Source organism: Aptenodytes patagonicus, chromosome 15, assembly GCF_965638725.1.
Source record: "Aptenodytes patagonicus chromosome 15, bAptPat1.pri.cur, whole genome shotgun sequence".
Lineage (NCBI taxonomy): Eukaryota > Metazoa > Chordata > Aves > Sphenisciformes > Spheniscidae > Aptenodytes > Aptenodytes patagonicus.
In genome coordinates this window covers 17050468-17118837 of record NC_134963.1, presented here as the reverse complement: position 1 = coordinate 17118837, position 68370 = coordinate 17050468, and the positions used below count along the sequence as shown (strand labels likewise).

General features: G+C 55.8%; 1 protein-coding gene and 1 pseudogene across 2 annotated transcripts; both read right to left on the bottom strand.

Annotated features, from left to right (window-relative positions):
• Positions 1-19577: 19577 nt before the first annotated feature.
• Positions 19578-49622, bottom strand: POLE (DNA polymerase epsilon, catalytic subunit). The gene is made up of 48 exons (XM_076353171.1): positions 49356-49622; positions 49066-49146; positions 48942-48986; positions 48700-48792; positions 47958-48112; positions 46896-47037; positions 46495-46575; positions 46107-46214; positions 45566-45676; positions 45199-45284; positions 44497-44616; positions 43571-43703; positions 42807-42920; positions 41661-41873; positions 40631-40738; positions 39720-39848; positions 39230-39332; positions 38989-39135; positions 38217-38362; positions 37126-37274; positions 36662-36754; positions 36239-36383; positions 35562-35719; positions 33884-34079; positions 32933-33147; positions 32539-32641; positions 32261-32341; positions 32066-32188; positions 31760-31978; positions 31224-31433; positions 29814-29957; positions 29309-29449; positions 26846-26999; positions 26652-26758; positions 25645-25821; positions 25010-25233; positions 24641-24861; positions 23841-24045; positions 23196-23369; positions 22781-22906; positions 22125-22257; positions 21823-22012; positions 21574-21705; positions 21273-21466; positions 20850-21050; positions 20437-20562; positions 20222-20311; positions 19578-19988 (listed from the first exon to the last, which is right to left on the bottom strand). Exons 1-48 carry the CDS (start codon positions 49620-49622, stop codon positions 19875-19877), a joined length of 6927 nt encoding a protein of 2308 aa, XP_076209286.1. The 3' UTR covers positions 19578-19874.
• A 1527-nt stretch (positions 49623-51149) lies between these two features.
• Positions 51150-64547, bottom strand: LOC143167594 (uncharacterized; annotated as a pseudogene). The gene is made up of 9 exons (XR_012996563.1): positions 64290-64547; positions 63316-63392; positions 62839-62903; positions 62286-62299; positions 61570-62002; positions 57708-57725; positions 55582-55698; positions 54362-54403; positions 51150-52710 (listed from the first exon to the last, which is right to left on the bottom strand). The product of XR_012996563.1 is annotated as an uncharacterized LOC143167594 (transcript).
• Between the last annotated feature and the right edge of the window lie 3823 nt (positions 64548-68370).

Genomic DNA, 68370 nt, shown 5'->3' with positions numbered 1-68370 from the left:
GGAGTCTCGGGTGGATCCTGGAGGAGAGAGATTTCTCAAAAGGAGAAAAAACATCCCGGGAAGCTTCCTTGGAGGAGTCTGGGGTTGCTCCCCGGGATGTCAGGTCCCGAAATTGAAAACCAGAAGTCGCTGGGAGATGCCTGGGAGGAGACTCGGATGGATCTCGGAGCAGCTAGCCAGCTCCAAAGCAGATAAAGCATCCCGGGAAGCTTCCTTGGAGGAGTCTGGGGTTGCTCCCCGGGATCTCAGGTCATTAAAGGCAAGGGAAGAGACTCTGGGAGATGCCTGGGAGGAGTCTCGGGTGGATCCTGGAGGAGAGAGATTTCTCAAAAGGAGAAAACACATCCTGGAAAGCTTCCCTGGAGGAGTCTGGGGTTGCTACCCGGGATCTCAGGTCCCTCAAGTTGAGGGAAAAGACTCCGGCAGATGCCTTGGAGGGGTCTTGGGCGGATCCCGGAGCAGCTAGGAATCTCCAAAGCAGATAAAGGATCTTGGGAAGCTTCCCTGGAGGAGTCTGGGGTTGCTACCTGGGATCTCAGGTCCTTAAAGCTGAGGGAAAAGACTCTGGGAGATGCCTTGGAGGAGTCTCGGAGTGTTCCCAGCGCAGCTAGCGATCCCCAAAGCAGATAAAGCATCCCGGGAAGCTTCCTTGGAGGAGTCTGGGGTTGCTCCCCAGGACCTCAGGTCATTAAAGGCAAGGAAAGAGACTCTGGGAGATGCCTGGGAGGAGTCTCGGGTGGATCCTGGAGGAGACAGCTTTCTCAAAAGGAGAAAACACATCCTGGAAAGCTTCCTTGGAGGAGTCTGGGGTTGCTACCCGAGATCTCAGGTCCCTCAAGTTGAGGGAAAAGACTCCAGCAGATGCCTTGGAGGAGTCTTGGGCGGATCCCGGAGCAGCTAGGAATTTCCAAAGCAGATAAAGGATCTTGGGAAGCTTCCCTGGAGGAGTCTGGGGTTGCTACCCGGGATCTCAGGTCCCTAATGCCGAGGGAAAAGACTCCGGCAGATGCCTTGGAGGAGTCTTGGGCGGATTCCGGAGCAGCTAGCCAGCTCCAAAGCAGATAAAGCATCCCGGGAAGCTTCCTTGGAGGAGTCTGGGGTTGCTCCCCGGGATGTCAGGTCATTAAAGGCAAGGGAAGAGACTCTGGGAGATGCCTGGGAGGAGTCTCGGGTGGATCCTGGAGGAGACAGCTTTCTCAAAAGGAGAAAACACATCCTGGAAAGCTTCCTTGGAGGAGTCTGGGGTTGCTACCCGAGATCTCAGGTCCCTCAAGTTGAGGGAAAAGACTCCAGCAGATGCCTTGGAGGAGTCTTGGGCGGATCCCGGAGCAGCTAGGAATTTCCAAAGCAGATAAAGGATCTTGGGAAGCTTCCCTGGAGGAGTCTGGGGTTGCTACCCGGGATCTCAGGTCCCTAATGCCGAGGGAAAAGACTCCGGCAGATGCCTTGGAGGAGTCTTGGGCGGATTCCGGAGCAGCTAGCCAGCTCCAAAGCAGATAAAGCATCCCGGGAAGCTTCCTTGGAGGAGTCTGGGGTTGCTCCCCGGGATGTCAGGTCATTAAAGGGAAGGGAAGAGACTCTGGGAGATGCCTGGGAGGAGTCTCGGGTGGATCCCGGAGCAGCTAGCCAGCTCCAAAGCAGATAAAGCATCCCGGGAAGCTTCCTTGGAGGAGTCTGGGGTTGCTACCTGGGATCTCAGGTCCTTAAAGCCGAGGGAAAAGACTCTGGGAGATGCCTTGGAGGAGTATCGGAGTGTTCCCAGCGCAGCTAGCGATCCCCAAAGCAGATAAAGCATCCCGGGAAGCTTCCTTGGAGGAGTCTGGGGTTGCTCCCCGGGATCTCAGGTCATTAAAGGCAAGGGAAGAGACTCTGGGAGATGCCTGGGAGGAGTCTCGGGTGGATCCTGGAGGAGAGAGATTTCTCAAAAGGAGAAAACACATCCTGGAAAGCTTCCCTGGAGGAGTCTGGGGTTGCTACCCGGGATCTCAGGTCCCTCAAGTTGAGGGAAAAGACTCCAGCAGATGCCTTGGAGGAGTCTTGGGCGGATCCCGGAGCAGCTAGGAATCTCCAAAGCAGATAAAGGATCTTGGGAAGCTTCCCTGGAGGAGTCTGGGGTTGCTACCTGGGATCTCAGGTCCTTAAAGCTGAGGGAAAAGACTCTGGGAGATGCCTTGGAGGAGTCTCGGAGTGTTCCCAGCGCAGCTAGCGATCCCCAAAGCAGATAAAGCATCCCGGGAAGCTTCCTTGGAGGAGTCTGGGGTTGCTCCCCAGGACCTCAGGTCATTAAAGGCAAGGAAAGAGACTCTGGGAGATGCCTGGGAGGAGTCTCGGGTGGATCCTGGAGGAGACAGCTTTCTCAAAAGCAGAAAACACATCCTGGAAAGCTTCCTTGGAGGAGTCTGGGGTTGCTACCCGAGATCTCAGGTCCCTCAAGTTGAGGGAAAAGACTCCAGCAGATGCCTTGGAGGAGTCTTGGGCGGATCCCGGAGCAGCTAGGAATTTCCAAAGCAGATAAAGGATCTTGGGAAGCTTCCCTGGAGGAGTCTGGGGTTGCTACCCGGGATCTCAGGTCCCTAATGCCGAGGGAAAAGACTCCGGCAGATGCCTTGGAGGAGTCTTGGGCGGATTCCGGAGCAGCTAGCCAGCTCCAAAGCAGATAAAGCATCCCGGGAAGCTTCCTTGGAGGAGTCTGGGGTTGCTCCCCGGGATGTCAGGTCATTAAAGGCAAGGGAAGAGACTCTGGGAGATGCCTGGGAGGAGTCTCGGGTGGATCCTGGAGGAGACAGCTTTCTCAAAAGGAGAAAACACATCCTGGAAAGCTTCCTTGGAGGAGTCTGGGGTTGCTACCCGAGATCTCAGGTCCCTCAAGTTGAGGGAAAAGACTCCAGCAGATGCCTTGGAGGAGTCTTGGGCGGATCCCGGAGCAGCTAGGAATTTCCAAAGCAGATAAAGGATCTTGGGAAGCTTCCCTGGAGGAGTCTGGGGTTGCTACCCGGGATCTCAGGTCCCTAATGCCGAGGGAAAAGACTCCGGCAGATGCCTTGGAGGAGTCTTGGGCGGATTCCGGAGCAGCTAGCCAGCTCCAAAGCAGATAAAGCATCCCGGGAAGCTTCCTTGGAGGAGTCTGGGGTTGCTCCCCGGGATGTCAGGTTATTAAAGGGAAGGGAAGAGACTCTGGGAGATGCCTGGGAGGAGTCTCGGGTGGATCCCGGAGCAGCTAGCCAGCTCCAAAGCACATAAAGGATCTTGGGAAGCTTCCTTGGAGGAGTCTGGGGTTGCTCCCCGGGATCTCAGGCCCCTAAAGCTGATGGGAAAAGACTCTGGGAGATGCCTGGGAGGAGTATCGGATTGTTCCCAGCGCAGATAGCGATCCCCAAAGCAGATCAAGCATCCCGGGAAGCTTCCTTGGAGGAGTCTGGGGTTGCTACCCGGGATCTCAGGTCCCTAGAGCTGAAGGGAAAAGACTCCAGGAGATGCCTGGGAGGAGTCTTGGGTGGATCCTGGAGGAGAGAGCTTTCTCAAAAGGTGAAAAAACATCCCGGGAAGCTTCCTTGGAGGAGTCTGGGGTTGCTCCCCGGGATGTCAGGTCATTAAAGGGAAGGGAAGAGACTCTGGGAGATGCCTGGGAGGAGTCTCCGGTGGATCCCGGAGCAGCTAGTCAGCTCCAAAGGAGATAAAGGATCTTGGGAATCTTCCCTGGAGGAGTCTGGGGTTGCTACCTGGGATCTCAGGTCCTTAAAGCTGAGGGAAAAGACTCTGGGAGATGCCTTGGAGGAGTCTCGGAGTTTTCCCAGCGCAGCTAGCGATGTCCAAAGCAGATAACGCATCCCGGGAAGCTTCCTTGGAGGAGTCTGGGGTTGCTCCCCAGGATCTCAGGTCTCTAAATCTGAGGGAAAAGACGCCAGGAGATGCCTGGGAGGAGTCTTGGGTGGATCCTGGAGGAGAGAGCTTCCTCAAAAGGAGAAAACACATCCCGGGAAGCTTCCTTGGAGGAGTCTGGGGTTGCTCCCCGGGATGTCAGGTCCCGAAATTGAAAACCAGAAGTCGCTGGGAGATGCCTGGGAGGAGACTCGGATGGATCTCGGAGCAGCTAGCCAGCTCCAAAGCAGATAAAGCATCCCGGGAAGCTTCCTTGGAGGAGTCTGGGGTTGCTCCCCGGGATCTCAGGTCATTAAAGGCAAGGGAAGAGACTCTGGGAGATGCCTGGGAGGAGTCTCGGGTGGATCCTGGAGGAGAGAGATTTCTCAAAAGGAGAAAACACATCCTGGAAAGCTTCCCTGGAGGAGTCTGGGGTTGCTACCCGGGATCTCAGGTCCCTCAAGTTGAGGGAAAAGACTCCGGCAGATGCCTTGGAGGGGTCTTGGGCGGATCCCGGAGCAGCTAGGAATCTCCAAAGCAGATAAAGGATCTTGGGAAGCTTCCCTGGAGGAGTCTGGGGTTGCTACCTGGGATCTCAGGTCCTTAAAGCTGAGGGAAAAGACTCTGGGAGATGCCTTGGAGGAGTCTCGGAGTGTTCCCAGCGCAGCTAGCGATCCCCAAAGCAGATAAAGCATCCCGGGAAGCTTCCTTGGAGGAGTCTGGGGTTGCTCCCCAGGACCTCAGGTCATTAAAGGCAAGGAAAGAGACTCTGGGAGATGCCTGGGAGGAGTCTCGGGTGGATCCTGGAGGAGACAGCTTTCTCAAAAGGAGAAAACACATCCTGGAAAGCTTCCTTGGAGGAGTCTGGGGTTGCTACCCGAGATCTCAGGTCCCTCAAGTTGAGGGAAAAGACTCCAGCAGATGCCTTGGAGGAGTCTTGGGCGGATCCCGGAGCAGCTAGGAATTTCCAAAGCAGATAAAGGATCTTGGGAAGCTTCCCTGGAGGAGTCTGGGGTTGCTACCCGGGATCTCAGGTCCCTAATGCCGAGGGAAAAGACTCCGGCAGATGCCTTGGAGGAGTCTTGGGCGGATTCCGGAGCAGCTAGCCAGCTCCAAAGCAGATAAAGCATCCCGGGAAGCTTCCTTGGAGGAGTCTGGGGTTGCTCCCCGGGATGTCAGGTCATTAAAGGCAAGGGAAGAGACTCTGGGAGATGCCTGGGAGGAGTCTCGGGTGGATCCTGGAGGAGACAGCTTTCTCAAAAGGAGAAAACACATCCTGGAAAGCTTCCTTGGAGGAGTCTGGGGTTGCTACCCGAGATCTCAGGTCCCTCAAGTTGAGGGAAAAGACTCCAGCAGATGCCTTGGAGGAGTCTTGGGCGGATCCCGGAGCAGCTAGGAATTTCCAAAGCAGATAAAGGATCTTGGGAAGCTTCCCTGGAGGAGTCTGGGGTTGCTACCCGGGATCTCAGGTCCCTAATGCCGAGGGAAAAGACTCCGGCAGATGCCTTGGAGGAGTCTTGGGCGGATTCCGGAGCAGCTAGCCAGCTCCAAAGCAGATAAAGCATCCCGGGAAGCTTCCTTGGAGGAGTCTGGGGTTGCTCCCCGGGATGTCAGGTCATTAAAGGGAAGGGAAGAGACTCTGGGAGATGCCTGGGAGGAGTCTCGGGTGGATCCCGGAGCAGCTAGCCAGCTCCAAAGCAGATAAAGCATCCCGGGAAGCTTCCTTGGAGGAGTCTGGGGTTGCTACCTGGGATCTCAGGTCCTTAAAGCCGAGGGAAAAGACTCTGGGAGATGCCTTGGAGGAGTATCGGAGTGTTCCCAGCGCAGCTAGCGATCCCCAAAGCAGATAAAGCATCCCGGGAAGCTTCCTTGGAGGAGTCTGGGGTTGCTCCCCGGGATCTCAGGTCATTAAAGGCAAGGGAAGAGACTCTGGGAGATGCCTGGGAGGAGTCTCGGGTGGATCCTGGAGGAGAGAGATTTCTCAAAAGGAGAAAACACATCCTGGAAAGCTTCCCTGGAGGAGTCTGGGGTTGCTACCCGGGATCTCAGGTCCCTCAAGTTGAGGGAAAAGACTCCAGCAGATGCCTTGGAGGAGTCTTGGGCGGATCCCGGAGCAGCTAGGAATCTCCAAAGCAGATAAAGGATCTTGGGAAGCTTCCCTGGAGGAGTCTGGGGTTGCTACCTGGGATCTCAGGTCCTTAAAGCTGAGGGAAAAGACTCTGGGAGATGCCTTGGAGGAGTCTCGGAGTGTTCCCAGCGCAGCTAGCGATCCCCAAAGCAGATAAAGCATCCCGGGAAGCTTCCTTGGAGGAGTCTGGGGTTGCTCCCCAGGACCTCAGGTCATTAAAGGCAAGGAAAGAGACTCTGGGAGATGCCTGGGAGGAGTCTCGGGTGGATCCTGGAGGAGACAGCTTTCTCAAAAGCAGAAAACACATCCTGGAAAGCTTCCTTGGAGGAGTCTGGGGTTGCTACCCGAGATCTCAGGTCCCTCAAGTTGAGGGAAAAGACTCCAGCAGATGCCTTGGAGGAGTCTTGGGCGGATCCCGGAGCAGCTAGGAATTTCCAAAGCAGATAAAGGATCTTGGGAAGCTTCCCTGGAGGAGTCTGGGGTTGCTACCCGGGATCTCAGGTCCCTAATGCCGAGGGAAAAGACTCCGGCAGATGCCTTGGAGGAGTCTTGGGCGGATTCCGGAGCAGCTAGCCAGCTCCAAAGCAGATAAAGCATCCCGGGAAGCTTCCTTGGAGGAGTCTGGGGTTGCTCCCCGGGATGTCAGGTCATTAAAGGCAAGGGAAGAGACTCTGGGAGATGCCTGGGAGGAGTCTCGGGTGGATCCTGGAGGAGACAGCTTTCTCAAAAGGAGAAAACACATCCTGGAAAGCTTCCTTGGAGGAGTCTGGGGTTGCTACCAGGGATCTCAGGTCCCTCAAGTTGAGGGAAAAGACTCCAGCAGATGCCTTGGAGGAGTCTTGGGCGGATCCCGGAGCAGCTAGGAATTTCCAAAGCAGATAAAGGATCTTGGGAAGCTTCCCTGGAGGAGTCTGGGGTTGCTACCCGGGATCTCAGGTCCCTAATGCCGAGGGAAAAGACTCCGGCAGATGCCTTGGAGGAGTCTTGGGCGGATTCCGGAGCAGCTAGCCAGCTCCAAAGCAGATAAAGCATCCCGGGAAGCTTCCTTGGAGGAGTCTGGGGTTGCTCCCCGGGATGTCAGGTTATTAAAGGGAAGGGAAGAGACTCTGGGAGATGCCTGGGAGGAGTCTCGGGTGGATCCCGGAGCAGCTAGCCAGCTCCAAAGCACATAAAGGATCTTGGGAAGCTTCCTTGGAGGAGTCTGGGGTTGCTCCCCGGGATCTCAGGCCCCTAAAGCTGATGGGAAAAGACTCTGGGAGATGCCTGGGAGGAGTATCGGATTGTTCCCAGCGCAGATAGCGATCCCCAAAGCAGATCAAGCATCCCGGGAAGCTTCCTTGGAGGAGTCTGGGGTTGCTACCCGGGATCTCAGGTCCCTAGAGCTGAAGGGAAAAGACTCCAGGAGATGCCTGGGAGGAGTCTTGGGTGGATCCTGGAGGAGAGAGCTTTCTCAAAAGGTGAAAAAACATCCCGGGAAGCTTCCTTGGAGGAGTCTGGGGTTGCTCCCCGGGATGTCAGGTCATTAAAGGGAAGGGAAGAGACTCTGGGAGATGCCTGGGAGGAGTCTCCGGTGGATCCCGGAGCAGCTAGTCAGCTCCAAAGGAGATAAAGGATCTTGGGAATCTTCCCTGGAGGAGTCTGGGGTTGCTACCTGGGATCTCAGGTCCTTAAAGCTGAGGGAAAAGACTCTGGGAGATGCCTTGGAGGAGTCTCGGAGTTTTCCCAGCGCAGCTAGCGATCCCCAAAGCAGATAACGCATCCCGGGAAGCTTCCTTGGAGGAGTCTGGGGTTGCTCCCCAGGATCTCAGGTCTCTAAATCTGAGGGAAAAGACGCCAGGAGATGCCTGGGAGGAGTCTTGGGTGGATCCTGGAGGAGAGAGCTTCCTCAAAAGGAGAAAACACATCCCGGGAAGCTTCCTTGGAGGAGTCTGGGGTTGCTCCCCGGGATGTCAGGTCCCGAAATTGAAAACCAGAAGACGCTGGGAGATGCCTGGGAGGAGACTCGGATGGATCTCGGAGCAGCTAGCCAGCTCCAAAGCAGATAAAGCATCCCGGGAAGCTTCCTTGGAGGAGTCTGGGGTTGCTCCCCGGGATCTCAGGTCATTAAAGGCAAGGGAAGAGACTCTGGGAGATGCCTGGGAGGAGTCTCGGGTGGATCCTGGAGGAGACAGCTTTCTCAAAAGGAGAAAACACATCCTGGAAAGCTTCCCTGGAGGAGTCTGGGGTTGCTACCCGGGATCTCAGGTCCCTCAAGTTGAGGGAAAAGACTCCGGCAGATGCCTTGGAGGAGTCTTGGGCGGATCCCGGAGCAGCTAGGAATCTCCAAAGCAGATAAAGGATCATGGGAAGCTTCCCTGGAGGAGTCTGGGGTTGCTACCCGGGATCTCAGGTCCCTAATGCCGAGGGAAAAGACTCCGGCAGATGCCTTGGAGGAGTCTTGGGCGGATTCCGGAGCAGCTAGCCAGCTCCAAAGCAGATAAAGCATCCCGGGAAGCTTCCTTGGAGGAGTCTGGGGTTGCTCCCCGGGATGTCAGGTCATTAAAGGGAAGGGAAGAGACTCTGGGAGATGCCTGGGAGGAGTCTCGGGTGGATCCCGGAGCAGCTAGCCAGCTCCAAAGCAGATAAAGCATCCCGGGAAGCTTCCTTGGAGGAGTCTGGGGTTGCTACCTGGGATCTCAGGTCCTTAAAGCCGAGGGAAAAGACTCTGGGAGATGCCTTGGAGGAGTATCGGAGTGTTCCCAGCGCAGCTAGCGATCCCCAAAGCAGATAAAGCATCCCGGGAAGCTTCCTTGGAGGAGTCTGGGGTTGCTCCCCGGGATCTCAGGTCATTAAAGGCAAGGGAAGAGACTCTGGGAGATGCCTGGGAGGAGTCTCGGGTGGATCCTGGAGGAGAGAGATTTCTCAAAAGGAGAAAACACATCCTGGAAAGCTTCCCTGGAGGAGTCTGGGGTTGCTACCCGGGATGTCAGGTCCCTCAAGTTGAGGGAAAAGACTCCAGCAGATGCCTTGGAGGAGTCTTGGGCGGATCCCGGAGCAGCTAGGAATCTCCAAAGCAGATAAAGGATCTTGGGAAGCTTCCCTGGAGGAGTCTGGGGTTGCTACCTGGGATCTCAGGTCCTTAAAGCTGAGGGAAAAGACTCTGGGAGATGCCTTGGAGGAGTCTCGGAGTGTTCCCAGCGCAGCTAGCGATCCCCAAAGCAGATAAAGCATCCCGGGAAGCTTCCTTGGAGGAGTCTGGGGTTGCTCCCCAGGACCTCAGGTCATTAAAGGCAAGGAAAGAGACTCTGGGAGATGCCTGGGAGGAGTCTCGGGTGGATCCTGGAGGAGACAGCTTTCTCAAAAGCAGAAAACACATCCTGGAAAGCTTCCTTGGAGGAGTCTGGGGTTGCTACCCGAGATCTCAGGTCCCTCAAGTTGAGGGAAAAGACTCCAGCAGATGCCTTGGAGGAGTCTTGGGCGGATCCCGGAGCAGCTAGGAATTTCCAAAGCAGATAAAGGATCTTGGGAAGCTTCCCTGGAGGAGTCTGGGGTTGCTACCCGGGATCTCAGGTCCCTAATGCCGAGGGAAAAGACTCCGGCAGATGCCTTGGAGGAGTCTTGGGCGGATTCCGGAGCAGCTAGCCAGCTCCAAAGCAGATAAAGCATCCCGGGAAGCTTCCTTGGAGGAGTCTGGGGTTGCTCCCCGGGATGTCAGGTCATTAAAGGCAAGGGAAGAGACTCTGGGAGATGCCTGGGAGGAGTCTCGGGTGGATCCTGGAGGAGACAGCTTTCTCAAAAGGAGAAAACACATCCTGGAAAGCTTCCTTGGAGGAGTCTGGGGTTGCTACCCGAGATCTCAGGTCCCTCAAGTTGAGGGAAAAGACTCCAGCAGATGCCTTGGAGGAGTCTTGGGCGGATCCCGGAGCAGCTAGGAATTTCCAAAGCAGATAAAGGATCTTGGGAAGCTTCCCTGGAGGAGTCTGGGGTTGCTACCCGGGATCTCAGGTCCCTAATGCCGAGGGAAAAGACTCCGGCAGATGCCTTGGAGGAGTCTTGGGCGGATTCCGGAGCAGCTAGCCAGCTCCAAAGCAGATAAAGCATCCCGGGAAGCTTCCTTGGAGGAGTCTGGGGTTGCTCCCCGGGATGTCAGGTTATTAAAGGGAAGGGAAGAGACTCTGGGAGATGCCTGGGAGGAGTCTCGGGTGGATCCCGGAGCAGCTAGCCAGCTCCAAAGCACATAAAGGATCTTGGGAAGCTTCCTTGGAGGAGTCTGGGGTTGCTCCCCGCGATCTCAGGCCCCTAAAGCTGATGGGAAAAGACTCTGGGAGATGCCTGGGAGGAGTATCGGATTGTTCCCAGCGCAGATAGCGATCCCCAAAGCAGATCAAGCATCCCGGGAAGCTTCCTTGGAGGAGTCTGGGGTTGCTACCCGGGATCTCAGGTCCCTAGAGCTGAAGGGAAAAGACTCCAGGAGATGCCTGGGAGGAGTCTTGGGTGGATCCTGGAGGAGAGAGCTTTCTCAAAAGGTGAAAAAACATCCCGGGAAGCTTCCTTGGAGGAGTCTGGGGTTGCTCCCCGGGATGTCAGGTCATTAAAGGGAAGGGAAGAGACTCTGGGAGATGCCTGGGAGGAGTCTCCGGTGGATCCCGGAGCAGCTAGTCAGCTCCAAAGGAGATAAAGGATCTTGGGAATCTTCCCTGGAGGAGTCTGGGGTTGCTACCTGGGATCTCAGGTCCTTAAAGCTGAGGGAAAAGACTCTGGGAGATGCCTTGGAGGAGTCTCGGAGTGTTCCCAGCGCAGCTAGCGATCCCCAAAGCAGATAACGCATCCCGGGAAGCTTCCTTGGAGGAGTCTGGGGTTGCTCCCCAGGATCTCAGGTCTCTAAATCTGAGGGAAAAGACGCCAGGAGATGCCTGGGAGGAGTCTTGGGTGGATCCTGGAGGAGAGAGCTTTCTCAAAAGGAGAAAAAACATCCCGGGAAGCTTCCTTGGAGGAGTCTGGGGTTGCTCCCCGGGATGTCAGGTCCCGAAATTGAAAACCAGAAGACGCTGGGAGATGCCTGGGAGGAGACTCGGATGGATCTCGGAGCAGCTAGCCAGCTCCAAAGCAGATAAAGCATCCCGGGAAGCTTCCTTGGAGGAGTCTGGGGTTGCTCCCCGGGATCTCAGGTCATTAAAGGCAAGGGAAGAGACTCTGGGAGATGCCTGGGAGGAGTCTCGGGTGGATCCTGGAGGAGAGAGCTTTCTCAAAAGGAGAAAACACATCCTGGAAAGCTTCCCTGGAGGAGTCTGGGGTTGCTCCCCGGGATGTCAGGTCCCTCAAGTTGAGGGAAAAGACTCCGGCAGATGCCTTGGAGGAGTCTTGGGCGGATCCCGGAGCAGCTAGGAATCTCCAAAGCAGATAAAGGATCTTGGGAAGCTTCCCTGGAGGAGTCTGGGGTTGCTACCTGGGATCTCAGGTCCTTAAAGCTGAGGGAAAAGACTCTGGGAGATGCCTTGGAGGAGTCTCGGAGTGTTCCCAGCGCAGCTAGCGATCCCCAAAGCAGATAAAGCATCCCGGGAAGCTTCCTTGGAGGAGTCTGGGGTTGCTCCCCAGGACCTCAGGTCTCTAAATCTGAGGGAAAAGACTCCGGGAGATGCCTGGGAGGAGTCTCGGGTGGATCCTGGAGGAGAGAGATTTCTCAAAAGGAGAAAAAACATCCCGGGAAGCTTCCTTGGAGGAGTCTGGGGTTGCTCCCCGGGATGTCAGGTCCCGAAATTGAAAACCAGAAGACGCTGGGAGATGCCTGGGAGGAGACTCGGATGGATCTCGGAGCAGCTAGCCAGCTCCAAAGCAGATAAAGCATCCCGGGAAGCTTCCTTGGAGGAGTCTGGGGTTGCTCCCCGGGATCTCAGGTCATTAAAGGCAAGGGAAGAGACTCTGGGAGATGCCTGGGAGGAGTCTCGGGTGGATCCCGGAGCAGCTAGCCAGCTCCAAAGCAGATAAAGGATCTTGGGAATCTTCCCTGGAGGAGTCTGGGGTTGCTACCTGGGATCTGAGGTCCTTAAAGCTGAGGGAAAAGACTCTGGGAGATGCCTTGGAGGAGTCTCGGAGTGTTCCCAGCGCAGCTAGCGATCCCCAAAGCAGATAAAGCATCCCGGGAAGCTTCCTTGGAGGAGTCTGGGGTTGCTCCCCAGGACCTCAGGTCATTAAAGGCAAGGGAAGAGACTCTGGGAGATGCCTGGGAGGAGTCTTGGGTGGATCCTGGAGGAGACAGCTTTCTCAAAAGGAGAAAACACATCCTGGAAAGCTTCCTTGGAGGAGTCTGGGGTTGCTACCCGGGATCTCAGGTCCCTCAAGTTGAGGGAAAAGACTCTGGCAGATGCCTTGGAGGAGTCTTGGGCGGATCCCGGAGCAGCTAGGAATTTCCAAAGCAGATAAAGGATCTTGGGAAGCTTCCCTGGAGGAGTCTGGGGTTGCTACCCGGGATCTCAGGTCCCTAATGCCGAGGGAAAAGACTCTGGGAGATGCCTGGGAGGAGTCTCGGGTGGATCCCGGAGCAGCTAGCCAGCTCCAAAGCACATAAAGGATCTTGGGAAGCTTCCTTGGAGGAGTCTGGGGTTGCTACCCGGGATCTCAGGTCCCTAAATCTGAAGGGAAAAGACTCCGGCAGATGCCTGGGAGGAGTCTCGGGTGGATCCTGGAGGAGAGAGCTTTCTGAAAAGGAGAAAAAAAGTCCCGGGAAGCTTCCTTGGAGGAGTCTGGGGTTGCTACCCTGGATCTCAGGCCGCTAAAACTAAAGCGAAAAGACGCTGGGAGATGCCTGGGAGGAGTCTCGGATGGATCCCGGAGCAGCTAGCCAGCTCCAAGGTAGATAAAGGATCTTGGGAAGCTTCCCTGGAGGAGTCTGGGGTTGCTCCCCGGGATCTCAGGTCCCTAAAGTTGAGGGAAAAGACTCCGGGAGATGCCTGGGAGGAGTCTCAGGTGGATCCCAGAGCAGCTAGCCAGCTCCAAAGCAGATAAAGCATCTTGGGAAGCTTCCCTGGAGGAGTCTGGGGTTGCTACCTGGGATCTCAGGTCCTTAATGCTGAGGGAAAAGACTCTGGGAGATGCCTTGGAGGAGTCTCGGAGTGTTCCCAGCGCAGCTAGCGATCCCCAAAGGAGATAAAGGATCCCGGGAAGCTTCCTTGGAGGAGTCTGGGGTTGCTACCTGGGATCTCAGGCCCCTAAAGCTGAGGGAAAAGATTCTGGGAGATGCCTTGGAGGAGTATCGGATTGTTCCCAGCGCAGCTAGCGATCCCCAAAGCAGATAAAGGATCTTGGGAATCTTCCTTGGAGGATTCTGGGGTTGCTACCTGGGATCTCAGGTCCTTAAAGCTGAGGGAAAATATTCTGGGAGATGCCTTGGAGGAGTATGGGAGTGTTCCCAGCGAGGCTAGCGATCCCCAAAGCAGATAAAGCATCCCGGGAAGCTTCCTTGGAGGAGTCTGGGGTTGCTCCCCGGGATGTCAGGTCATTAAAGGGAAGGGAAGAGACTCTGGGAGATGCCTGGGAGGAGTCTCCGGTGGATCCCGGAGCAGCTAGTCAGCTCCAAAGGAGATAAAGGATCTTGGGAATCTTCCCTGGAGGAGTCTGGGGTTGCTACCTGGGATCTCAGGTCCTTAAAGCTGAGGGAAAAGACTCTGGGAGATGCCTTGGAGGAGTCTCGGAGTGTTCCCAGCGCAGCTAGCGATCTCCAAAGCAGATAAAGCATCCCGGGAAGCTTCCTTGGAGGAGTCTGGGGTTTCTCCCCGGGATCTCAGGCCGCTAAAGCTGATGGGAAAAGACTCTGGGAGATGCCTGGGAGGAGTCTCGGGTGGATCCTGGAGGAGAGAGCTTCCTCAAAAGGAGAAAACACATCTTGGGAAGCTTCCTTGGAGGAGTCTGGGGTTGCTCCCCAGGATCTCAGGTCCGTAATGTTGAGGGAAAAGGCTCTGGGAGATGCCTGGGAGGAGTCTTGGGTGGATCCTGGAGGAGCTAGCCAGCTCCAAAGCAGATAAAGCGTGTTGGGAAGCTTCCCTGGAGGAGTCTGGGGTTGCTCCCCGGGATCTCAGGCCCCTAAAGCTGACGGGAAAAGACTCTGGGAGATGCCTTGGAGGAGTCTCGGAGTGTTCCCAGCGCAGCTAGCGATCCCCAAAGCAGATAAAGCATCCCGGGAAGCTTCCTTGGAGGAGTCTGGGGTTGCTACCTGGGATCTCAGGTCCTTAAAGCTGAGGGAAAAGACTCTGGGAGATGCCTTGGAGGAGTATCGGAGTGTTCCCAGCACAGCTAGCGATCCCCAAAGCAGATAAAGCATCCCGGGAAGCTTCCTTGGAGGAGTCTGGGGTTGCTACCCAGGATCTCAGGTCCCTAGAGCTGAAGGGAAAAGACTCCGGGAGATGCCTGGGAGGAGTCTCGGGTGGATCCGGGAGGACAGAGATTTCTGAAAAGGAGGAAAAACATCCCGGGAAGCTTCCTTGGAGGAGTCTGGGGTTGCTCCCCAGGATCTCAGGTCACTAACGCTGTGGGCAAAAGATTCTGGGAGATGCCTGGGAGGAGTCTCGGGCGGATACTGGAGGAGAGAGCTTTCTCAAAAGGAGAAAACACATCCCGGGAAGCTTCCTTGTAGGAGTCTAGGGTTGCTCCCCGGATCTCAGGTCATTAAAGGCAAGGGAAGAGACTCTGGGAGATGCCTGGGAGGAGTCTCGGGTGGATCCTGGAGGAGACACCTTTCTCAAAAGGAGAAAACACATCCTGGAAAGCTTCCTTGGAGGAGTCTGGGGTTGCTACCCGGGATCTCAGGTCCCTCAAGTTGAGGGAAAAGACTCCGGCAGATGCCTTGGAGGAGTCTTGGGCGGATCCCGGAGCAGCTAGGAATCTCCAAAGCAGATAAAGGATCTTGGGAAGCTTCCCTGGAGGAGTCTGGGGTTGCTACCCGGGATCTCAGGTCCCTAATGCCGAGGGAAAAGACTCCGGCAGATGCCTTGGAGGAGTCTTGGGCGGATTCCGGAGCAGCTAGCCAGCTCCAAAGCAGATAGAGCATCCCGGGAAGCTTCCTTGGAGGAGTCTGGGGTTGCTACCCGGGATCTCAGGTCCCTAAATCTGAAGGGAAAGACTCCGGCAGATGCCTGGGAGGAGTCTTAGGTATATCCTCAAGCAGCTAGCCAGCTCCAAAGCAGATAAAGCATATTGCGAAGCTTCGTTGGAGGAGTCTGGGTCTGCCATCGGGGATCTCAGGTCCTTAATGAGAGGTCAAAAGACTGTGGGATACGCGCGGGAGGTGTGTTGGTTGGATCGTGGAGGAAAGAGCTTCCTTGAGACGTGAAAAAACATCAGAGGAAGCTTCCTTGGAAAAGTCTGGTCTGTTATCCAGGATCTCAGTTCCATATAAGAACGCGTTAGAAGCTGTCGGTAGATGCCTGGGAGGAGTCTCTGGTGTGTCCTGGAGGAGTTTTAGAGTTTCCTCTAAAAGAGGCTCAACTGCTCAGGTAACTGTCTGGGAGGAGCCTTTGGTGGCTCATCATGGGAAGCCCCTGAGGTGTCTTCAGTGGTGGGCGGGAAGGGCTTGGGCAGTGCTGGTGTCCCCTGGAGCCATGGCAGCCCCGGGAGGCTGGGCAGCAGGTCTTGCTCACGTGCTCAGGGAACAGCCGATTGTCAGTTCTGGGGTCAGGAAGGAGTTTTTTTCCCTGGGCAGATTGGCACAGGTCCCCGGGGTTTTTTTGCCTTCCTGTGCAGCACTGAGCACGGCCCCTTGCCAGGGCTCCTCGGGGCCATTTCTGGCCAGGGATTCCCTGCTGTTGCAGGACCAGGAGTCCAGCTGTGCCCTCCATCCCGCCGCCTCTCTGACCCTGTGCCAGGTTGGCAGGGGAACCTCGAGGACTTCCACGCATTAGGTCGCCTGGGGGGTCTTCTGCTCTCTGCAAAACCTGGCCTGCTTGGAAAGGCTGCAGGTGTTTTGCTCCATCAGGAAGGAGCTGCCACTTGCCGCCCGGCTGTGCATGCAATAAAAGCGGAGCGTTGGTCTCCTCTGCCAGAGTTGCTGTTTGTGTCTCGTCTGTCCTGGTCACAGCGTGAGAGCTTTGTCCTGCAGCTGCGCTGCCAGGAGCTGCCTGTACCCTCCTGCCCGTGGGACGTCCCCCCTTGGAGAGCCTGCAGCTGCGGTTCCCAGCCGGTCCCGGGGGGGGTTCCCTCGGCAGCGTCAGCCCACGGCGTGTTCAGCTGCTCTCTCCTGGGCACTGGGTCAGGCTGTTGTACCAGGCAAAGGGGTGCCTCGGGTGCCTGGTGCTCCACACCCGTCCAGCTCCAGCAGCCCAGGCCAGGGGAGTCTGGCAGCCTCTGCCCTGCCGGCAGCCTGCGTTTCCCTGGGCCTGTCCCCGCGGGCAGGGATGGGACAGGAGCCTGTTGCCAGAGCCCGGCCCCTCTCCGGATCCCCACTTCCCAGCGGGCAGCCCAGTGCCTGCCGCCCTGCCAGACCCCCAGCCTCAGCAGCAGCGGGCCGGGGCAGGGCTGTGCCCAGGGGCTCCGGAGGGGCTGCGCGGAGGGAGGGGAGCACCTCTGTCCCCCCCAGCCTGGCCAGCATCCAGCCCTTTCCTCCAGGCAGCGGCAGGGTCTGCCATGGCCGTGCTGACCTCCGGCCCGGAGCGTTGGTCAGTGCCGACGGCAGCAGGAGGAGCTGCTCTCCGGGAGAGCGCTCGAGCCTGGCCCCCCGCACCCAGTCCCGGGGGCACCCGCCGGCTCGGCCTGGGGATGCCCGAGGGCTGCGCCTCTGCCTGCTCCCGCGGGGACCCGCTCGCGGACCTGTTGGCCAGGCGTTCCTGCCCCTCGGGCCCTGCCGCTGCCTCCACAGCCTCCCACGCAGCGAGTCCCACACGCTCACTGTAAGCAGCCCCAGCCCCTGCCCGCAGCCCCAGCCCCTGCCCGCAGCCCCCTGGGCCCTGCCCGCAGCCCCTGCTCGCACCCCGGCCCCTGCCCGCAGCCACCGGGAGTCCCCCGGCCCCCTCCGCGCCCAGACCTGCCCCCTCGCTCCGCCGGGCCTCCCGCGGCACAGCCTGGCCCGGGCCCGCAGGGCTCGCAGCCGATTCGAGCCGAGCTGAGCCGATTCGGGCCCAGCCGAAACGAGCCGAGCCGAGCCGAGCATAGCCGAGCCGATTCGAGACCGGCCGAGCCGAGCCGAGCCCAGCCGAGCCGAGCCGAGCGGATCGGAGCAGAGCAGAGCTCAGCCGAGCCGAGCCGAGCCCAGCCGAGCCGAGCCGAGCCGAGCCGAGCCGAGCCGAGCCCAGCCCAGCCCAGCCCAGCCGAGCCGAGCCGAGCCGAGCCCAGCCCAGCCCAGCCCAGCCCAGCCCAGCCCAGCCGAGCCGAGCTCAGCCGAGCCGAGCCGCGTGGGGCGCAGCGGCATGGGCGGGCAGGGCGGGCAGCGCTGCCTGCGGGCGCGGCGCGGCTCCTCCAGCCGCAGGTGATGGTGGGCAGGACCCGGCCCCTCGGCACCGCGCCCCGGGCGCTGCAGCTCCTCGTCCTGCTCCGCTCCGGCGGGGGAGCGCGGGCTCGGACTCCTCCTGCCCACGGCCTGCCCGTTGCCGGGGTCCCCGGGAGCCGGGCTGGGGTGAGGTGTGGGGGGACCAAGCATCAGGCGCAGCTGGAGCAGGGCAGAGCCACCTCCCAGGGACTCCTTCCCGTGTCTGCAGAGGATGGGTGACAGGTGGCCGAGGAGCAAAGCATCCCCGCAGAGCCCTGCGTGCCCTCTGCACCTACAGGAGCAGATAAATCCCACCCAGGAGAGGAACCCGGTGCTGCTCCATCCTGCCTCCAGTGTCTGCACCCCTTGCCCAGCCCCAGCATCTTCCAGTCCTTTGGGATCCTCCACTCCGGCTCTAGAGCTGCTCCTTGGTGCCCAGCCAGCTCATTTGGGAAGCCCGTTCCTGGGGCAGAGCACTCCTGGGCGAGCAGGCAGAGCCCACGGCATCCCTGGCAAGGGCCTATGGCCCAGCACTGGTGGCAACCCAACCCTGTCCTGCTGGGGGGGTGAGGATGGGGCTGTGCTCGTGGCTGGGTGAGACCAGTGTGGGTTGGGGGTGATGCTGTGCCCGTGGCGGGTGTCATGCCCGCAGGGATGCCATATCCGTGGAGATGCTGTGCCCCCAGGGATGCCGTGCCTGTGGGGAAGCTGTGCCCATGGGGGTTGCCAAGCCCATTTGGATGCTGTGCCTACAGGATTGCCGTGCTCATTTGGATGTCACGCCCATGGGGAGGCCATGGTCACTGAGGGGCCGTGCCCACAAGGATGCCATGCCCGTGGTGGTGCCGTGCCCATTGGGATGCTGGTGCTGCGTGAGGTCTGCCAGTCCCGGGGTGATCAGTGTGACCATCAGCTGGAACTGCAACCTGGACCTGTCTGACAGCGAATGCAACCCCTGCTACTCCTTCCACTCCAAAAGGACTTTGGCTTCCCCTGGCTACAACTACAGGTGATGGCCCTGTCCCTGCTGTGGCCCTGCGTCCTTCTCCAGCCCTGTCCCACCATCACCACAGCACCCACTGGTCTCCTCTGAGGATGCTCCTCGGTGGGGGGGCATCACCCTGGAGTGCTCCAGCCTCGGGCCATCCCATCCCATCCCTCAGGTACTGCCAGAGCTGGAAAGGGCCACGGTGGCAGGGTGGGATAACGCTTGCTCTGCCTGAGGCCATCCGAGTCCCCCCCAGCTCTGAGTGACCTGCTGCCCCCATGAGGAGTTGTGCCCGTGGACGGGTGGGACGTGTTCTACAGCCACCTGCCACCGCTGCCAGTCCCGGGCCTGTCAATAAACCCCAGTGCTCAGCATCCCTGCCTGGGGCTGCTCACTGCAGGTGAAATGGAGGGGACATGGGTGTCACAGCTGGTGGCTGTGTCCCCATCCTCAAGCCCTGCAGTGCCATGGTGGGGACGTGCACATCCCCCAGCCGTGGTGGGGAGCTGGAGGGACCTAGGGCTGCTTGCCCTGCTGCAGGGATGTGGGAACAGGACAGGGTCCCCCCAGTCCCCTATGGGCACCATCCCTGCCCGCAGGCTGCGTGCAGAACCTGACACAGGCAGGGGCCTGCTGGGATAGGCAAGAGCATGCTGCTGGGCTCCCCTGCCTTGGTTTGGGTGGCATTGCCCCCCCCAGAGGGCAGTGCTACTGCAAGAGGAGGTCACCCCTGACTGCACCTTGTCATCGTCCCGAGAGCAGAGCCAAGCCCCCAGGAAGCACAGGAGGGTCTCTGGCTGCAGCCCTGGGGCATCTTTCCCCCCAGGAGGGCAGGAGCAGGAGGCAGAGCCAGGCCAGAAGCGTGTACCGAAGCACAGGCTGCAGCCAGATGCACACTCGATGGCAGGGAGCCGCTGTCGCATTAGCGGCCAGTGCTGCCCCTCCGGTGCTGGCAGCCCCTTCCCCTGGAGCTGGAGGGGGGCAGCCGGGGGGCACTGCCAGGCTGCAGCTTTCCTGCCCCCAAGCAGGCAGGGAGCAGATGGGGACAGGTCCTTGGTCCTTCCTGCCCAGCAAGGACACAGCTCAATCCCCCCAGCTGCAGGCATGCCCCATGCTGGGAGCTGTGGGTCACAGCCCCTGTTCCCCCCTCCCCAAAAACTACACCTGCCTTCTACAATCCATTTATTTATAGAAATTCAACATTAAAACCACACCTAGGGGCCAGCACAGACCTCTGGAGCGCAGCTCCAGCCCCTGGTGCCCACAGACCCCCATGCCAGGCAGCTGGGGGCAGAACAGCCCAGTCCCTGGCACAGCTCCTGCCTTCCCTCCCTCACCGCAGGAGGGGTGCGCAGCTTCTCTAGGGTCCAGCTCATGGCCAAGGGGATCCATGACCACTCTCCTGTGGATGTGAGAGCACAGCCCTGGTGCCCCGACCGGCACGGTGCAGGCAGGAGGAGCAGCCCACCACCTCATTGCTGGAGCTGGGGGTTGGTGCGCAGCAGCCATTCGATGGTTTCCAGCAGGTAGGCCATGCTATAGTGCCGGGCGATGTTCTGGAAGATGTTGACGTGCTCCATGAAGGTCTGAGGAGAAGGGAGCAGGGAGGGAAGGAGGCTGCCCAGCACCCCTGGGCAGTGGGGGGGGCTCCAGGGGGGTGGCCAGGTAGGGCTGGTGTGGCAGAAGGCAGCACAGCAGGTCCCAGGGGACAAGCAGTTAGAGAAGAGGCAGAGGAAGAACAGGGCACCGCAGGGCTCCTTGCTGTCCCTTTAGGAGCTGCTGGCATGGGGCTGGGCTAGGCAGGAGGGTGCAGGCGTACCTGGGAGGAGATGGTGAGGGTGAAGTCTCCAGCACAGCTGCAGTACACGGGCATGTGTGTCTCCTTCACGCCATGACACTTCTTGCACACCTGGAGGCCAAGGAGTTTTAGGTGGGCCAGGAGATGAGGCCAAGCACCTCTGCCAGGGGCAGAGTGAACGTGTCCGGCCTCAGCCAGCCAGGGGGATGGGCAGAGCAGGGGATCCCCACACTCACCAGGTCCTGCAGCACGAAGGCCATCAGCTTCTTCTGCAGGGCTTCCACCAGTGCTGTTTCGATGGCATCAGAGTCATACTGCGCCTGGCAGTTGGAGCAGACCCAGCTGGGCAGCACCGACCCATCCTAGGGGCAAAGAGGAGGCAGGGGAGCATCAGGAGTCCCAAGCACTGGGATGGTGTAACTGGCTTCTGGAGAGGACGGAGCATCAGCCAAAGCCAACGGATGCTCAGACCTGTCACAAGCAGCTAGAAAAGGAGGTGAACAGAAAAGGGCCTTTAGGTGAGGTTGATCACCGGCAGCAAGCAGAGCTGCAGAGCAAAGGGGTTGAGAGAGAAGATTGGTAATGTGATTGACCAGCCTCCAGCATTGCCATGCTGGGGCCTCTGGTGTCCCCAGGAAAGAGGCTGCACCTGGGAAAGGGCAGGGTCCTTGCAGAGGTCCAGGTCTCTGCAGAAGTTGCAGTTCCTGCAGATGACTTCAGGGAGCACGTAGGAGCGGCAAGGGTCCCGAAACTGAGCTTCTTCTGAGAACTCGCCCACCTCGATGAGGCGCAGCAGGTCCCGGCGTAGTTTGTTCACCTGGTTGGTTATGTTGGCATCCAGGGAGAGGACCTGCAAGGATAAGAGCTAGGTGAGCCTACCAGCAGGGAAGAAGAGAGTGTCCTCACTAGGACAGCTCATATCCTCGTGACCTCATATGGATGCAGGGCAAGACAAACTGGTTGTAGATCACTCCTGGAGGAAAGCTGTGGCAAATCTGAGCCGTTGACAAGGACCAGAATTTGAGCCCTGACTGCAAACCTTCAGAAAAGGGGCCTGGCCCACCCTGCTGACCTTGCAAACGTATTTGATGAACTCCAGAGCTGGGTTGTTGAGTGGCAAGTAGGAGCCAGGCAGCACCGGGAACATGTCTGAAGGCTCAGTGGCATTACGAGAACCAGCCATCTTCTTCTGGATCTTCTGCGTGATGGTGAAGAAGCTCTGGGTGAGCTCATTGGCCACGTAATCCTGTGAGAAGGTGATCATGCCTAGAGAGACGGAGCAGAGAGCACTTGAGCCATAGGGTGGCATATGGGGACAGCAAGGTGGGTGGCGCTCTGCCTGTGCCAGGGCTGCCCTGTGGCTCGGCACTCACCGGGCATGGCCCCCATCTCCCCCAGCGCCTCCTGGGACACCTGGCTGGTGCTCCTCCTCTTGATGGGGGTGCTCCCAGGGGCGTTGCGCCGCAGCTCCTCCTTCATGCTGTGGTACACGGCCACAATGTAGGCTGGGGAGACATGGGCAAGGCTCCAGCTCCAGCCCGCGCCAGCAGCCGCCCCACTGCAGGCTCTCCCTGGCACCCGGGAGGCACAAGCAACCTCGTCCCCTCCCTGGGACAGCTCACCCGACACGATCATCAGGAAGTAGCTCTGGCAGGAGGCAGCCTGGGGCAGGAACTGCGCGATGTTCCAGCTGTTCTCCAGCAGCTCCTCCACGTTCGGCTCCCCTTCCTCCTCCTCTTCTTCCCCCGCTGCCTCATCCTCCTCTTCCTCACTGTCCTCCTCCTCCAACACTTGCCTCTTGCTGGTGTCCTTCTGGAGAAGCCAGCAATATCACAGTGGTTCCTCGTGCCCAGCCAATGCCTCCCCGCTCAGCTCAAGCCCCAGCACCCTGCTCCTGGGAGACTGAGCGCTTCCCATCTCTTACCTCCCCATAGTGGACGCGAGAATCCACTTTTCCCTTGATACCTCCATAATTTGCTGGATCCATCCAGAGCAGGAACTCCCAGCAGCGGGAGAAGGAGATGGTCAGAGAGTGGAAGATCTCCTTGGAGTGGATGCTGGAGGGAAGAGACTGCAGTCACCCACAGCGTTGGCATCATCCCTAGTTCAGACCCTTCTCCGTGGGACACCGTGGTGGTGCTGGCAAGGAGAGAGGGGGTTCCCCTCTCCCATCCAACCACGGGCAGGGATGCCAGGGGAAGCCATGCCCAAGGAGTCTTGGCTTCCTATGCTTGTGTTGAGGTGCCTGTACCATGGCTGGGATGCTGAGAGCCAGCCAGGGGACGAAGTGCTGGGCACCTCAAGTTCTCCTGAAGGTCTCTTCTGGATTGAATCCTATGAGTATTCTTGGAATATTACCTATAGAGGACAGCTAAGGGACAGATCCCTACTCCAGGCATGACAGCAAGAGAACTGGGCAGCCTCGTCCCTTCAGTAGCTTTGCCAAAAAAGAATGAAATTCAGTGCTGAGGCCCATCAAAAGGCAAAAAATCAGCATCCTCCTTCCTGGCCCCGAGCCCTGCCTCGGCTCCATCATCCGGGAGCCTCATCTCCAGGCCCGGCTTGGCAAGCGCACCCCACCTGTTGATGATGTACTCCATGTAGCTGATGGCGTCCTCGATGCGCCGCTTCTTGGTGCACAGAATAATCCGGTTGAAGTTGGCGTAAACCACCGAGGAGCCCAGACGCTTGAACTCAGCCACCAGCCTGCAGGCAGGGCACAAGGAGCGGGAGTCAGTGGGCAGGAAGGCAAAGCCCGAGGAGCAGATGCAACCCGTGGAGGATGTGCTGATCCAGCACAGTCAGGAGTCAAGCAAGTCAGCAATGCCACGCAAAGGAGCTCACCCAAACAGTACGGGAGGTCCAACCTACTGCCCACCTCTCTGGAGGCTGTGGCAGAGAAGAGTGACTGTGGGTGCCAACAGCGTCCTGGTCACTAACGCCATACCTGTCCCTTCCCCGTTCACAAGCCTGGCACACTCCAGGTCTCACTTACTGCAGGAAAAGCTTCTTCATCATGTTGTGGAGTGTGCGGTGCAGTGCCGGGTCGTAGAGCAGCGAGGAAGGAGAGCGGAGCCAGCGGTAAAAGTGAATGACCTGGTTGTCTGCGTAGACATTGTGATACTGCATGATCTCCTTCACCCAGCTCACCACCATGCTCTTCAGGATCCTGCCAGGGAGCAGAGACCAGCGTCACCCCACCAGCCATGAGCGACCCCTTCCCCCTTCCAGACAAGGACGTGTTTTTGGATACGCTGGAGGATTCAGAGCGGGGACTCTGCCAGAGCAGAGACCTGTGAGCCCTTGGCACATAAGCCAGTGTAAATATGTGCCTCTATAACCTGGTGGAGCATGAAGAAAGGAGATACAGGAAAGGGCAAAGTCTTCACCAGCATCCCCATATATCTGCTGGCTGAGCCACCAGGCAGTTCTGAGCCCAGGATCTTCAAAAGTCTGTTGGAGAAGATGCCTGCCCTGCCCTCGAGACCTGAATTTATATTTAGAGCACGCCACAAGCCCCATTGCTGGCACAAGTCCGGGAAAGGCTAAAGCCAGGAGGGAATGAGAAGCAGGACCCCTGAGGGGACCTGCCAGGATGGAGACCAGATACTCTACCTCCTGCTGGCTCCTAGAGCCATACCTGAAAGTGTTGGAGCAGAGGGCAGTTTCGTCATAGCTGGCCGGGATGTTGGCAGCCTGGTTCCCTGTCACCATGTCTTCTAGGGACGCCTGCTGAATCACGTCAAAGCTGATGCTCATGCTGGAGCCTCCTTCCATGTCGTTTATGTGGTGGGACTGCAACACCGTGTTTACAGCCAGGCTCTGGATGTCCAGCTCCAGACAAACTAACAGCAAACACAACCTCTCAGCAGGCAGGCAGGGCAAAGGACCGACAAGGACATCCTCCCTGCCCCTCTGCCAGAAGTGCTTTTCACAGTTATAAGGGTGATCTATAGGTGTTGCCGCACCGAGTGGGGAGATGCTTTCACAGGCATGACTGTCTTGACCGGCACTTGTCTTCCAACAAGACTTGGACCTACCAACCCTCTGGGGACCACCATATTTTTTCTGGAAGCTGCAGCAGAGGAGCTCAGAAGAACTGACTACCACTCAAGCTGCTTCTGCCTCTGAGAAAGACCTGTGCTAGTCTGTCCTTGGGCTGACACATTGCAGGTAGCCTTCTGAGTGCTGCTGTTGGTGGCCATGAACTGGGAAAGAATCTGTGTTCGGATGCCTGCACACATTGCAGGTGAGACCTCCCTGCCCCAGGACATGCCCCTTGCATGCACCTTGCCCAGATCGCTGCTGAAACGCCAAAGCTGCTGGTGACTACTGTCACCACAGAGACTCTTTGGAGACCACATCCATCCCTCTATAGGGCTTGCAGAGCAGGATCCAGCTCTGCCCCCACTCAGCGCTACCACCCTACTCCCTCCTCACCTGTGGAGTAGCAGCCGGGGTTGTTTATCTCCACGGAGGCTCTCTCATCAAACTCCATGACTAGGCGGTTGTCATCAGCTTCCTTACCCCCCAGGTCTGGGCGGGCCGTGGGCGAGAGCCACAGCAAGTGGTTGTGACGACGGAGGTGGCGCGAGAAGAACAGGTCAGAGCCAAAGGTGGAGATGTCATCGGGGAGGTTCCCAATGGGGATGTGGTAGTACCTGGGGCAAGAGAGGTGAACAGTAATCGGGGTGAGCACAGCTGCAGAGAAGACCAGGACCCCTGCCTGGACCCTCAAGGGACGAGACAGCCTCCCGTGGTCCCATCAAGGGCACGGCAGCCCCAGGGGAATGCGGCTGCCCCAGGCACCTGCTCATCTCGAAAGCCTGGGAGAGGCAGGTGTCCAGGTTGAGGTAGTGGCGGATCATGCGGCGGGCGGCATGGCGCTGCCAGTCCAGGACCGAGTAGCTGATGTCATCTACCAGCCGGATGGGGACCAAGGGGAACTCCTCGATGATGGGGATCCCGCTCGCCAGCCGTTTCAGGTCCCAGTTAGATTGCACAGCGACCAGCGTGGGGCCCCGGCGCTCGTCCTGCGTGAAGGAGAAGAGGACACATCCTGGTGCACCTCTCCAGCGAGCGCCTCTGCTCAGCAGGAAACTGGCAGTGCCAGATGCCCCATCCCCGCAGCAGGTCCCCCAGGTGGGGACAGCACACCCCAGCACTCCTGAAGCACCCACCTCCATGCAGCCAGCTCTCCAGCTGAACGCAGGAATGGGGGGAGATACTGAGGTGGCCTCGCTGCTGGCACTGCCCTAGGCAAGCCACCCCAAGCAAGACAAAGCCCTTGAACAACACCCACTTCTACCCTTAACCTTCGGGCCAGCAGCTACATGCAGGCGGTGTTGGAAATGGTGCATCAGCACCTTCCACAGCATCCTCCCCTTCCCACGTGCCTGCATGGACAAGGTCCTGTTGGGACCTTCCTCACACCTTCATCTCACCTTGTAGCCCAGCAGCAGCCGCTGGATGGCTCTGTAGACGGCCTTGGGGTCAGTCTCGGCACGCACTTCAAAGGTGTGCTTGTCCGGGGGCAGCAGCTCTTCACCCGCCTTTTCCAGCAGTGCGCTGCGCTCCGCCGAGAAGAGGGCGGTGAGATTCGGCATCTGGTTGCTGCGTACCTGCGCCCAAGGGGGACCGGCTCAGAGCTGGGGGGGAGAGGGACCCCGGGCTGTGCGGTCCCGGGGGGCTCTCCCCTCCGCGCATCACAAGATGCCTTCCACCAAACCCTGCTGAAATGCAGCAGGGATGCATGATGCATGGAGAAGCCTCCCGCTGCCTGACCACCATCATAGAATCAGAATAGTTTGGGTTGGAAGGGACCCCTAAAGGCCATCTAGTCCAACCCCTCTGTCCCGTGGGAAGGGACACCTTTCACTAGATCAGGTTGCTCAGAGCCCCGTCCAACCTGACCTGGAATGTTTCCAGGGATGGGGCATCCACCACCTCTCTGGGCAGTCTGGGCCAGTGTTTCACCACCCTCAGCGTAAAAAATGTCTTTCTTATATCCAGTCTGAATCTACCCTCTTTTACTTTAAAGCCATTCCCCCTTGTCCTGTCGCTACAGGCCCTGCTAAAAAGTCTGTCCCCATCTTTCTTATAAGCCCCCTGCAATAAGGTCTCCCCAGAGCCACCTTCTCTCCAGGCTGAACAACCCCAACTCTCTCAGCCTTTCTCCATAGCAGAGGTGATCCCTCTGATCCATTTTCGTGTCCCTCCTCTGGACCTGCTCCAACAGGTCCGTGTCTTTCTCATGCTGAGGGCTCCAGAGCTGGACGCAGTGCTGCAGGTGGGGTATCCCCAGAGCAGAGCAGAGGGGCAGAATCCCCTCCCTCGACCTGCTGGCCACGCTGCTTTGGACGCAGCCCAGGATATGACTGGCGCTGCGAGCGCACATTGCCGGCTCATGTCCAGTACCCCCCATCCCCCAGCCTCCAAAATCCCACCTTACCTTGTCCAGCACAAAGATGGCAGCTTTGCGCTGCGAGGGGATGAAGAGGCCCAAGAGCGCCTTGCTGCCCTGGGAGCTGTGGTAGAGGTAGATGTGGCGAATACTTCCTAGGGACACAGAGCACAGAGCATCAGTGGTACCCGCAGGCGCCAGGTCCTGGGTGCCCCACGAGCCCCTCTCCCAGGGTGCCTCACCTGGCTCCAGGTAAGTGAACTGGGCCAGCGAGCGCATCTCCAGGTGCTCGATGTCAAAGGTTTCGGCCTCTCGCCCCGCCAGGTGCCTGACAAGCTGCCTGCTGACCATGCACACGCAGCCCAGGTGGATCAGGGCACGGAGGAGGAGCGGCACCTGTAATGATGGGGAGAGATGTGGTGGAACAACATTCTGCTACCAAGCTCCTCTCAGGGGTTTCAGACCTAGAACAACCTGGCTTAAAAACCACAGGTAGGACATACCTGAGGTGCCTCCGGCACGAGTTTGGTATTATCACCCTTGCTGGTGCTGGAGACACAGAACCTGTATTCCTAATTCTAGAACATGTGTTCCTATCTAGCCCCAGATCCCACCATCAAGGGCAGCAGTAGGTACTTTGGAGGACTTGTGGAGTGATATCTGGGCAATCTTGCAGCTCTGCAACTTGTGGTTTGGCACTCCCTCGAGACAAAGGCTTCATCTGAACCACCAGATAATCAGCCCAGTGGGAGATCCACCACCGATTCTCCCCATTTTATTAACCCTACAGCTGTAAACTCCACCGCCGCAGAAGACTCCTCCTGAATGACTTGCTGTGGGACCTAGTCCCAGAACAGTGAAAAGCAATAAACATTCCTTGCCTAGTCATGCTTCCCTCATGCCAGTTTTGATTTTTATAGACCCCTAGTACATGCCATTTTCAGATCTCTTTAGCAAGCTGAAGTGTCCCTAAGTCCCATCCCTGCAAGGAAGCCGTTCCCTCCCTCACATCCTCCTCGTCATTCTCCTGTGTTAGTCCTGCTACATCTTTTGGAGACCACGCTCAGAATTGCACTGCAGATGTTTAAAGATCAAGACAGATCTTTCCTTGCCCAGGACTGCGTCCAGCTGGGTTCTCTGCATCTCCGAGGATGGAAACTCCACAACCCTCTGGGCAACCCACTCGACCACCCTTGCAGGAGAAGTTTTTTCTGATGTTTACACAGAATTTCCCATGTTTCAGTTTGTGCCCGCTGCCTCCCGTTCTCTCCATGGGCACCACTGAGAAGAGCCTGGCTCCTCTCCTTTACTCCTCCCATGGAGAAGGTCCCCCGAGCCTCTTCTCCTCCAGGCTGAACAGTCCCAGCTCGCTCAGCCTCCCCTTGCGTGACAGATGCTGCAACCCCTTGATCATCTCACTTCCTTTTATATCTTTAAAACATCTCCATGCCCCTGTTTTACTTCAGTTGCTAATTTTAATTTCCTCTTAGCTAGCTGCTTCTTGATTTTGCCTAGTCCCACTTATTAAACACTATGGTAGTGGAGAGGACTCAGGTTTGCTACCGGAAGATCTCCTACAGATATGATGAATTTGCGTACGTGCTAGTCACTTTGGCAGAGTAATTTCAGATAAGTTTTGGGTGCTGCTTACTTAAACTAAGAGTTGTGCCTTGCCTTGTGGGACCTTTATCCAAATTTTCTACAAGCAGAAATTTAAGGTGACTGAAAATGGTTTCTTTCATCATGCCCCACTGTAACACTTTCCAGGCTATACCAATAACTTCAGTAGCTGAAGTCTCCCAACTTTATGATGCTCTTTTTGCCCTTGCAGCCTTTTGCAGCTCACAAAGCATTTTGTAGCTAATGGCACCACTGCTCACACCAAGCTTGTCCTACTTAGGCAAAGACTGTTCATCCATAATAATTCTACATTGCATTTTAGTAGCAAATTCACATGCCTTTATGCTTTCTTTAACATACAGCTCCACTATTACAATGGTGCAACCTACTCTGCCACTTCCATGTAGGTCAGGTCCTGACACTACAATGTCTTCTTGATTAAATTCCTGTCACCAGGTTTTGAGATGCTGAACAAACCAGTGTCCTCATTAGAAGCAGGCATCCCAGTTTCCCATCTTCATTTTCAGGCTTTCAGCATTAATAGCACTGGTAAATATAATTTTGGCTTGATTGCTTTGTACTGAACTTTGTTTAGGTTGTTCTTGCTCTTCCTGAGCTTTCAAGTTGTATCCTAGTCTTCTTTCTAAAGCTTTTATAACCTTGTTTTAGAGGACAGAGCACCCAGACCTATGTATGACTCCACATGTGTTGGGTTTTCCCCCATCTTTACTCTCAATACCCCTTATCTTTTCTGGTTCAAACACCATCAGGCTGGTTCTGGTTTGGTTTAGAAGATCACCCTTTCTGCTTAAATGCCTTCTTTCCCCAAAGTTTCCTAACTCCAAATAAACCAAACCCCCTTTCCTTGACATGCCTTAAACCACATGCTGATACTCAGTATCTCTGCCCGTATGAACGCGGGTATATTCCCCGGTACTCTGCTGTGCCCCCGTACTCTCTTTGATTTTTGGTGTCTCACCAAGTTGCTGAATTTTTAAGTGCCAGGTACCCTCCTGTGCCACTGGCACTCAAGACTAACGAGCTACCACTCAGCAATCCTTAAAAACGAGCACCGGAGGAGTTACCTGCGTCTCATACACTCCCTCGATGTCTGGAGCAGAGAGGTCCGCGTTGATTTCATTGATGTGCTCTTGGTACATGTCTTCAGGGACCGAGTATTCATACAGGTTGTAAACTAAGTTTGAGCGGGGCAGGATCCTGTTCACCTGCGGAGGCAAGGGACACGCTTAGCGGGGCACATCCCAACACGAGGCACCGCTGCCAGGAGCCGGGGCACTTCTAAGGGCTGCAAGGAGCTGGGGTCTGAGCCAGCCCAGCTCCCGGTGCTCCTCTCTCCTAAGGAAATGAGTGGTTTATGCTCATGCACATTACAAATTCCCATAACAGAGAACCTGCTTTCTGGGCAGGCTGGGGTTAGCAGAGGGACCGGGGACTGGATGAGGTTCGTCCGTGGAGTGGGAGAGCGAGGCCCTGGAAGGCAGATGTTTGTAATATCTGCTGCAGCGGAGGTGAAGCGCCTTATCTCAATGCAAGCGGCTGTTTCTCCTTCCAGAAGGGTCAGGTCCTCACCTTCCTGTAGGCTGCTCCCTCCTCCGGCTTTGGGACGCGCTGGTTGACGTAGAAGACCCGGGGGATGCTCAGCCTGATGCAGTGCAGGTCGCTCCCGATCACCGCCCACAGCCTGAACAGCCCAGGCTGGCTGGTCTCGGCGATCTGCAGGACATGGGCATACAAAGTTAGCGTTAGCAGGGAGATCCAACACGTTATCAGTGCTTACGTCTAAGCTGTGGAGCACTTTGTGGATCTATATGGCCGGTTGGTGGCCACAAAGAGAGCAGGGGGCTTGAAGAGTCATCACTCCCTGCGCTGGAGTCCCCATGTCCTGCTACTGTCCCAGGGCACCATGGAGAAAACTCTGGCTAAGGCTGGCCAACCAACTCAAGCTGACCCTTGGTGTCAGCCAAGCCACTCTGATGTCCTGGACCAGCCGTCCCATCTCAAGCTCGTGCTTGCACAAGGGCTGCCTGCAGCTCTGAAGGCCTTTCTGGAAGATGAAGTGGGTGACAAGGGGCTGGGCTCAGATGGCCATGTGTAATGAGGATTTGTGAAATCGCGTGGATGGCACCGCCCCACCTCTGCATTTGTACGTTGGCTGCTTGCAGGCATCACTGGAATCCTGTGTCCAACACAGGCACACTGTGCCCAGTGCTGGGCTCCCCAGTACAGGAGAGACAGGGACGTACCAGAGAGTCCAACGAAGGGCCACAAGGATGAAGAAGGGACGGGAGCACTTTTCATATGAGGAAAGGCTGCGAGAGCTGGGACTGTCCAGCCTGGAGCCAAGGAAGCTCAGGGGGATCTCATCAATTTATATAAATATCTGAAGGGAAGCGTAAAAAGGACGGAGCCTGGCTCTTCCCAGTGGTGCCCAGTGGCAGGACCAGAGGCTGTGGGTTCAAACTGGAACACAGGAGGTTCCCTCTGCACGTCACAAAACACTTTTTCCCTGTGAGGGTGACCGAGCCCTGGCACAGGTTGCCCAGGGAAGTTGTGGACTCTCCCACCTTGGACATACTCAAAAGCCATCTGGACACTGTCCTGGGCAGCTGGCTCTGGGTGGCCCTGCTTGAGCCAGGGGGTTGGACCAAATGGACCCCAGAGCTGCCTCCAACCTCAGCTGGTGTTTCTGTGGTTCTGTGACTACTGCACAGTGCTGCCCATGGGCTGAACTGGAGCTGCCCCACTGGCAGATCTACACGCACATCCCAGATTCACCACCAAGAATGACCATGTGGGCTCCTGTTTCCATACAGATGTGTGTGAGCCTGAGGCTTTGCAGCCCCACCTGGCCTCCCCAGGGTTAACACCAGAGTGGCATTGGGGTCAGCGGTCCCTGAACTTCACCAGTTGACCACAGATAGTGTAAATGCGAGGCTTACGCCCCAGGCTGCCCTCCGTCGCAGGTCCCCTCCCTGGTACCTGCACGATCTGCCAGGGCAAGTCCAGGATGCTGCGCGCTGTCCTGCGCAGGTAGCTGCTCAGCCCTTTGGAGAGGGCATCGCGGACCACTCCTCCACCTGCTGTCACCCCACCGTCCTCCAGACGCCGCCTCTTCTGCCGCTCCCGCCGCTGCCGAGCCTGCAGCTCCCACTTCTTCTGGTGGTAGCGCAGCCAGACCAGCCGCTCTTCCTGAGTGGGGTGACAGCACGCATGAGTGCGTGAGCCAGAAACCAGCACAGGCTTCCCAGCCCCCCAACACCGCGCCATACAGCCAAGCCCTCCATCCCCCAGCCCCACATCACGTTCCTGCCCCAGCTGTGAAGCCACCACTGCCCCCTTTTCTCCATCAGTGGTTATATTTTCTCCATCTCCTGGTTATATTTCTCCTGGTAGCCCTGAGCCATAGGCATGCAGAGGGTTTCAGAAGACCCACAGCTCGCTCCTGGCAGCACCCAAGCTGCTTGGGTGGACGAGCACAACCCCAGGGCATGTCCTGCCCAGTCTGGTTCACCTACCTTGGTGGTCCCCAGGGGTGGAGGTGGACCCAGGATCTCTCGCCAGGACTGGGATAGCTCCAGGTACTGGGACATCTGTTGGCTTTCCTCTGCTGCAGGGACTCGCTTCCTCTTATTTGCGATGGGAACCAGTGGCTGAAGGGTCTTGGTAGCCCCAAAGTCCTCTATGTCACCAATCTGTGAGCTGGGCGTCCCCACTGGGGGCTGGTTGGTGAGGACCTGAGGGAGCAAGGAGAGCAGGAGGACATGGGTTGCAGGAGAGGAGCCCCACCAGCGCAGCCAGCACCTTTCCCTCACCCTCTTTACCTGTCTCTTGCCTTCCGAAGTGAAGAGCTCATTGATTTTTTTCTGTTTGTACACATCATTCTTCTCCAGGAGTTTCTTGTGGAGCCAGTCTGGGTGCCGGACCCGTGGCACCGGGTTCTTTACCTGGAGAGCATCTCCAAATCACACCGAGACCCCCAACCAAAGCCCTCCTCTTGCCCCTCCACCGCCCCGTACCTGCTGCAGGGCTGCGGGAATGGTGATGATTTTCTGGATGGTGCTGCCCAGTCTCTCGATGTAGTAGTCCCAGTCCAGGATCTGTGAAGAGGGCAGAGCAGCGGGTAGCGAAGAAAGCTGAGCAGAAGGCCACCAGACGTAGGATCAAGCGTCTCCCCGGGACCCCCACCCCCAGCACCCCACTTTGCGAGCGCCAGTAGCCGCTGCCCAGGCCGCGCCTCTGAAGGGATGAGCCCTTCTTCTGGAGCCAGGGCCACCCGTAGGAATGCCCCACTCACCGCGTGGATGTTGAAGTCCTGCAGCGAGGGGCTCTTCAGCCATTTTCGGAGGTAGTGTTTGCGCACGCTGGGCTCGGCTTGGAAGATGGCGAGGGGGATGGCCCTGGGGAAGGCAGGGAAGCACTTATTACCCACCCAGAGCAAGGTCCTGGCAGCACACGATCCCCTCTCCCAGCCTGCAGAGACCCTCCAGGCTTCTCGTCGCACCCTTGTGAGGCCACCATGCAGTGGTTGTACGGCGTTACGCATCGCTAGTCTTGCTCACGGTCTGAGCCAGCAGGCAGGTTATCACTTGGCCACACCACACCAGCTCACGCACCTCCTGCTGCCCCGTCCTTCCCCTCTTGGTTGCCCCCACACTGTCAAAAGCCCTGGCCCCACAAGATGGGGTTACCTCTCGGTGACCGGAGACCCTTCTGGTTTCTTGGAAATGATGAACCGGCAGCTCAGCCCTGCATCCTTCACCATCTGGTCTCCCAGGAACTCTGCCAGGCGCTTGGCAGTGCTGATGGAGGTGGACTTCTGCTCCCCATAGTCCTCCAGCTTGCGTGACATGGACCGGTTCTCCGAGATCAGCTCAAACAGCTCCGAATCAGGCATGTTGGCAGCCTGAAAGGGAGGAAAAAAACCCAAAGCTAGCAAGAACCTAATGATCAAACCTTGCTGCTGTCAGATATGGGGAGCACCTACAACCCCATTGGTGGGGCTCTTTACAGGGAGCCTGGGAATTGCACCCTGTTGCAGCTGCCAACGTGACCTACTGAAAAGAGAGAGCGTGGGTTTGAGGCTTGCATCGGCTTATGCAGTGGCTGGGCTGTGGCAGCACCGCTTTGTGTTGCGCACACAAAGTAGCTGGGCTCACCAAGAACTTGTTGTACAAGGTCACTGCAAAATGGAAGGACCCAGCCAGGCTCTCGGTCCCTCTCACCCCCCAGTTTCTTCCATTTTCTCTGCTCTCTCCAGTTATTGTATAGCTGATGTCTCCGTGCTCCTCATAAAACACTCCACAGGCAAGTGGCTCTGTCATTCCCTGCCTCAGCGAATGCCCTTAGCCAACGTCCTTGGGGGATGAGGGCCACCAGACCAGCTTGATGAAGGAGATGACTGGAGAAGGACACCACTCACCCACAGTTACAGCTGAATGAAGAGCCCTTGCACTAAAAGGCACTAAACAGCAGCCCTAGAGAACCAAAGCAGCAGAAATAAGATGGAAGTGACCATCAGAGGCACAGGGGACCACCTACTCTGTGCAAGCCAAGTCCACCCTCCCCACAGTGCCCGACCAGCTCTGACACTTCTTCTCCGGCTCCACCTCGGGAGCACAGACATGCTGAGCTGCCCTTACCTTGCTGTAGAGCACATCCAGCCAGTAATCGGCCACCTTGGCCACAGAAGCATAGACCTCCTCCAGGGTGCTGCCTTTCAGAAAGGCTTCAAATACAGAAGACTGGAATATCTTCACCAGCTGCAGCTCTCCCCGGCGCTTCACCTCAAATCCCTTCAGCTCGGCCAGGGACCCGTCCTCATTGAATACCGCGTACCTAGGAGACACAGCGTGGGCAAAACCTGGCCTACGCCAAGGGACACGTCCTCCAGGATCCCGCTGGTGTCCCTCCTGCCAGCACGCTTCTCCCTGTGCCACCATGCCGCCATCCAGCATGTTCAACGGAGCCGCGGTGCTCGGCACTAGGATGATCTTGGAATATCTATAGCTGCTCTACCAACCATTTCAACTTGGTCTGCAAAAGCATGTCAGCTCATGCCCTGGCTCATCCATACCGATTGGGAGAATGATCTTAATTGCACACAAGTAAAAGGTGGGAGGTGAGAGCCCAGGTGGGGAAATGGAGGAGGATATTAGGAAGAGGTTTAGAGAAACTTTGTCAGCTCAGATGCTGGCAAAGGGGTTCAGAGGAAACTGGACGTAGCCATGGCACGACTATAGGAACACTCCTCCCTCTCTCCTTTTCTCTTGCATTTTTTTGCATTTCACAGCCCTGCCAATTATTTGTATGTCTCAAGAAAAACCTTATGGGAACATCAGCTAAGAGAAGAGAGGGGATACTCAAACCTACATCACTTGGCCAGCCCTTCTCCCACCTGACCTGTGGGCACAGCCTTCTCTTCCTCCACTGACAATGGTGCCTGCCAGCCACCTCCAGGCTGTTTCAGTTAGAGAGTGACCAAGAAATAAATGCACTTGCTAACATCCCCAAACTACAAGAAACCAAGAGGCCCTGAGATAAGAGTCCTATGAGCAGAGCCCGCTCAGTGCTTGGCATCACCTCGACTCCTGTGGCAGGGGCTTACCCCTTGCAGAAAGGCACTGACAGGAGACGGTGGGCGCTGGAGCTCGTCCAATGGGGTATTAAGCACAAAGAAGGATAGAGCTCTAAGGCCAGAGGGTGCTGGAGGGCAGCGACAGCATTTCTTGGAGCCAGACCCAGGTCTGTGGGCACCCCTCTAGCTAGTGGTTGCTACTGCTCTAGCTCGTGTTCCTATTTAGGAGGCTGCAGAGAAATCAGCAAAGTTTGAGTACAACTATCCTATAATGTGACAGTAGTGGCAGGAGCTGTTCCTTCTTCCAGATGGAGAAGGAAAGGGAAACATCTAGGAGACGCGTTACTGGAGGTCTGTGAACTCCTGAGAGATGGGAAGGCAGGAACTGGTGAGTTTAAACAGATTAGGTTGAATATAAGCAGTATTAGAAGTCCTCAGAAGGAAAGTCAAAGTTCTCCTGCACACCTCAGAGCCAAACAGGGAGATTGTGCCTGGTCACCAAGTTGGAGAAATGTTTTGCTGTTATCTTCTAAAATTTATTGCCATAGTATAGCACTGGAGGCAAGTGCATAGCTGGATTCAAAGATGATCTGGTGTAAGGAACTTGCCATTTAAAGCCAGCGAATCAAGCGTGCCACCAGCTCCAGGGGTAAGGACCAACGTGCCCCGCATGCACGAAGGGAAAGAGACCCTCAATCTGTTACCTGGGGGAAGTGATAGTATTTCAAGCTTTGAAACCTCACCTTTTCTTCAGCTTCTTGCCCTCCTCCTTGGAAGCTGGGAGGATCATGGCCAGGTATGGTCCATCCACTTCAAAAAAGATGCTGTTCTCTGAGCGTGTGATGTAGGTGAGAGAGGCTGGGTCCTGCAGTTCCTGGTACTGATCATTCGTGAAGCCTTCCTACAGGCACAGCCCCAGGAGAACAGCTTCACTCAACAGCTGGGCTGGTTACACCAGGAGGTGCCCCTCGGGCATACCCTGCCCAAAGGGATCACTGAGCACCCCTCTGAAAGCTACAGCACAATTCAGGGCTCAAACATCAAAACATCTGACTTGCCTGTTGAGAAGAAAAATGCTTTGGACCCTAAAATTATATTCTTTTGTCTTACAGAAGCTGGAGCAAGCAGGGGATGGGTTTGGACCTTGCTCTAGTCTGGACTCCCAGCCTGCACAGGTGAGCACGCACCAACCCTGGCCTCTTACACACCACCCTCTCCGCTGCAGGGATATCGGAGCCTCTCCCTCCACTCAGATGCTCTCCAGGGCAGAGAGCAGCTGTGCAGCAAGCAGGGCCATCGGCCCCAACATCCCGCGCGCTACATGGGGAGCAGAGATGGAAAAGAGGGCCTCCTCCCTTGTCAGTCCTCCACCTCCTTTTTCCCAGACTGCAGAGCTGGCCTGGATGGGTGCAAGACTCACCTTCACCAGGATGTTCAGCATAGCACCTGGGTAGGAGATTGTCACCTTCGGCTTCTTGGCATTGGTTGACTTGATGACAAAGTTCTCCGGGAAGCTGTTGGGGAGGACACACCAAATCCCATCGGTATCCAGTTCCAGAGGTCTCCTAAGGAAGTAAGGAAGGAAGAAAGGTCGCTGTCAGGAGGAGAGTGGATGATAGGTGATGATCAGCTTTATGTCCCCCATATAGGCAGAGGCAGCCTGTTGCATTCACTCTCTGGTCCCTTCTGCAAAGCAAACCCTCGTAATACAACAGAATAACCAGAGCAGTGTCAGAAATCTGAATCTTCAACATGAACTGCTGAAAGCTCAGGTGTTTAATGTACTCCCACATCTGTCCCAGATGCAGACGGACCTTTCTTCCCCAGCTCAGCACATACTCACCCAATCTGCTCGATCAGTTCTCTGGCCTGGGTGATGATATTCGCTCCCGTGAAGCAGACGATACCAGCCATTTCCATGGAGTACCAGCGAGCTCTGTGAGTGGGGAGTCAAAGTGAAGAGCATGAAGTGCTCCCTCCCAAACCCAGCTATGGAAAGGGCAAGAAACACATCAACACTGGCCCTCGGTAGATTGTTCTCCTTGCCCTAGTTATGATGCTTCAGAAAAGCTGGAAACCCACAAACAGACAAGATTCCCATCACTTATGCCCAACACTTAATGTCTGGCAGGAGTCTCCAGGATGAGAAGTCATTGGTAGAAGTAAGAGGAGAGTGTTACAGGAAGCACCCACCTTCATCCTGGTGCTTCAGAAGCAGGTGAAGCAAGTGACAGCCTCCCTAGGACAATCCTGGTTTCCAAGGGTCCTCTCTGGAGGACCCCAGCATCACCCAGTGGGGAGACTCACCCTTTCCGCATGACGTAGCCGTAGAAAGAGTTGAGGATGCACTTGTGGGCCAGCTGCAGGGAGTCATACAGGATTTCCATGTTCTTGCAGCGCTTCACTTCAGAGGCGTCTCCTGTCTCCACTGCTGCTGATAGCTTCTTCTTCCACACCTGCAAGCCACAGGCAGAGTCAGGACGATCCCACACATCACTACTGGTGGTATCCAACTGGTTCCTCCTCAGTCCCAGTATAGCATTACAACTCTAGAACAGTATCTTTGCCAAAGATCAGTAGCATGAGCTAAACATTCCTTTTTCTTTTGCAGCAGAGGAGGAGTTGGCCAGAGGCACTTGGCCACATGGTAGGAGGGACCTGCAGCACCAACCGTAACTGATGCTGACGATCAGAATTCAACCAGCGCTGGCAGCGCTGCCCACCTGCATCAGCTGTGCTGCACCACATGTGCGCAGGCCAGAACCAAATACACTGCCTGCAGCAATTGATGATGTCTGGCTAAACAGCAGAACCACCTGTGTAGAAAAAGCCTCTTGGCCAGCTCTGTGATTCATGGCAGAAGAGGCAGCTGGGAGTAACCGCAAAGCAAACGGCTCATTAATTAACTCCACCAGAGGTAGAGTCCCAGGGCCTCATCATTGCCTTCAACACACTCCAAGAATAACATGCCCTGGTCTCCTCTAGCACAAACCTCAACCAGCAGAGAACTAGAGTGTCCTCCTGGAATCAACCGTTCCTTAACCCGAGGTCTAGACCTTGCTTCTCAGCTTGTCTCTTTTCTCCATGTAGGAAGAATGCCCCAGACTGAACCCGGCCAGATCAGATATATCAGAGCAGAGACTAGCTGAGGATTTGCTAAACTCAGTGAAAACTGGAGACGCAGCTTTGTTTCCAACAGCACCACAGAGGTAGTAAATGCCGTGGCAGCAGCCGTTCAAGGTTTGGCAGCGAGAAGCCACAGCTGTCAGGAGCTCCACCACGTCCTTCTCGAATACAAAGGCTGAATAGAGCAATCCTTTAGGGCTCGGATTTTCAGTGAGAGACGAGAGGTCCCCAGCCTTGGCAAGACAAGTTAAACCAGAAGCTGAGCTCGGTACCTTGTGCAGCCCCTTGAACTCGTAGCGGCGGTCCCTGAAAGCTCGCACCGTGTCCACATAGAAAGAGTTCTCTCGCTGGCAGATGGTGGTGACTCGTTCCTCCACCTTGGTGACGTGGATCTTCTTGTACGCCTTGCGGCAGTAATCTAGTCAAGGGAACAAGCAGAGGGAGCTTCTCAGGGATGGGTGCCCCACTACGGACAGAGGGATGGGCACGGTATGGACAGGGAGACATCTAAGCATCAGGCACGGGTGAGCGGGGAGACAGTCCTGCTGCAAAGGGAGGGGAAGGAAGATACCAGCACGGAGAGAAGCAGCACCTCGTTATGGAGATGCAGGGACAGGTGGGGGAAATAAACTCATCGTGATGCACGTATAGCCCATCCACAAACCCAGGCTCTGCCCCCAGCCAGCTGGACTGAACAGCATCACTCCAGGTGATGGGATAACATTATGTTTCCCTTTCATTGACAGGCTTTAATTAGCAGCCTTCCAAAAAATGGAGCCATTCATGTTTCAGCTCAAATCCATGGCTCTCAACAGACACAAGGAGAAACACTGACACAGGCACCGATGCCTGGCCCCTCTTTGGGAAGCACACAGGAGCCTGCTGGGATCCTGGAGAAGGTCTGCCAAAGCACGGTCTGAGACCAGACCCAGTCTGAACTAACCCCACAGCCGTAAAAGAGGTAATTAATGGTGAGCACCGCTCACAGTCTAGGTTGCAAAACACCGCTCCAGATCGTGATGTTGATTTTTATTTTTTTTTTACCTGCCAGCCGCTTTTTCTCGTACTTGGCCTGTTCTTCCCGGGAGAGCTCGTGGAAGGCACGGGGTGCTCCCTCGGGGGACAGGGGAGGGAACTTCTCCGACTCCAGCTGCTGCTGGATGCGGTGGTACTCGCTGCGGCTGGCAGGCACTGCGGAGGAGGGCAGCTGTCAGTTTCCCAGGGGAGAAGCAGGAATTCGTCTCCACCTCTGTGGGTTGGACCGCACGGTCCTTACTGTACTTACTGAACTCCCCTCTCCACTGCCAAGTCATCCGGCGCTGACAGTTGGCACCCGGCTTGTTGAAGTCACAGGCAGCACACGTGGCCTCATCCACCATGGCTGAGGGCTGGACGCAAGTAAGAGACACACAGGTGTTAGAGGGGACAGCTCTCCAAACGACGACTCATGCCAGAACAGGTGCTGGGTGGCAGAAGAGCATAGGTGTGAACATCAGAGACGGTACTCAGTGAGTTCTCCTTGCCAGAGCCTTTCGGGAACACAAAACCCGCAAAAACAATAGCTGTTTTTTGGGGAAGAGTCCTAGCTAAAGTTGTAGCTCAACCTCTGCAGACCTGGCATCCATGGCAGCTTGACTGAATTTCACACCCAGCCTTATCTGATCCCCCTGCCCTGAGCAGAAAGTTCAGCCCTTGCTGTTAAAGGGATCCAACCAGAGGGACCACCAAGGTCATCTGAAAGACAAATTAGGAGAGACAAGGTTGATGTTACCCACCTGCAACCTGTTGGTCAGAATGATGTTGGGGTACATGGCCCCCACGTCTAGATGGTAGATAAGGGGACACTCAATTCTGTTCGGAACATCCTTCAGGGAATTCAGTTTGACCTTGATTTCATCACAAACCTGTGGCAAGACAAAAAGAAGCGAAACTCAGCCAGGAAGGAGTTAATGAGTCAAATACTTGTTGAATTTGGTCCTTTATTCCTGCACAGGGACACCTGCCACTGACTCTGGGGAAGGATTTAAAGGACCAAAGGAGCAGCATCAGGGACTCCTCGACCACTGGTACTTTAGGTTTTGTTTTGGACCTCCAAGGTAGGCTTTATCTTTAGGGGTACGTGGAAGGTGAGGGCAGCTACTTCCTAAAGGTTACTCAATCAAGGACCTTTTCAGTGCAAATGGGTTAATGGAGACAACAGCAAAGACCAGAAGTCCCCAGTCACTAACTGATGATGCCCTCCAAGAAACTCCAGACTCGGCTTTGGAGAGGGGCGACCTGCACTTTGTAGCCGATAAGAAGCAGGGAACAAGAGGAACATGAGTATTTGGGATATCTGAGGGGTCTGTCTTCTCACTAAATCCCTCCCCAGCTCTCTCAGAGCTTTGCTCCTGGTTGAACCTGCAAAGGGGAAAGCAGGAACCGCATCCCTCAGCTGGGGCAGGGACCCCAGATCCCCAGGCTGAGCTCCAGCGGCTAAGCAGGGGGGTCCTGGCTGGGGCTGCTGGAGGCAGCGGCTGCTTATAACGTCCCTCAACACTGTATACTCTGCAGGTGCCCATAGATGGGCTTCTTGGTCTTTCTCCATAGAGCATAAAATGAACCTAAACAGGCACTTTAAAGCTGCAGCCCCAGCCTGGCAGCTCAGCCCTCCCTGCCAAGCCCAGCCGTGCCGCGGGCGACGTACCTCCTGGAAGTTGGTGACTTGATCCAATGGCAAACCCTCCTCCTCCTCGATGGCGTGCCGCAGCGTCTTCTCCACGTGCTGCACCAGGAAGTCAAAGGCAGCAGGATTCTGCAGGGGCGTGGGGACAGCACTGAGACCGCGGGCAGCTGTCCCCGGCTGCAGGCTGGCAGCTCCTGCCCTGCTGCCCGTGTCCCTGCCGGACTTGGGGAGCTCCAAGCACAGCCCTGCAGTGTAGGGCAGCATATTGAGGCATGGGCAGGGTCTAGACCACTGACACCAGGCCAAAAAAAAAAAAAGCAACAAAGGGGAGAGACAAGGGTAGCCAACGAGCAGCCGGTTGCATTTGTGTTTGGTAGCGCAGCACCTTTCATGGTCGCATGCTGGCTGGTGCAAGGGTCCAAAGATTCAGACTTAGTCCAGATCCTTTTATACACCCAGTGCGTGCTCCCCCATGATCATTCACTAGATGATATCCACCAAAATGTCCCGCACTAAGTGCGATGCATCGCACGGCAGAGTGAAGCCGCCTCTGAAAACTTAAGAGTCCATGAGCACAATGCAGGTGTGAAGCAGGGCAAGGGGGAGGTGATGGAGATAGCAGCATGAACCAGAAACAGGTGAAAGACACCCAGGAAGGGTTCAGAAGAAGCTTAGTCTGGGTGGGAGAAGGACAGAGGGAGGACAGGACCCCAAGGGGACAGAGGCATATCTTTCAAGAACCACTGGCTCAAAACCGACCCCAAAACCCCACTTCACCACCCTCCCTTGCTGTCAACAAGGTCCGGCTTGCTTCCAGTATGTGATACATATGACACTTGCTCTCCCAGTGAAGCACAGATGGCCACTTGAAGGTCTCCTCCCATCCCTTCCCAGCCCAGCTCCATGCAGCTCCAGGTGCTCAAGGTCTCCTGAAGTATGACAGGTACTGCCCAAGCCCACCAGGGACAGACAGGAGATGTTAACACCAGCAGAGGGTTATTCCTCACCACCATGCTCCGCGAGGACAGGGGTTGGCTGCATGGGCCCTTACCATTTTGAAGCGGCAGGGAATGTCACTGCGGAAGACCCCAGATTCCAGCGCTTCCACGTGGCCTCCCACATACGTCTCCGAGTCCAGCACATGGCCATCTTCCGTAAGTTTGTTGAATTCCTGCTCCTGCTTGTTGGGGAAGATGATGTTGGCGTGATAGGCCTGAACCATCAGCAGCGCCTCGCACAGTGTCCCAGATCCTTTTCTTAACACCTGCAGGAGAGACATCAAAGCTGGTTTTAAACTCAAAAAGAGTTTAGAGATTAGATATAAGGAAGAAATTCTTTACTATGAGGGTGGTGAGACACTGGAACAGGTTGCCCAGAGAAGCTGTGGATGCCCCATCCTTGGAAGTGTTCATGGTCAGGTTGGATGCAGCTTTGAGCAACCCGATCTAGTGAAAGATGTCCTTGCCCACAGCAGGGAGGGTTGGACTAGATGATCTTTGAAGGTCCCTTCCAACCCAAACCATCCTGTGATTCAGCAAGAAGAGCTGTACCAGTGCTGGTGGGACCAGACTGGCCTTACAGCCACATCAGTGAGCCACACGGCTTCATCTGGTGACACACGTGCGACCACGCAGCAGGCGGTGCTGCAGCCCACGGCAAGGATGATGGGAGCAAGTGAGAAACCAGCACCAACTCCTTCGTGTTGGCTGGGAGGAGAGCAGGCTATGGACAGTGCAAAGACCTCCAGACCTCTGCTGCCATCATCTCCTGACACTACTCCACTGTCAAGCGCCTTTGTAAGCTAAACCAGGTGGAGACAGAGGGACATTTCTTACATGCTTAGCACAGAGCTTCCTAACCATCCTCCCTACAGCTGACAACAGCCGTCAGGAGATCCAGCTTTGCTTGACCACGACTGCAAGTAACCTTGGCTGAGCATGGAGCATCAGCCATTCTTTCTTGCTCCAGCCCTGTACTGCCAACCCTCAGGTCTCTTGTTCTTAGGCACCTGTCTCAAAACACCCCAGGGCTGTGGAGAGAAAGGAGTAGCCTCCAAATCCACCCTCCCTCCCTCCCTGACATGGATGGGAAAGTGCCTGGGCAGTGGGAATCAGGTCCATGGCCAGAGCGTCTCTGCAGCGTGGGAGATGTGGCTCATCGCCCAGCAAAGAAATCATCATTTCAGGAGTGCACCCACCTCATCAGGCTCCATGGGAATGATGGTGCACAAGGCGAAAATGAAAGGATGCACGTACTTCATATACATGTAATAGGTAGCAACTGCGTCGGACACTGAATAGGTGGCCAGGGTCTGTCGGGGAAGGGTGAGAGGCAGATTAATCCCAACCACGTGTGATAAAGCCGCTCAATGACAATAATCTTTCATTGCTTCCTGCTGGACACGCTCGTATCAGCAGGAAGAAGGGAAAGGTGTATTTCTCCATATCCTAGGTTGTAAAGAATAGTCTGTTCGCTTCCGAGGACATCCTGCTCTAGCTCTAATTACACAGCAATATGTCAGCTTTGAATGAGAAGAAATGGGGAGGATGAGCTCATGGCACAGATGCCGCCCCGTTTGGGAATCGGGAGGCTGCTCCAGGGCTTCAGCAGAAATCCCCTGCCCGCGACACCTGGAGCACTAAGGCTATTTCTTGTCCCTCCACCACCCTCTTCGTGGTGTTTCTGCTCTAGGTGGTGCCTGCCACCTCGCATTCATGTCAGTAAATACGGAAAATACACAGTGCAACGCCAGTACTAGAACCACCTCAAAGAAATCCTGTTCCTTCTCCCTGCAAGCTCAAAGTGCTTCTAAGGCATCAGCAATCTGGGGAGACAGATTGAGTTAATTTCTCAAAACCCACTGCATTAAGCAAAACCATTTGTAACAATTCAATCATATTGCAGCTGCTCTAGGTTTGTTTTCCAATTGCTCAGAGGAGAAACAGCACAGGGAGGGAATACCTGAGGCTCCTCTGTAGCCATCCGGCACATCTCTTCAGGGTCCAGCTCCACTGGATCGTAACCCAGTTTTGCTTTAGCTGCTGCTTTCAGGTTGTGACTTCCCACTGGGAGGTAACTGTCTCTCTTCACCCACCTGGACAGAGTCATGAAAATGCCAGTTTGTGCAGAGAAACCAGCCCTGCCCTTCAAAAGGGGGCTCAGGCTTGCAAACGGGACCTCGATTGCAAAGGGGACCTCTCACCAAGGACAGCCGAGAGCCGAGCATCCAAGCGCAGTGGTGTAAGAGGCTGCCCAGCTTTAGATACCCTGCATCTCTACCAATGCACTTAAATCCCAACCAGGACAAACCCCACTATCCATACCATCACCACTGCTCAGAATTACCACCTTCCAACTCCCTCAGTGTCTTTAAGATAAACTTTTAACCACTGGAGGAGACACCACCAGGACTGCAAGGACAGCCAGCCACTCTCCAAAGTCCAGATACTGCTCCAGTGGAGGAAACCCACATAAAAACCCCAACTTCTCCCTCTCTCCCATGCATGCACAATGTGTCCTTTCCTCTTCTGGCTGTGCCAGGAGGCTGTTGGGCTAGGACATGGTCCCTTCCCCACTCCAATGGCCTGATCTTATCCCACCCTTTCTCCGCTCCCCCAGATCAGACCTCAAACACCCAAGGACAATGACCAGCAGGCTGCAGGGAGAGAGACAGCCCTGATAGCCCTTCACAGGGAAGGCTTGGCAGCTTCTGTGGTATGCAGCAGCACAGTCAAAGAAATGGACTATCACGCCAGCCTAGGGAGGTGCAACACATGAAAGCTTGCAACAGTCAGAAGGAGGACAGTTTTCAAATACAACTGTAGGTATTTTATATAAATTCAAGAGATAAAGACACAGTTATGTGGTAGAGGGGCAGCATTTGGTACCTTAGACAGTCCATGTGGATGCACTGGGATGCTTTGTACTCTCCCTGGCTGTCCTTCTGAAACCCAATTTCCTGATACATATTAATTCCATGAGCTGCTGCTCTTGCTTCCACGAAGGGCCTGGGGAAAGAGGCAACGTGAAGAGAAGGAACAGAACAGCCATTTCCCTTCCTCTCCAACAATGGTTTCACAACTGCTTTGTTACAAACTACCTAAAGAATTTTTCTTGAGATTTGTGTGTGATATCTGGCCACGGGGAAAACTTCCTGCAGGACAGAATTGCAGCATGACCCAAGAGGCAAAGCTGCTTGCTTACATCCTGCACCAGGAGGTGGAGGCACAAGGTCCCTCTCTCCTTGCTTCCCAAAGGCTTGCCTGCGCCCCTCTCCCCGATATCCTCCAGGTGTCTTTTGACCCTCTCCCTGCTCTCCCACGACTGGGCTCACCCATACACCAACATTGCCACATTGACAAGGGTTTAAAGCAGCTCAGCCAAGCGGATGGGACTCTACAGAAGCTCATACTTCCAAGCCAACGACCACAGGATTTGGTGAGGCGCTCAGACTGGCCAGACAGTCGGCATGGATCACGCACGATCAATCACCGCTGTCTGAGCTGTGGAGGGACGTCGAGGCTGGTACCTGGCCCTGCCCCACAGCTCAGGTTACACCTTGCCAGCTTAGTTTTCACTCCTGATCTTACCAGTCAAAGAAGTCTCCATTGTACGTGACAATGATAGTGGGTTTGGTCTCCTGGACATGTTCAAACCACCTCTGGATTAAATGAGCCTAGGATGAAACAGAAGAGTCAAAAAGATACATATGTAAAGTAACTTCATCTCCTCCACAGAGAGGTGGTGGATACCATACAGTTTACTCCACCCTTCCCCTCTTCTCCCCACCTAGCCCCAACCTGATCTCTCTTACCCTTATTACCAAGAAATGAAAGCATGACCAGCCCTGCCAGACCCATCACGTTCCCCAGCGAGGCAGCCTACCAAGCGATTAGCTCTCTTTGGCCAACAAGAGCCCCAGGCAGGTAAAAAGTCTGCTGGGCAGAACTGACTTACTTCATCTGGTTCGTTAAAGACACAAAATGGACCCTCATACTCCGGCTTGGGAGTAAACTCAAAGTCTTCAATATCCTCAGAGACGATCTCCCTGTTTGTGATCAGGTAGCCCTAGGGAGGTGACAAGGAGGCAGTTAGGAGGACTTGGCTTGCAGACAACCTGAAAATGCTGTCCAAACGATGGGACATTTTCCTCTTGAAAGCCAGAGCTTCTGCCAAGGGGGAACAACTGTTTGGGAGTCATCTGCTGAACCATTGCCGGCCATCGGCTGAGGAGGCCACAGGGAGACAACATGGGACAGCAGAGTTGTCCCTGTGCTCTCCAGGTTACTACTGCTCCCTCAGAGGAGCACCAACAACCTGAGTACCACGAAACTAAATAACTTATGCATCATTCAGACTTTAATTGCATTTCCACAGCCACATACCAAGCAGCCAGCAGCAAGGCAAGCCTGGAGCGAGCTGGGTTGGAGGTGAAACGCAGGCCTGCTCCCCGGCTTCACTGCTGGAGCATGGAGGAAACCACTCTGCTGTCCCTTACCTGCCCATCAATCATGTAGGAGATCATCATGATCTGGTCTGTCTCCGCATCGGGAAATTTCAAAGGGAGTTTGGTAGTTTCAATGTCAAAGGCGAGAACGACAGGATCCTGAGCAGGACCAAATCCATTAGAAAATATTCTAAAGCTGACTTGAAGTTAAAGAGTGATTCCCATTAAGCCCAGCGCTAGCCCAGCAAGCGAACCAGACCCTCCCCAGTAATCATTTTACTGCTTTATCAACCCAAAAATCACTACCCAAGCCTAGAAACAAAGCTTTCCCCCTGCACACCACGGTGTGACACCGGCAGCGCATCAGAAACCAGCTCCTTGGGGTGGACACACCAGCTGTGCACCTGGACAGACCGACGCCTGCCCAACCAACGCTCACCGGCCGCTCCATGAGGTCGTCTCGGCGGGTGATTTCGGGGGGGTAGGTGCTGCCCCGGTATCGCACGTTGTACCAGTGAGCCTGTCGAGAGAGGAGGGCGGGCAGTGCCTTACTGCGGGGCCAGCTCCTTGCATCACTTCTGTTCGGCTGCTGGGGACAGAGCTGCGCGAATTAAATGCAGCCCAGAAGAAAGGCTCAAACTGTGGCTGTGCATCAAACGTTTAACTTTTCTGCGTGTCATTAACTAAGGAGAAGGCCCAGCAGTATGTGACTAAGCTTTACACATGAACTCATCGTCACTGACACCTTTGCAAAGGTCCTGGAGACAAAATGTTTCCGCCCTGCCGGCACTTCAGCAGCAGGAAAGCGAAGCTCTTCCAGCTTCCCTATTCCTTACTCACCACGTGGATCTTCAGGTCAATGGAGAGGCGAACGTGGTAGGGTACATCGTACTCCCGCATATCCACAATGTTGTCCATCTGGTTGGCAACCTTTCTGGAGGCCCCTTCCTCATCCGTGCTCAGGCTGCCTCCGCTCAGAGCGCTGCAAGGAGCAGAGCAAAGCAGCCGCCTTACCTGAGTGCACATCTCCGCAGGCTCGGCTGCGAGGGACAGCCACGCGGCACCGGTGGCACCCGGCAGCAGGAGTCAGTGACAGGAGAGGAGAGAACGGGAAACGCTTCCCCGCCACGCAACCACCCTCTGCTTGCAGAGGTGTCCCTGGGACGGACAGCACGCGCGGTCCCGTCGCTCCCGTCTAAATTCACCTTTTCTCACGTTTGTGAGCTGTGTCCGCTCAGAGGTACAGGCAGACAAAACCCACACGTGCCTATATAATGAACGGTTCTTTATGGCATTGGACTTAGAAGTACGGCAACGAGTCTAAGCATAACGAGGCAACCTGGGAAGCACTTTGAACAGGGACGGTACGCCTTCCAGGTGAGCAGGGAGCGCTCATCTCGCTTGATTCTTCTTCCTCAAGTTTCAACTAAAATCAGACTTCAGGGCCAGGAAACCAAAGAGGGGCAAATTTTTCATGTGTATATTCTGGTTGACTTTAAAAACAAAGTTTCTTATTTTTTTTCTGTCTGCAACTGTGTTTCCAATCTTGTAAACAAGCGCCTGCCTTTTTATTGCGGTAGAAAATGTTTGTTGAGTTTTTTTCCCCTTTAGCTAGAAGTAAGGTTGCCCAGTGCCTCTCAGCATCCTTTCTCAGGGGACAGGGAATGTATTTGACTGGCAGGCAGAGGTACCACCACAGCACATCACGTCCCAGAGGCTCTGGGGCCTCCTGATGCACAGCACTGAGCTGGAAGAACCACCTCGGATATGGGTGGCAGAGAGGCACAGCTGGGGTCAGACCCCAGGCAGGACAACATCTCTCTGAGGAGAGCTAAGAAATAATCAAGAAAGACTAATTATTAACATGAGGGGCCGACTGGCCACCCTAAGGAGAGCTCCCACCTCGACAGCATGGCCGTGTAGACATCGTTCGCCTGGTCTCGCTCTCTGTTTTTCCTCACGGCAGGAGAGATCTCCTTCCGCACCTTCACCAAGTCATCCACTGTGTTGAATAACAGCTTGATGTAGTTCCTCTTCAGGCCCACCAAGTGGTTTGGCTGCAAAGCAGCAAGACAACGCCAGCTCAGGGGGGATGAGTACTGAGGGATGGCCACCATAGGAGAGGGTGGGGAAGGCAGACTAGACTGATGCAGGTGGAAGAACTGGCCAAAAAAGAGGTGCCGATGGGTGGGAGAGTCAAGCACCGAGAAGAGACTCTGGTGGGCACGTCAGGGAAGAGCGCAAGAGCTGCACAGCAAGGGCCCAGCCAGCCCTGCTGCCCGTGCAGGCAGGACCACGAGTGGGATTCACCCGGGGAAGAGGAGGAAGAGCAGGCCAAGCACGAGCAGCATCCCCCTCCCACAGTACCCTCTGCTCCTCCAATCACTCTTTAATTCCTGCAATTAAACATCTTGAACACGCTGTGAAACAGCTGATGTGCTCAAGGAGAGGAATGTAATTACTACCGATAAGCAATTAGCCATAACTAACCCGTCTCTGATAGGCACCACAAGCAGCACTAGGAGAATGAAGTCAAGCGCGCTGTTTCCCCTCACTACTCAGTCCCTTCCTACTTCACTAGAGCTCTGCAAGGTCCAAAAAAACCCCCGCTACTCAAGAGCACAGAGGGCCGAGGAATACAGACCAGATCCAAGTCTTCTTTAGGGACAGTTTCCAGCTTTGCAATCTTCCCTTGGAACTTCTTGGAGAGGAAGGAGGACACTTCTCGCTCGCAGCCCTGCCGAGAGACCCTGGGGCTGAGCAGCGCGGCTCTGTCCCTCGGGAGAAGACTGTCCCAAAGCAGGATGCCCAGGAGGTCTCAAGCTCCCCAGGGGCCTGCTGTCCCCTCCCCTGGGGACCTCAGCCCTCTCAGGGTCCCCTCCTCACCTTCTGGGTGGCGATGTAGAAGTATGGCTTGTAGGGCAGGGCCACCTAGGAGAGAGCAGACGGGTGACGGCGGCGGGTCCCCTCGTGGGACCCTGCGCCCCGCCCGGCCCCCCCGGGGACCCACCTTGAAGCGGCTCCCGTCCTCCTGGATGAAGTAGTAGTCCACAGCGCTCACCGACCGCCGGTCCTCGTCCAGCACCTCCGTCTGCCCACGGGCACCATGGACTCAGTGGGGTCCCTCCGTGAGGCCCCCCCGGGCCTACCGGGGCCCCTCCGTGGGACACCTCCCCCCGGGCTCTACCGGGGGCCTCCCCCTGAAACACCTCTTCCCCGGCCCTACCGGGGGTCTCTCCGTGGGCCCCCCCCCCGTGCCCCACCGGTTGGCTGCTCGCCCCTCGCCCCGCCGGTCTGTACCGGGTGCATGTTGATGAGCCAGCCCGTCCGCTCGCCGGGCTCCGCTGGCCGCTCGAAGCCGAACAGCGCGTCCAGCCGGTCCGTGCGCTGCGATCGCTCCAGGCGCTTGAGGGCGGACAGCGCGGGGCCATCGTCCCTGCCAGGCGCCGCGCCGTCAGCCCCCGCCGCCGACTCCCGGGGCCCGCCAGCCCGCCGCCCCCACCGCGCTCCCTCGGGGTCTCCGCCGCCGCCCGGCTCGGCGCGCCGCCCGCCGCCCCGCAGCACCATCCCCGGCCCGGCCCGGCCCGGCCCGGCCCGGCCCGGCCCGCCGCCGCGGAAGGAATTTCCCGCGCTGCGCCCGGTTCCCGCGAGAGCGACAGCCCACCCCCCTCCCCCCGCCCCGCGGCGAGAGCACCAATCAGAGAGCGGTCCCGCCCCCCCCGCGGGCACCGCCCACCAATGCCTGGCGGCGGGCCCTGACGCGCCCCGCCCCGCCCCGCCCCGCCCCCGGCGCGCCCCGCTCCCGCCAGGCCCTGCCCGCCCGGCAGCGGCGCCCGGTGCTGCCCGTTACGGGCCCGGCCGGCGGTCCGGGCGGGAGGGGCCTCCTCGGCCGCCCGGGCAAAGCGGCTGCTGCGGGTCTGCAGTGAAGGCGGCCTGCTGCCCACTCCTGGCTGCAAAACTGAGTGCCCCTCGGCCGGCCGAGGCGTGACTGAGGAGCTCTCCCGCAGCCCGAGAGGCGGAGGAGCGGCCCAGCACACCGCGCAGAGACGGAACGGCGTGGCCGGCCCCGGCGCCCCCCCGCCGGGATCCCCCTGCCCGGCCGCTGGAGCCCAGGGACCCGGGGTCCCTGCCCAGGCTGGGGGATGTGGCTGCCGCGTTCCCCTTTGTGGGTTCAACCAGCAGCGAAGCTGAGCGCGTGTCCCAGGGACACGCGCATGGACACACGGACACGGGACACACAGACGGCCACGGGCAAGGCGCTGCCATCGTCAGCGCCCACGCGCAGGACCCGCATCACACACACCGGCCCCGTCCCCTCCTCCTCTGGGGTGGCAGAGGCGGGAGGTCACTAGCGCAGGCACACGCACGCTCGGGGTTCACACGCATACGCGCACTCGTGGGTCCGCTGAGCACCAGCACGGCCCCGCTGTCCCCCCGGCACCCCTGCCTGGACCCCAGCCCTCAGACCCGCCCCATGGGTCCTTGACTCAGCAGCTGGTCCGGCTTGAGTTTTGCTGGTGAATGCCCAGGCACCCCCCTCACACACCCGGTTTGGGGGGGGGGGATACTCTCGCCTCCCACCAGACACACAGGCTGTGACACACGGTCCAGCTCCAGCTGCATGGAGTCCCTCATTCGCCTCACACCAGTCCCCCCCAGTAGCTAGTTTTGGGGACACCATTCCCACCCCGTGGCTGGAGGTTAAAGACCCCCACTCACTCCAGTAGCTGCACTGGGACCCCACTCACTCGCGCAGGTGACACCAAGTCCCCTGACGCACACAGGTCCCACCAGTAGCTGGCACTCGGTCCTTGCAGCACACACTCACACGGGATAGGGAGTGAGATGATGCAGAGAAATAGTTAAGAAAACTTTTAATAAGAAAATATAAAAAGATAGGACAGACTGTGGTGACCGGGCACAGGGCTCAGCCAAACCGGCCCCGGTTTATACCCGAGTGGCCCCTTTTATACGCCTTTCTGCCTCCCCCCACTTTATTCCTCCTGGTTCCCCTTCCCGTCCCCATGGGTCCATTCCCGCACCCCTCCCAGCCCGTGTCCAGGGTCCCCCTGGTTTACACGCCCAGCAGTTGCAAAGCCCAGGCTGATCCTCCTGGAAGGGCCGGCCCCGGTGTGGTTTCTGGATAGCCCATGAATTAGTGCGAGCGGTGATGTCCCTTGTCATCTGGCAGTCAGGTCTGTGTCCCGGTATGGTCTTGTTCCCAGCTTCCTTCTTTTTATATTATCCCTGGTTGCACTGAAGGTCCTCGACCCTTAACGGAGCAGAGACACACTCTTACAGCATGTTTCAGCAGCGATGTGCTCTCCAGGTGTTCAAGAGGAGGAATAAATATAAAGCAATACTTAAGGCAGCAGTCTCATTTCCACCCCACAAAGCCACGGGGCCTGTGGTGGGGACCATTTCACTCAACACTCCCTGGAAGCTCCTTTGAGCTTCCAGAAGTTGCTGTCTCCACTTAGGTAAGTCTGAATTTCACCTGAGCTTGACACAAAAAATCTCTTCTTAGATACTGGACACCAGAGCAGAGTGTTCCTGCCCTGACTGGCGTGTTCAACAGCAGGAGGATGCCATCAGTGAAGGCATCCACGTGATCCAGAAAGGAACTGACTTTGTGGATGCAAAGGATGTGATTTAAAAATAATCTGCTGGCTTTCTTTTGAACGTAAAGAAGCTGCTATTGAGTCAGACTTTCCCTGAAGATGCATGAACCTGTATTTCTTATCTTTGCTATTTTTCGTGGCTTCTTTGGGAGGGGCTCCTTCACCCGGCTGCTGCTGGGGTCCGGATGCTTGTTTGCTCCTTCAGTGAGTTTTGATCATTTGAGTTAACTAGGCTGGAGGGAAACGAGGGGAAGGTTTGATGTTGATATGGGTTCACATCAACATCTGTGGCTTGCTGTGGCTTGTGCATGAGAACAAGCCTTTGCAAACAGCTCTGCATGGTAAAGCAGCTCCCCTCTTCCAGCCGCGAGAGGTGCCCACGGACACTGAGGATGGGGAGGCTGAGCTGAGGGTACCTGTTGTGATGGGAGCTCCTCTGCTAGCAGCTGCCTGGAGCTTCTGGAGAAGCAGAGGCCCTGTCTCAGGGAGGCAGACAGGTCCGAGGTATTGGTACTGGATTGGGAACCAAGGTCTTTTGTTCCAGCAGCTTCTCACCAGTGGCCGGTGCGACACTGGTCATCCACTGCTGGCAACCAAATCAGCCAAGCAAGGCAGGCCTGAGACCAGGCGGCTCAGGAGGCTTATTGCTGCTTTGCACCATGGATTTTGCATTGACAGGTCAGGATTCAGGTGCTGGTAAACCTGACTGCCTGCCCTTCTTTGCTCCCGTAAGCTGAGCAATGGGAGCAAAAGCAGTCTGCTTTCCCAGGCCCAGCTGGACTTTTCCGGGTCTGCGTTGAGGTACGGGTCTATCACCCGGGGGATCTGGTAGAGCTGCTCCTGGGCCTCCGGCCCTTTCTCCTCAGCTATCTCCAGCAAAACTTGGTTCCTCCTTTGACTCGTACCTTGACCTTGCACCTCCTCTTCTTCATTGCTGTTGATGAAGTTTGCATCCCGTAAGTGTAGCAGAATGGTGGAGAGCTGCCTCATCCTGGAGCAAAGCTCAGTCTTGTGCTTCTTCATGAAGGCTACACCTAGCAGACACCAAGCCCATGTTCTTGTGCTGCACGCAGCCAGGCAGCCGCAGGTGAGTGCCGTGCTGCGGTACGTGGCATCCTAAGCCAGCGGACACCATGGCTGTGCACCCTGTCCCACAGCCACGTGTCTCCATCCCTCCACAAAAAAGGATGGGCACCTGCTGCACCAGCGGTGGGAGCACTGGAGGCAGGGCAAGGAAGGGCGTGGGAACGTGAAGTCAGAGCTGGGGGAGGGTGGCAGCCCCCATCAGCTGCCGGCAGCTGTCCCCTCTGGGATTCCTACAGTGCCTGGGCGTGAAGTTACTGTCCTGGCCCCCCCCCACCCCCGGCAAGGTGAGGAGCTCTTAACTGAGAGCACAGGTCGCTCAAAGCTCTGAAATCTCGCAGGATTGCATGCGGTTTGTAAAGAAACAGAGCCTGGAAAGGCAGCCGACGCCAGCAGGGTGCTGAACAAGCCGTGGGTCAGTGCAGCGGACAGCACTGCCTGGCTTCTCCTCCCAAGCCTCCACCCAGTCCTCCTACATGAGGCTGAAGTGGGCACCCAGATGGGCATCTCCTTGTAGAATCACAGGATGGTTTGGGTTGGAAGAGACCTTTAAAGTTCAACCCCCCTGCCATGGACAGGGATATCTTTCGCCAGATCAGGTTGCTCAAAGCCCCATCCAGCCTGACCTTGAACACTTCCAATGATGGGGTATCCACAACTTCTCTGGGCAATCTGTTCCAGTGTCTCAGCACCCTCAGTGTAAAAAATGTCTTCCATATGTCCGATCTAAACCTGCCCTCTTTCAGTTTAAAACCCTTGCCCCTTGTCCTGTCCTTGCTCCTGCCTGCCACCCTACTCTCCTGGTGCTGTCGGACAGGTTGTAGGCCAGTGTGGTGACTCCATCCATGTGCATGGCAAGGATAAAGAATAATGCCAAAATGTCCAAATTTGTGTCTATCTGAGCCAGGCCTATCTGCCTCATCCTGTGGCTTAGCTGCCTGGGTGTCCTCTTGGATCTGGCCTTTCATTGATGAGAGGAGATGCAAGATGCAATGATGGAATGTTGTTGCCCTGGAGAAATTAGGCTGGGGTAATACCTGCAGAACTGCTGGGCAGCATGCTGTTGTTACTGTATTTGAAGCAAGTGGAAAGCAGAGCCCCTTGGTCAGAAACTCCTGGATCTGCTGTAAAGGTGGCCCTGCCGTCCCCTCTGCCAACACCTGGTTGCAGGCTCCTTCCCAGCAGCGTCGCTCCCGTGGAAAATGCTCCCGTTCGGCACAGCGGCTGTCAGCCCCCGAGGTGGCTGTACGGGATGCAGCAGCTGTACCGCTCACTAGAATTCCAATGAAATATTATTTATGGACCGTGAACTGTACTAGCTGCAGCTCATTCTCTGTAACAACAGCACGTCTGTCCCCAAAGAAGGCAAACCAGTTTGGAGGGTCATCTGCACTAATGCCACTTTACCCACCAGCACGGCACACAGCGTGCTGCCAGCAGTGTGGGAATCAAAGTCTGAGGTTGCAGCTTTCAAGGCTTTTTGTCTAGAAACTATCATAAGGATGGGAAAAGAGGCTGATATCGGCTTTAAACCAGAGGATGGCGAGCTCCATAGAAATAGATTCAGACTCTAGAAATGCAGCTCTGAAACACGGTACTGACCAGACAAGGTCTTGGAGACACAGGCAGGAAGATTAATATCACCTGAAAGAGAAAGGAGAGAGATCACTGAATATGCCATCACTGAAATGATGGTGCCTAATCTTCCATGACATCTTCCTGAGGTGCCTAATCCTCCATGAAGCCATTAGCCATTCCTCCTACTGTTCCTGCCCAAATGTGGAGAACTCAGTAAAAGGTCCTGGGCTCTGCACGGTTGTAGGTGTTACTTTTAGGGGGTGCTGGATTAGACTAACAGAGAAGGGGTCTCAAGGCACGCTGAGCAGTACCATACCCTGCACCTGCGAGATGCTGCTGCCCACAGCTCCTCTGCCAAGCTTTCCCACAGGGGACCCCACGGGTGGGTGTTGCTACGTGAAGTTAACAGCATGTGCAGTGGCTGCTGAGCCGACGTGGCAGCAGCTGGGCAGAGAGGCGTGGAGACTAGGAACCTGCCGCCCTGGAGCTGCCTCTGTCCGCCCAGAGGACACACGAACGTGAGTCTTGGCACCCGCCATCGCTAACCCTGCTCTTTCTGCCTCCATCATCTGCTGTCCTGACCGAAGTTCTGCATGGGACCCAAGTCAGTACCGTCAGCCCTAAAGCAGGATAGTTGGAAGCAATGGTCTCTTTATGCCACAAGAGAGCCGTCCCCACACCATCAGCAGGCTTGCTGCGTGCCACGTTCGTGATGCCGCTGTGAGCAGAGACGTGTGGTGAAGGCCGGCTCTGGTCCATCTGTCCTTGCCCCGACCCTGTGCGCTCTTTCACACACTGGTGTCGCACCCGGCAAATCTAGAAGAGTAGTGCTGCCTGGAACATGTAGGTTTTTAAGATGTCGATTTTCACTAAAATTTTGGTATTCTCCTTACCTCCTCTGCATCGCTCAGTGGGTGTTCGCTACATTAATGGACTTTTAAAAATAAGTCAGATTTCTATGCAAACAGTAGCCAAGAGAACAGAGAGACACCGATAGTGCTGTCATGCTCTCTTAAACCCCAGCATCCGAAACTCCACGTTAAATCTGAAGCTCTGGTCTACTGACATTGGGGTGTCCTTTCAGGTCCCTATTCTTCAGTGGCCAACTGCTGCATACGCAGGGTTTGCTTTCCCTGGAGGATGCGTGGATGACTGTGACCACAAAATGCGTGAGGTCTGCTTGGGGGGTACACCTCTGCTTTTGCTAAGGCGAATGAGCCCCTAGATGGACCTGCTGTTCCTACCTGATCTCAGTGATGCCCTCCAGACCACGGTGTCATTGCGTCTGCCACGTTCCTGATGTAGATCTTGACAAAGAGCTGCTGTTCCTTCGGACTCTTGTAGCAAAATGGCAAGTGTGCCTGTAAGGGTAAGAAGCAAGCTGAGTCTCTCTCACAGTGGGGAGCTGCAGTGAATTCGCATACATCATCCTGTGTTTCCTGGCCGTGCCAGCAAGGGGAAAGACAAGGGAAGATGCACATGTCAGGGCTCTGCCATGCTGCCAATATCACAAATTTTGGTTGGAAGGGACCTCTGGGGTGTCTTATCTGACCTACCTCTCAAAGATGGACCAATGTCAAGCCTAGATCTGCTCAGCCGGGGCTTTGTCTAGCTGAGTACTGAAAACCTCAAAGAGCAGAGATTCACCACCGTCTAACCTTCTCTGATGGCTGCATCTCCACCGAGTGATAAAATTTTTCCTAACATTCGGCCTGAACTTCCCAGGTTGCAACTTAGGGCTTTTACCGCTTTTATCTGACGGTGCCGAGAGCTTGGCTCTGCCATCTTTACAACTGCTCTTCGAGGCTGAGTGCCCGGTTACCACCTGGTCGAAGTGGGAAAACCAAACCCTGATTCACGGGTTTAAGACTGTCTCTCAGTTAAGCTGAAGGCCCTGGCTGTTGGGGCTGCGCTCAGCTCAGGAGCAGGGTTGAAGCTGCAAGGGGGGATGACGAATAAGCTGGACGGGAGGGATGCCATTCAGAGGAACCTGGAAAGGCTGGAGAACTTAGCTGGCAGGAAGCTCGTGCAATTCGGCAAAGGCAAATGTACAGTCCTGCGTCTGGGATGGAATAGCCCCACTCCAGACAAGAGCCTGGGCACGGGGTGGACACAGAAAGCAGCTTCTCAGGGAAGGACGCGGGAGTCCTGGTGGGCATGCAAGTTGAACAGGAGTCAGCAGTGTGCCCTGGCAGCAAAGGCTGGCCGCATCCCAGGCTGTGTAGCAAGACCACAGCCAGCACAGTGAGGTCAGGGATTCCTTCCCTCTGTTCAGCTCTTGTGAGACCACATTTGGGCACTGGGTCCAGCTGGGGGCTTCCCAGTACAAGAAAGACATGGGCATCCTGGAGCAAGGCCAGCTCCAGGCTGGAGTGCACGATATACGAGCAGAGGCAGAGGGAGTTGGGTTCGTGTAGAAGAAAAAGACATGGGGAGAACTAATCACTGCCTTTAACTATGTGAAGAGGAACTAAAGAAAAGACAGACCCAGCCTCCTGGAGGTACACAGCGATGAGACAAGAGGCAACAGGCACAGGCTGCAGCAACAGAAACTTCGATTAGATAATAGGGAAAAAAAATCACAATGAGGATGTTACAACACTGGACTAGAGACCCAGAGAGGCTGTGGTATCTCCATCCTTGGAGATATTCAACCTTGACCGGACATGGCCTTGAGCACTTTGATCTAACTTTAAAACTCGCATGCTTTGAGCAAGAGGTTGGACTGCTGAAGATTATCATAAGTTTTATTGAATCTTTCTATATTTTGTTTTTGTTAACGGATAAGCAACTGTAAGAACATCTTGATTTAGGAAGTTAGCCTCTATGTTAACGTTATGTATGGGTTGCTGTGCTACTTGTTATCCGAGGCTGGGTTGCTTGAAGTCCCTATTCTCTGGACCATGTCAGCCTCAGTCCTTATTCTCTGGACCATAACCAGAGCCCCGAGGTTCTGTTGTATATGGGATGAGTTATTTGACAACCTGGCAAGGTAGATATCTAGCTGGCCAACTTGGCAACAAAACCTACTTTTAAGGTGTCCTGAAGTGCGCTGCCTTCATTGTAATACTAAAAAACACACCCACAGGTCAAGACGACCCTTGCCCAGGTGAAGACCCTTCCCCTGCGCAAGCGTAGTAACACAAGAGAATGACACAGCAGATATTATAACTATATGCAAATCACTAACCAATCATTGTAACTGGGAGTGTACTACCGTGTAATTTCTGTGTATAAATGTCACGGTGAACTTGGCATAGGTGTGCTTGATTTGTGGAAGTTCCACCTAGCCCCCGGCGCCGCAATAAAGAACGCCTGCTTTCTAAAACTCCAAACTGAGTCTTAGGGAGTTCATCACCTGCCGACTTACGGTAACAGATTTTGGCGACCCAGATGGGACCCTGCTCTGGAGCCTCGACGGATCCTGGGATCACGGAACCTCAACCGGCACCGAGGGATTCTCAGAGAGGATTTTCCGATCCCCGGACCAAAGAGCCCCTGAGCCAAGAACATTGCTTTGTAAGTATCAAGGCATTCTTTCAAAACTTGAATATTTTGCAGTTGAAAAAGCCTGCCTGTAAGGCTGGGGCTAAGAGGGTACCTGTTTTGCAGTCGGAAGCCTAGGCGTCTGCCCGTAAGTCATAAGTGAAAGCTATTGCTGGGTTGGACTTTGTTTGGTTATATAACTGGCGAGCCATATATATACTAATATTGATATATATATAAAATATATAATATATATAATACATATATAGTTATTTGGGAATTATAATTTTATAATTACCTTTGAATATTTGTTGTAATGGCATCAGGATTTGTAAAACTGTTTAAGAGTAAAAGTGCTGGGAATTTAGCAACGGATGAAAAGATACCAAAAACCTCGCTGTTGGGGTGTTTGTTAGTGCATTGGGGTGATTTACATGATGATTTGCGCAAAACCCAGATGATTGAATATTGTAACCATTGGTGGCCTTTGTACGTTTTGGAGGATCAGGAAAAATGGCCAAAGAACGGAACTTTGAGTTATAATACTATCCTGCAGTTAATGGTGTTCTGTAGAAGAGAAGGCAAATGGAATGAAGTACCATACGTAGATTTGTTCTTTTCTTTGAGGCAGCGAGTGGATTGGCAGAGTGAATGTAAGTTAATTAGCCGAGATACTTTGGTAATGGCGTTAACTTTGGAGAATAAGAAAACAAAAGAGTTGTTGTTTGGCTTGTGATATTGGAAAGAAGTGCATTAGGTGTACAGGACCAAAAGAGGATGAAAAGGAGTTAGAACTAGAAGTAGCACCCCCGCAGGAGGGACGGAATTTCCCTCCCTCACGTGTAAGGGAAAGAAGTGTTGAAACAGAACCGGACAGTAGTGGAATGGGGGGGGAGATAGAAGAGGTAGAGGCTCATACTCCAGTTTCTCGAAGAACTAGACGACAAACCCAATCGCTAGCTCCTTTAAGGCAGGGAGTAGGACAGAATGGGCCGGTATATGTGAAAGTGCCGTTTTCAATCACAGACTCGATGGCGTGGAAACAAGCAGCAGGGGTATACAGAGAAGATCCAGAGAGGGTAGGAAGAGTGGTAGAGACAATTATTAGAACTCAGGATCCTGACTGGAATGATTTACAAGTGAGATTGGATAATTTGTTGGGTAGTGCTGAGAAACAGATGGTGTTAAAAGCAGCAAGAGCACAAGCAGAGGCTGCACACGAGTGAACCTCTCCCTGGAACTTTGGAGCAGAATTTCCCTTTGGGAGATCCCCAATGGGACCCAAATAATATAGAACACAGAAGAAGGTTAAATCGGTATCAAAAATGGATGTTGTATGGAGTAGAGCATGCAATGCCAAGAGCCCTAAATTGGTCTAAATTATATGAGGTAAAACAAGACAAAAATGAATCTCTCTCTGTGCTCCTAGAAAAATTAAAGGAAACTGCTAGAAAATATACTGATCTAAAATTGGAAACAGAGGCAGAACAACAACAATTGGCTTTGATTTTTATGGGACAATCAGCACCCGATATGAAAAGGAAACTCCAAAAGTTGGAGGGAGAGGATTCCAGAAATTTAAATAAAATGCTCGAAGTAGCATGGAAAGTCTATAACAATAGAGAGAAAGAAGAAGAACAAAGAAAAGAAAAGAAAGGTAAAGGTAGGGAGAGCAAATTGATGGCTCTTTTAACAGGCAATGCAGTACAAGGAAGAGGACGGGCCAGAGGAAGAGGAGGTTTTAGAAACTTTGGTAACCGAGAACCTAATGCACCTCTAGGGCTAAATCAATGTGCATATTGCAGGAAAAAAGGACATTGGAAAAGGAATTGTCCTGAACTGAGGACAGGTCGGCGAGAAGCAGCAAGGATGATGACCCTAGACGACTGAAGAGGACTGGAGGGGAACCCAGCTGAGCCTCTGGTTATAATTAAGCTGGGAGATGATAAGTTGAATTTTTAGTAGATACGGGCGCAACATATTCTGTTTTGAATACTTGCAAAGGGAAATTAGGAAATAAAATGGCTAGTATAACTGGACTGGGAAACAGGGAAACAGGCCATTCCTTCAACCCCTAGATTTGAAATTTGGAAATAAGGTAATTACACACGAATTTTTGTATGTGCCAGATTGTCCGATACCCTTGTTAGGGCGAGATCTATTGTCCAAACTAAATGCGCAAATAGTGTTTGAAGAAGGAGAAATTCTTTTAAAAATACCAGAATCAAAGACAGGTGAAATATTGATGATACAGGAGAAGGTTAAGGAACAAATACCACAAGAAGTAGATCAGGCTGTTGTACCTATAGTCTGGGATACAGACGTACCCGGTAACTCAAAAACAGCACAACCTGTAAAAATAGAATTAAAAGAACAGGCAAAACCAGTGAGAATCAAGCAATATCCAGTTGAGCCAGAGGTTAGACAAGGAATCAAGAAATTGACAAATTTTTAAAGTTTGGAATTCTTGAAGAATGTGTGTCAGAATATAATACCCCAATTTTACCAGTAAGAAAACCTTCAGGTGAATATAGATTAGTCCAGGATTTAAGGGCTATAAATCAAATAGTGAAAGACATACACCCTGTAGTTGCAAATCCATATACACTTTTAACAGCATTAAGAGAGGTTCATCAGTGGTTTACGGTGCTTGATTTGTGGAAATTCCACCTAGCCCCCGGCGCCACAATAAAGAATGCCTGCTTTCTAAAACTCCAAACTGAGTCTTAGGGAGTTCATCACCTGCCGACTTATGGTAACAGGACCAGAGACCTCCTAAGGTCCCATCCAACCTAAGTTTCTCTGATTCCCTTTTCATGATTATGGTGCAGTGCAGACCCATGAAAGGAGATTTTCACAACCAGCCATTGGGTTGTCATCAGCTGCTCTCAGGATGTCACAAACTCCTGTGTAAAACAACCACAAGGGCTAAATGGCCAAATCTTCCCAGATTTTCCCAGCCATTGCAATCTGATTGCCACAGGGCATGGTGCCCAAAATCAGAAATCCTCAGACGGAGTTTCAATAGAGAAAGAAGTCATGTCACATCATGGCACAGAGAGAAAGTGTCTCTCCAGTCCTGCTCCTAAGCTGAAGGAAACTCACTCCAGAGGAGATGAAGATGAAGGACTTGGGACCACACCTGAGTCAACACCTCTGAAATTCCTTCTTGATATGCAGCTATGGTAAGTCCAACAAGTCCCACGTTATGATTTCTGCCTTAAGGAAGAACAAACACAGCTCCTTTGGGGCTTTGGGGTGTGCTCCATGCTCTTTCTGAGGATGTGTATCATGAGATATCTTTGCCAGTACAGCTCCCTGCACCTCTGGCTCTGAGATCTAGTAAGACAGATTCTGGTAGCAGAATATGGCTGAAGGCAGAGGCTTCTTGTACTTTCTATTTCACTGAAAAAAAAAAAAAGGAATAATCCCACTTACTTCAGGTGTTATCACCACGGAATTTGTACTGGTCACCCAGTAGAGAGGGTGGGTGAGGAGGGGCTGGTGGTGTGGAGCGGGAGCTGGGGAAGGGAGCACTGCGAAGGCTTGATAGAAAGTGAGAGCAGGATGAAGGATGCCAAAGCAAAGCAGAGGAATACAGGGGAGTTCAGGTGACCTCAGAGGGAAGGGAGAATTTGGGCCTGTCTGGAGAGAGGTCTCCAAGGAGCCGGAGACGTCCCCGGGTGGGAGACAGGCTGAGGGATGGTGGCTTGGGAGACCCAGGTCCCTGCAGCTGCTGTACTTGCCAGGCAGATGAAGTGGGGGAGACGCACTGCCCGCGTGCCCCGGGCTACACCTTGATGTGGAAGAGGGGTCTGGCGGGCACCCATGTTTCCTCGTCAGCCTTGCTCAGGTGCCTGGTCCAGGTGACGTATCTGTAGGTGATGGTCACTGCCGACTTCACCTCGAAGCTGAGGCCTGTGTTGGAGCACTGGAAGACGCCTGCACCAGGGAGGTGAGCTCTGCAGGTGGGAGGGACGACAGGCTCATGCCGCCTAGGATGGGGCTTTTGGAAGGTGCTCTGGTTTCGCCCGACAGCTCTTACCGGTACACGGTGCGGTACTTCAAAAAGTCTTGGGTTATCTCCGGCATCACTTCTGGGAGATCCTGCAACACGAGTGTGGCCACTTTGGGACTGAATGGGGTGTTGCGCACTGGGTGCTGCTTGCAGGAGGTGTGCTGGGATTTACAGTGAAGCACGATGCAGCTTGGCGTGGGAGCTTGGAGCCTTGGAAGTAGCAGCAGGGGATCAGCAGCTGCTGCCTGGTGCCCAGAAAGGCATCACTCTCATCAGTGAAGAGGCCAGAAAAATCATTGACTGGCAACTCCTCTGCCCTGGGATCCGAAACAAGCACTGGCCCTGTCTGAGGCTCATGACCCCTTTAATGCAGATCCTTGTAGCGGTGCCCAAGAGAAATCCTGTGCGCAGGCACAGCAAGGAGGACTGAACACTTAGCCGCACTTGGGTAGATGCCACTGGGGTGGGGAAGGCATCGGTTAGTCCATGCATCCCCCGTGCATCAGTGGGAAAGATAATGGGTGGACACGCAGAGCAGCTCCCGGAGCTCAAAACTACGTGTTTCACCCCCTGATTTTTAGGATGTATTTTGCAAATGGGAATTCCAGATAGGAAAGTTTCTGTTTCCTGAGAGAGAAAATGTTGTTGGCTGCTGACTTTCTTGTGAGTAAAGCCTGGGCTGTTCCCTCTCTGCCATGGTGTATCAGCAGAGAGGACAGTGGCCACAGGCAGACAAAATGTTTAGCAGCGAGAATAAATTTGGGATGCGAGCAAGTGGAATTTGTCTTCCCACGAACTTGAAAACTGGGGCAGTGCATGCTGAGTTAGCATAGCAAAAGGGACCGGACTCTTCTGGAGGATGAAGAACTGCTGCGAATAACAGGTTTTGAAGGCACACCCAACCTCCCAGGTGACAGCCAGGGTCAGTCCCAGGCTCCCTGCTGTGCCCTTTCCTTTGGGTGCGACAGTGCCCTGCCAGGACCGGCAAAGCCCTTACCTCCCCCGTGCACTGCCAGAGTTTCCCTGCGGTGGTGAGCCCAGGTTCAGCCAGTGATAGCGCTCCTGCAGAGGGGAACATAGAGGAAAGCACTCGCAAGCTGTATTTCTCCCCTCCAGCCGTGCTTGCCCGCTGGAGGCGGGAGGAGAGGTCTTCTGAGAGCATGAGCAACATTCCCAGCATCAGGTGTAGTGCTGGCCCTGCTCCCCGCTCCTGCAGGGAGGAAACAGGCTGGCGCGGGAGCTGTGCCCGCCTGGCCTGCCAGCAGGGTGAGGTCCCTCTCCTGGGACAGAGGGCAGCACCCACCAGCTCCTGCCACCCAGCGCGGTGCTGTGGTGGCGATGGGCAGCACCGGACCCCCCATCCGCAGGGCCGGCTGTGAACCCACGCGCTGCAGCCGTGCCTTCCTCCCCAGCCCCGCAAGCGCTCCTCACTCAGGCACCCCGGCCTCAGGCATCGTGTCCTGGAAGACCTCACCTCTGCGCTCCCCGAGGCCTCATCTGTCAGAGATTTGCGAGGGCCTGCCACCAGCTTCCTTAGGGCTAAGTCTGTGACTGGAACAACAGGAAGACGTTGTCGTTTTTCCCTCATGTTTGGGCGAAGAAGCCATCCCCAAGCAGCCTTCGCCCAACCTTCCTGATCCCATTAGCCACACCGGTCCCCTCGTGTACCACCGCATGCTCCCACATCTACCGCAACTTCCACATCCTCCTCCATGAACCGTGGCAGGGACATGCTCACCATCATGCAGTGAGTTGAGGTCCTACTCTCACCACCGTGCAGCTCCACCAGCCCCGCTGCACCAGGTTGTCAGTGAGGACCAGGGCATGACCTTACCTGAAAATCGAGATTTGACAGCTTCACCACCGCCTCGCGCTGCACCAGCAACACAAAGCAGAGGAGAGCTCAGGAGCCAGGTCGTGTCCAGAGGAGTATCCCATCCTCTGCCCGTCCTCTCCCTCTTCTTCACGCCTTTGCTATGAAACCTCTTCCTGGCAGTTTGTGCCCACTCGCACCAAGCCGCTGGGTACCAGGAATCCCACTCAGCTGCCCATCCTAGGAGGGCAGCGCATTGTGGGGCTGAGAACATGCTCCCAGCCTCTGCCTCTCCATCCTTCCCCGCTGCCATGCAGAGAGCAGATTTCTTGCTCAGCTTCCAAGAACGGAGTCCTTCCTCTCCCTCCTGCCTTCCTCCTGCATAGGTGCATCCCTGGGCCCTCGCATTCCTCCCACCTTCCAGTGCAAGCATGCTCTGGCAGCTCCCTGGTGCACACACAGCTGCATCCGCCTTGCCCCTTCCCTCCTGCCTGTGGAGGCTCCTGCCTGCAGTCCTGGCCAGGGTCCCTCCTCGGGGGTGGAGGGGGCCTGCAGATCCCTGATCTGCACCCACCCCCCCTCTCCCACCTCTAGACAGATCCTCATCCACCTCCCCCGGGCCACCCTGCACTTACATATTAGTGTATGGTACAAAAAGCGGTTGGGTGTGATTTCATAGTGTTGCAGGGTCAGGACATCCTCCATCTGTCTGCTATTGTAGAGCAGCATTCCCGTTTCGGGGGTCAGGGAGGAGTCCTGTGCATTCAGCTTAGCCTAAGCTCCCGGACATCGTCATCCAGAGGCACTGGCACTGCAAACGTTTTGCTGCACAAAGTCTTAATGAAGACACGGAGCTTGCTGGGGCTGCTGGCCACGGGCTGCTGCTCCACCATGGCGTCTCTTTCAGCCATCCCAGAAGATCTGAGGCTCCGGCTCCGTCACTTCCCAAGAAAACGAAAGCATTGGGTGACGTCAGGGCTGACCTGCTGTCAAAGCGCCTTCATGCCTCGGCTGAGCGCTCCTCCTCTTGCCTACACAGGCTTTCTTCCCTGCCTGCACTGGGCTTTTTTCCCTGCCTGCACCAGGCTTTCTCCCCTGGGCTGCTCCATTTGCACAACCTCTCTCCCTTGTTACCTTCCCTTTCCCCTTCTCCCCCACCCAGCTCCTCTCCTGGGATTTCCTTCCCTGGGGAAGGCAGGGGAAGGCAGGGCAGGGCTGTGCAGGCAAGGGCAGAGCTTTTTCCCAAGGGAATGGTGCAGCAGAGGCTTGGAGCCAATCTGGAAAGCAGGTCTGGGGGTGCCAGAGAGTCCCCCCACTGGGTTACGGGGTCACCCCAGTGCCCCTTCACCCTCTCCCCAGCACATCCCTGCCCTCCCTTTCCTGCCAGTCCTGCCTGTGCCCGGGCTGGGCAGGACACAGCTCTTGTCCCAGGCTGCATGGGGGACCAGCCCGCCCCCATCCCTGCTGCAGTGGCGGGGGTGTGTGTGTGTTAATTTGGGGGTGGTGGGAGGTGCAGGGCTGCGGGTTGTCATCTCCCTGACCCCTGCAGAGCTGGCAGGGACCCAAGGGTAGGCAGCACAGTGGGCAGCTGCCTGGCATCGCTGACATGGCCCTGTCAGCCCTGCAGTGAGGCACCGCTGGCCCCCTTGGGGCAGACCTGCAGGCCCCGCCCCACAGCACCCACCACCCCCACCAGCAGCCCCAGGATGGCTGAGCACCCTGCCATGCACCCCAGGGTGCCCGGGGCAGCCCAGGAGCCAGGCAGGAGGGGCAGGACCTGCCAGTGACATTCAGGGATCCCTCTGCCCTGGGGGGATGAGGACATTTCAGTGACTGACCCTGTGGTCCAGGCAGTGCCCAACGTGGGAGTGGCGTCAGGGTGATGGAGTCAGTGCCTGGAGCCCAAGGCTGCACTCCAAGAGATGGTGATGACGGGGGCACGCGTGGTATTTATGGGGAGGACCCACAGCCCTCAGGGCTGGGGCTGCCCGCGTGCCCTGCTGTCACGGGTCCTTGCCCTAGCCCAGTCACCCCATTGCAGGCAGAGCCGCAGCTCCCACTGTTCCTGGGGCAGCGTAGCCTCACAGTGCTGCTGGTGTCTCGCCGTCCCTCCCCTGGAGCAATGCGCTCGGCCCCGCAAGGTGCAGTGAAACAGCCCCAAATCTTGTACGTGTGTAGTGTCAGCCGAGCCTGACTGCCCGTGGCTCGCTGACAGAGCTTACTGTTGGGATAATTCCCCGCAAAGCGATTTATCAGCTCCTTCCAAGGCCCAATCCTTGCTGTTTGCTTGGCAGCTGCGTGGGAGTGGTTTTCCACACCAGAGGTCAAAAATCCTGCGTGCCGGGTAGGGAAATGGAGGTGGCTGTCGGCTGCCACGGGTCCCCGCTGCCAGCAGTACTGCATCCCGTGGGATGAGCTCTGCACCATGCCCCAGCCAGGCACAGCACCACATGGGGGGATGCTCCTGCTCCTGCTCCGCTGCCTGCAGACATGCCCAGTGGACCTGCTGTCATTTCTCCTGCCTTAAAACTGAGGCAGCTCCACACGGATCCACGGTCCCTCTCGCAAGGCCGTGGAGGCATGTGTCTCCCCTGCAGCTCCCACGTCTGCAGGCTCCATCCATGGGTAGTTTTTTTAACAGCAGTGAAAACCGCAGCTGAACAGCTCAGTTAAGCCTCTCGTCTCATTTCGAGCACAGAGCAAGGAACTAAAGCTGTGCATATCAGAGGGCAGTGAACCACCCGGACAACCTCAGGGAGCCGTATAATCAGGGTGTAAGACAGCAGCGACCCAAGACAAACTGTATCCGGGGGAGAAAAAAACCTTCCTCTGTATCCAGGGTGTTCTCAGAAGTCATAGAGGGACAATAAAGGACATATTTGGGGCATGCAATAAGAAAAGGCACACAGAGATGCTGACACTCTGCCAAACAGGGTATGATGGAGAAGGAAAATAGTTTACTGGGGAGAACAGAAACGTGCCAGGCAGGCAGGAGGGGGGAGAGATCCCCGTCTCCGAGGGGAGAGCAGAGAAATGTGTATCCAGAAGGAAAATGTAAAACAAGCGACCTGGGAAAGGACGGGACAGGTTATTTCCAAGAGGGCAGGAATAACCCCGCTTGCAGGCGGCGATGCCCAGGGCTGGGCACTGCTTGACCGAGCGGGAGCGAAAACGCCTCTTTGCGTGCCCGGGGCCGGCGTGGCCACCCACGCCGCCTGTGCCCCGGGGGTGGGGAGGGCCGGCGGGGACCCCCGCGCTCCGCTCCCCGCTGCCGGTGCCGTCTCCCGGGCGGGCGGACGCCCCGCTCCGCCCCGCTCCGCCCCGCCACGCCCGGGGGCGGCCGCGCTCCCCCCCGCCGCCCGCCGCGCCGGCACCGCCGCTGCTGCCCAGGTAAGCGCGGGGGGCGGCGGGGCCCCGTCGCGGGGGTCATCCCGGGGGTGGTGGAGCCGGGGGGGGGGCCGCTGCCCTCAGCCTGCCCGGGACCGCGTCCGCGCCTCCGGTCGGGGGGGATCGGGCGGTGGGAGCCGCCGCTGCCCCCGCAGGCGCGGGGATTCCGGGGGCGCGGAGGCGGCGGGGGGCCGCACCGGACCCGGGGGCTTCTCTGCAGCGGGAGCTGCCGGCAAGGCCGGGCCGGGGGAGAGGTGGCCGGCGGCCGCCGCAGCGCTGCGGGAGCGCCGCTTGTTTTCGCATCTCTCTTGAGATGCAGCAATTGCTTAAGAAACCAAAGCAGCAAAAAAACGGGCTGCGATTGCTGTCGGGGAAAAGCCGCGTTTCTCCTGAACCCCCGGTTTTGGGGTCCCTGTGTTCCCCCCCCCCCGCCCCAGCGTGTCCTCCAAGTTTGTTTGTCCCTGTTTTGGGGGGCTGTAACCCCACCTGGGCAAGCAGCCCTGGTTTCACAGACCAGCAGCTGGGGGACTGGCAAAATGCAGGCAGTCCAAGCAACACCCGCAGGTGCAAATCTGCCTTTGCACGAGTGCGTGGGGAAATGGCATTAGCAAAAGTGTGGGTAACTGCACGGTCTCCTTTGAGAGGGAACATTCAATTCCGAGTGCGGTGGATGGAAGATGAAATTTGGTGGTGTTGTGCTTTAGCTGTTAGTCTTGGAAAACATTGCCGCGATAAACTCCTTTTGCACTGCTTGCAGCTTTTGTGGGGAACATGGTTTTCTCTTGTGCGATTGTGAACTGGCAGAGATAGCCAGCAAGAGGACGACTTGGCTGCCTGTAGTAGAGCGATTGAGAATTAAAACTCTCTTATGTTGTGAAATGTTTTGATTTTTGCATCAAGCAGTCTGCACCTGGGGAGAATTTTCAGCATTTGCTCTTTTTGTTGGTGTACCTTTGAGATCTGAACCAAATCTTGTGCTTAATTATTAATTTCAGTATATTTCCAATCCAGCTTGCAGAGGACGTGTTTGGAGGGGTGGCAATGACAGCGCTGCCGAACGAGCCTTTAACCTGGAGCCTATAAATTGCTGAAGCAGCAGCCAGTAAAACAATTGTGGCTAATTGTAGTCTGACATAGTGTTCCCGCTGCGCTTCTTCGGGAGCCGGCGGAGACGTTAAATGGCAGCTTTGTAGCTCCCTGTGCTGCCGCTGACACAAACTGCTGGTGACAAGGTGGCAAGGTGAAGTGTGCCAGGACGCATCCCTCGCCGTCCTCGGTGAGACGGGGCCGTGCAGCCCATCGGCGGGGCTGTGAGCTGCTCTCGGTGTT

Excerpts from the sequence above, each read along its gene's own strand:
- POLE (XM_076353171.1), bottom strand. The coding sequence starts at position 49,622 with ATGGTGCTGCGGGGCGGCGGGCGGCGCGCCGAGCCGGGCGGCGGCGGA. Across the intron at positions 29,450-29,813 it reads AGGGAGCAGCCTACAGGAAG|GTGAACAGGATCCTGCCCCG; the intron begins GTGAGGACCTGA and ends TTGCCTCCGCAG. Across the intron at positions 21,051-21,272 it reads TCATCAAATACGTTTGCAAG|GTCCTCTCCCTGGATGCCAA; the intron begins GTCAGCAGGGTG and ends TTATCCTTGCAG.